Source organism: Apodemus sylvaticus, chromosome 1 (assembly GCF_947179515.1).
Source record: "Apodemus sylvaticus chromosome 1, mApoSyl1.1, whole genome shotgun sequence".
NCBI classification, from domain to species: domain Eukaryota; kingdom Metazoa; phylum Chordata; class Mammalia; order Rodentia; family Muridae; genus Apodemus; species Apodemus sylvaticus.
The window spans coordinates 188,271,036-188,343,124 of NC_067472.1; the positions used below are offsets into that span (position 1 = coordinate 188,271,036).

The 72,089-nt window shown below is 42.4% G+C and overlaps 1 protein-coding gene across 1 annotated transcript; it reads left to right on the plus strand.

Annotated features, from left to right (window-relative positions):
- Nucleotides 1-24,543: 24,543 nt before the first annotated feature.
- LOC127673060 (cytochrome P450 2B1-like) lies at nucleotides 24,544-47,587 on the plus strand. Its single transcript, XM_052168609.1, has 9 exons — nucleotides 24,544-24,714; nucleotides 34,229-34,391; nucleotides 34,553-34,706; nucleotides 39,588-39,744; nucleotides 40,513-40,689; nucleotides 41,094-41,235; nucleotides 42,174-42,361; nucleotides 42,533-42,674; nucleotides 47,406-47,587. The coding sequence occupies exons 1-9, from the start codon at nucleotides 24,544-24,546 to the stop codon at nucleotides 47,585-47,587; spliced, it is 1,476 nt and encodes a 491-aa protein (XP_052024569.1).
- Nucleotides 47,588-72,089: the final 24,502 nt, after the last annotated feature.

Here is a 72,089-nt window from a genome sequence, read left to right on the forward strand (position 1 = left end):
TATGTGCAGCGAGGCCTAGGTCCAGCCTGGGCATGTTTTTTTGGTTGATGGTTCAGTCTCTGAGAACCCCAAGGGTCTAGGTTAGTAGAATCTGTCTTCATCCTGTGGAGTTTCTATCCCCTTTGGGACCCACAATCCTTCCCCCAATTTTTCTATAAGACTCTCAACCTCCATCCAATGTTTGGCTGTGGGTCTCTTTGTCTGTTTTAGTGAAATGCTGGGTGGAGTCTCACAGTTGACAGCTAAGATAGTCTCTTATCTGCAAGCATAACAGAGTATCACTAATAGTGTGTTAGGATTGGTATTTTCCCAAGGGATGGGTGTCAAGTTGGACTGGTTATTGGTTGGCCATACTTAGTCTATGCTCTACCTACTGACAGTGATCTTAATCTTATAAAAACACAGAGCTCTTAGGGTCTAGGAAATGTGCAATGGCCAGGAAATCGGAGCTTATACCAACTCTGATATGACGGTCTATATAACTTTCTAACCATATATTTTGAACAATAAAAATCCCTCACTCTGGGGCGGTGGTGCCGCACACCTTTAATCCCAGCACTTGCAAGGCAGGGGCAGGTAGATTTCAGAGTTCGAGGCAACTCAGATCTGCAGAGTGAGTTCCAGGACAGTCAGGGCTACACAGAGAAACCCTGTCTCAAAAAAAAAAAAAAAAAAAAAAAAGAATCCCATGCTCGACGGCTTAGCAGTAATAGTGGCAGGATCAGAGAGTGGGACTGCATCCCTAACACCCAATAGGTGACAATATGGTTAGAAATATAGAATAAGCACATAGAGGTTTTTAGACATTTACCTGTTCAACTGGATGATACAGAATACAGGCATAAGAAGAGGATGTTTCCCCCTAAGTTTTATTCTTATTTTATGTGCATGAGTGTTGTCTGCATGTGTACCATATGCGTTATTGGTGCTCAAAAAGAGTTTAGGATCCCTGGGAAATGAATTACATGTTGAGAGCACCAAGTGGGTGATGGAAATGGAAAACAAAACCTCTGAATGTTTACTAAATGCTTTTAAACATCAAGCTATCTTTCTAGTCCCCACCCTAATTGAGTTTTAACATCATCAGAGGGTCCGTAATGGTTTATATGAAACTCATTTACCTCTCAAATGGTATCCCACTTCCTGGTTATCCCCCTCACACACACACCATCTCATGATATTCCACTTCCCAGTTACCCCTTCTTTAACTTCCCAGCCCACATCTGCCCTCTCCCTCCCCCTTATCTGTATGAGAGTGCTCCCCACCAACCCACATTCTCCTCCACCCTTCCAGCATCCCCCTACTCTGGGGCATCAAACCTCCCCAGGACCAAGGGCGTCCTCTCCCATTGCTCTCAGGCAAGAGTATTCTCTGCTACATATGTATTTGGAGCCATGGATCCCTCCAGTACACTCCTTGGTTGCTGGTCTAGACTCCTGTAGAACTGGGTGCTGAGGCCAGCCTATGCTGTTCTTCCAATAGAGTTGCAATTCCTCTCAGCTCCTCCAGAGATTTGCCAGCTCCCTGACCAGGTTCCCTGAGTCAGTCTCTTGGTTGGCACCAAGCACCCACATCTTCACTGGTCAGTTGCTAGTTAGCCCTCCTCAGAACCCACCACACTAAGTTCCTGTCATCAAGTGCCTCTTGACCATGGCAACAGTGTTGGGTTTGAGGTCTGCAGGCATGATGGACCCTCAGTCCCTGGTTGGCCATTCCTTCAGTCTCTGTTCCATTTTATGTCCCTGTTCTTCCTTTGGACAGGAACATGTCTGGGTTAAAAACTTTGAGACGGGTGGGCGGCCCCATCCCTTAATCAGGGGCTGTGCCTATCTAGTGGAGGTGGTCTCCACAGGTTCTATCTCCCCCTTCTCTGTCCATTTTCACTAAACTCATCCCAGTTGGGTCCTGGAAGCCTCACATGTCCCTGGTGTCTGCGACCCTCTAGTGACTATCTCCAGTTCCTCATCACCCCCTGGTACATATTTGTGTTGAATTTCCAGACTCTCTGTACCTCTCTCACATCTCTTCCAGTTCCTGATACTGTTACCCTTATTTCCTCCCTCTACTTTGTCCTTTACTGCTTCCCCTCTCCTGCCAACTCCCACAATCGTCATGTTCCCTCATCAATGGCATTACTATTAATATTAATTATTATTATTATTATTATTATTATTATTATTGTCTGAATGTATGTGTACTTTGTGTGTGGATGTAGAACAAGTTGGGTAGTGTTCCTTCTGTTTCTATTTGGTGGAATAGTTTGAAGAGTATTGGTGTTAAGTCTTCTTTGAAGGTCTGATAGAATTCCACCCTAAAACCATCTGGTCCTGTGCTTTTTTTGGTTGGAAGTCTTTCTATGACCCCCTTCTATTTCTTTAGAGGTTATGGGTCTGTTTAAATGATCTATTTGATCCTGATTTAATTTTGGTATTTGGTATATGTCTAAGAAATTGTCCATTTCCTCCAGATTCTCCAGCTGTGTTGAGTACAGGCTTTTATAGAAGGATCTGATAATTTTTTTAATTTCCTCAGTTTCTGTTGTTATATCTCTCTTTTTATTTCTAATTTTGTTAATTTGGATACTGTCTCTGTGTGCTTTGGTTAGTCTGGCTAAGGGTTTATCTATCTTGTTGATTTTTTCAAAGAACCAGCTCCTGGTTTTGTTGATTCTTTATATGACTCTCTTAGTTTCTACTTGATTGATTTCAGCCCTGAATTTGATGATTTCCTGTCTTTTTCTCCTCGTGGGTGAATTAGTTTTGTTTTGTTCCAGGGCTTTCAGTTGTGCTGTTAAGCTTCTAGTGTATGCTCTCTCCAATTTCTTTTTGGAGGCACTCAAAGCTATGAGTTTTCCTCTTAGCACTGCTTGCATTGTGTTCCATAAATTTGGGAATGTTGTGCCTTCATTTTCATTAAATTCTAAAAAGTCTTTGATTTCTTCCTGTATTTTTCTTTGACCAAGGTGTCATTGAGTAGAGTATTGTTCAGTTTCCATGTGTATGTGGGCTTTCTGTTGTTTTTTTGTTATTAAAGTCCACTTTTACTCCATAGTGATCTGATAGGAGGCATGGGGTAATTTCGACCTTCTTATATTTGTTGAGGTCTGTCTTGTGATTAACTATGTGATCGATTTTGGAGAAGGTACCATGAGGTGCTGAGAAAAAGGTATATTCTTTTGCTTTGGGATGAAAAGTTATATATATATATATATATATATATATATATATATATATATATATGTAGATAGAGATAGAGATAGAGATAGAGATAGTGATAGAGATAGAGAGAGAGAGAGAGAGAGAGAGAGAGAGAGATAGAGATAGAGATAGAGATAGAGATAGAGATAGAGATAGAGATAGAGATAGAGATAGAGATCTGTTCAATCCAATTGGTCCAAAGTTTCAATTAGTTTCACTGTGTGCCTGTGTAGTTTCTGTTTTCCTGATCCGTAAATTGAGGGGTGTTGAAGACACCCACAATTATTGTTTGTTGCAATGTGTGCTTTGAGATTTAGTAAAGTTTCTTTTATGAATGAGGGTGCCCTTGCATTTGGAGCGTAGGTGTTCAGGTTTGATAGTTCTTCTTTGTGGATTTTTCCTTTGACCAGCAAGAAGTGTCTTTACATGTCTCTTTTGATGACATTAGGTTGAAAGTCAATTTTATCTGATATTAGAATGGCAACTCTGGTTTGTTTCCAGAGACCATTTGCTTGTAGAATTGTCTTCCAGTCTTTACTCTAAGGTAGTTTTTGTCTTTGACACTGAGGTGTGTTTCCTGTATGCAACAAGATGTAGGGTCCTGCTTACATATCCAGTCTGTTAGTCTATGTCTTTTTATTGGGGAATTGAGTCCATTGATGTTAAGAGATATTAAGGAGTAGTGATTATTGCTTCCTGACATTTTTGATGTTAATTTTATACTTGTGTGTTATCTTCTTTTGGTTTTGATGAAAGAAGGTTATTATCCTGCTTTTTCCAGGGTATAGTTTTTCTCCTTGTATTGGTGTTTTCCCCTATTACTCTTTGTAGGGCTGGGTTTGTGGAAAGATATTGTGTAAATTTGGTTTTTCTTTGGAATATCTTGGTTTCTCCATCTATAGTGATTGAGAGTATTGCTGGGTATAGTAGTCTTTTTTTTTCAGTTTTTTTTCAGTCAGCATTTTTTTATTCGATATATTTTTTATTTACATTTCAAATGATTTCCCCTTTTCTAGCCCCCCACTCCCCGAAAGTACAATAAGCCCCCTTCTCTCCCCCTGTCGTCCCACCCACCCCTTCCCACTTCCCCATTCTGGTTTTGCCAAATACTGCTTCACTGAGTTTTTCGAGAACAAGGGGCCACTCCTCCTTTCTTCTTGTACCTCATTTGATGTGTGGATTATGTTTTGGGTATTCCAGTTTTCTAGGTTAATATCCACTTATTAGTGATAGCTTGGTTACACCATACCTGCACTGGGAGCTTTGTTTATCTACTGGAGGTGGGCTCTTCAGGTTTCATCTCCCCACTGTTGGGCATTTTGGGTAAGGTCATCCCCAATGAATCCAACAAGCCTCTCATATCCCAGGGCTCTGGGACTCTCTAGAGTTTCCCCTTACTCCATCCCACCCTGCAGCTGCATATTTCCATTCATCCTCTGGCCCTCTGGGCTTCTCTCCTGTCTTACCTTGTCCTGCTCCCTTCCTACTCCCCTCTCCCACCCAAGTCCCTACATTCTTCTGACTACGGGGATTATTGTGTTCCCTCTTCTAAGTGGGGTTCAAGCATGCTCACTTGGGCCTTCAATCTTGTTAAACTTCTTGTGGATTTGTATCAGGTATATTCTGTACATTTTAGCTAATATCAGTGAGTACATACCATGCAGGTCCTTTTTGGTCTATGTTACCTCAGTCAGGATGATATTTCCTTTATTTATTTTTCGTTTATTGAATATATTCTTCATTTACATTTCACATGTTATAACCTTTCCTGGTTTCCCCTCCCCCAAAACCCTCAACCTATCCTCCCCCCCACTGCCTCCATGAAGACGCACTTCCACCCAACCCACACCCACCTACCCCCCTTGATTTCCCCACACTGGGGTATCTATCGAGCCTTCATAGAACCAAGGACCTCTCCTCCCACTGATGCCCTAAAAGGCAAAACTTCACCACAAGTGTGGCTAGAACCATGTGTACCCCTTGGTACACATGGCCTAGTCCCAGGGAGTCCTTGGGCATCTGGTTGGTCGAAATTGTCGGATTTTCCAGGAGGCTGAAAAACCCTTCAGCTCTTCTAGGCCTCCCTCCATCTCCTCCATCGGGGACACTGCACTCAGCCCAATGGTTGGCATCTGCCTCTATCTATAAGCCTCTGGCAAGGCCCCTCAGGAGACAGCCATAACAGGCTCCTTTCAGTAAGCACTTTTTGTCATCCACAGTAGTGTCAGGGTTTGGTGACTGTTTATAGGATGAATCCGCAGGTATGACAGTCTCTGGATGGCCTTTCCTTCAGTCTCTGCCCCACAATTTGTCTCCATAATTGTTCCTGTGAGTATTTTGTTCCCTTTCTCAGAAAAACCAAAGCACCAACACTTTGTTCTTCCTTCTTCTTGAGCTTCATGTGCTCTGTGAATTGTATATTGTTTATTTTGAGCTTTTGGGCTAATATCCACTTATTAGCGAGTGCATATCATGTGTGTTCTTTTGTGATTGGGTTACCTCACTCAGGATGACACTTTCTAGTTCCATCCATTTGCCTAAGTATTTCATGAATTCATTGTTTTTTATAGCTGAGTAGTACTCCATTGAGTAAATATATCACATTTTCTGTATCCATTCCTCTTTTGAAGGACATTTGGATTATTTCCAGCTTGTGACTATTATAAATAGGGCTACTGTGAACATAGTGGATCATGTGTCCTTATTATATGTAGGAGTATCTTCTGGGTATATGCCCAAGAGTAGTATAGCTGGGTCCTCAGGTAGTACTATGTCTAATTTTCTGAGGAATCACCAAAATGATTTCCAGAGTTGTTGTACCTACATGCAATCCCACCAACAATGGAGGAATGTTACTCTTTCTCTACATCCTCTCCAGAATCTTCTGTCCCCTGAGTTTTTCATCATAGCTATTCTGACTGAAGCAAGGTAAAATCTCAGGGCTGTTTTGATTTGCCTTTCCTTGATGACTAAGGATGTTGAACATTCCTTTAGGTGTTCCACAGCCATTTGAGTTTCCTCAGTTGAGAATTCTTGTTAGTTCTGTACCCCATTTTTAATAAGGTTATTTGACTCTCTGGAGACTAACTTCTTGAGATCTTTGAATATATTGGATATTAGCCCTCTATGGCATGTAGGATTGGTAAAGATTTCCCAGTCCGTTGGCTTCCATTTTGTCCTATTGACAGTGTCCTTTGCCTTAAGAAATTTGCAATTTTATGAGACCCTATTTGTTGATTCTTGTTTTTACAGCATAAGCCATTGGTGTTCTCTTCAGGATATTTTCCCATGTTCACATGTGTTCAAGGCTCTTCCCCACTTTCTCCTCTGTAAGCTTCAGTGTATCTGGTTTTATGTTGAATTCCTTGATCCACTTGGCCTTGAGCTTTGTACAAGGAGATAAGAATGTGTGGATTTGCATTTTTTCTACATTCCGACTTCTGGTTGATCCAGCACCATTTGTTTAAAATGCTCTCTTTTGCCCATAACAGCTGAGACAGGGTCCGCCAGGGCCCCACCTGTACCCAGGAGCTGGGCAGTGCCACAGCCATCTGTGTACCAATCATACAGGTAGATGATCATTTTGATGTGTGCTTGGATTCAGTTGGCAAGAATTTTTATTAAATATTTTTGCATTGATATGATTAGGGAAATTGGTCTGAAGTTCTATTTCTTTGTTGGATCTTTGTGTGGTTTAGGTGTCAGACTAACCGTGGCTTCATAAAATTAGTTGGATAGTGTTCCTTTTGTTCTTTTTTGTGGAATAGTCTCTCTAGATACTAACTTCTTGAGTTCTTTGAATATATTGGATATTAGCCCTCTATGGAATATAGGATTGGTAAAGATCTTTTCCCAATCGGTTGGCTTCCATTTTGTCCTAATAACAGTGTCCTTTACCTTAAGAAGCTTTGCAATTTTATAAGATCCCATTTGTTGATTCTTGTTTTTAGAGCATAAGCCATTGGTGTTCTTTTCAGGAAAATTTCCCCTGTGCACATGTGTTCAAGGCTCTTCTGCACTTTCTCCTCTATAAACTTCAGTGTATCTGGTTTGAAGATTATCGGTGTTAAGTCTTCTTTGAAGGTCTGGTAGAACTCTGCACTGAACCCATCTGGTCCTGAACTTTTTTGGTTGGGAAACAACTAATGACTGCTTCTATTTCTTTAGGAGTTATGAGATTGTTTAGATCATTTATCTAATCCTCATTTAACTTTGGTACCTGGTATCTGTTTATAAAATTGTCTATTTCATCTAGATTTTCCACATGTGTTGAGTATAGGCTTTTGTAGTAGAATCTGGTGATTTTTTGGATTTCCTCAGTATCTGTTATTATGTGTCTCTTTTCATTTCTGATTTTGCTGATTTGGATACTCTCTCTGTGCTCTCTGGTTAGTTTGGCTAAAGTTTATCAATCTTGTTGGGTTTTTTCCAAGAGCAACCCCTGGTTTGGTTGATTCTTTGTATAGTTTTGTTTCTACTTGATTGATTTCAGCCCTCAGTTTGATTATTTCCAGTAATCTTCAAATCTTGGGTGTATTTGATTTTTTTTGTTCTAGAGCCTTCAGCTGTGCTATGAAACAGCTCTTTCCAGTTTCTTTTCAGAGGCACCCAGAGCTACTTTCCCTCTTAGCACTACTTTCATTGTGTCCCATAAGTTTGGGTATGTTGTACCTTCATTTTCATTAAATTCAAAAAAGTCTTTCATTTCTTTCTTTATATCTTCCTTGACCAAGTTATCGTTAAGTAGAGTGTTGTTCAGTTTCCATGTGTATGTGTTCTTTCTGTTGTTTTTGTTGTTATGGAAGACCATTTTTAACCTGTGGTGATCTGATAGGGTGTATGGAATTATTTCAGTCTTCTTATATCTGCTGAGGTCTGTTTTGTGACTGAGTATATAGTCAGTTTTGAAGAAGGTACAGTGAGGTGCTGAGAAGAAGGTATATTCTTTTGTTGTAGGACAAAATGTTCTATAGATAATCTGTTAAAACCATTTGGTTCATAACTTCTGTTAGTTACACTGTTTCTCTATTTTGTTTGTTTCTTCGATCTATCTATTGATGAGAGTGGTGTATTGAAGTCTCCTATGATTATTGTATGAGGTGGAATGTGTGTTTTGAGCTTTAGAAAGTTTCTTTTATGAATGTGGGTGCTTTTGTATTTGGAGAATATATGTTCAGAATTGAGAAATCATCTTGGTAGGTTTCTCCTTTGATGAGTATGTAGTGCCCTTCCTTAACTTTTTTGATTACTTTGTGTTGAAGGTCGATTTTATTAGATATTAGGATAGAAAATTGTTTTCCAGCCTTTTACTCCCAGGTAGTGTCTGTCTTTGTGCCTGAGATTGGTTTCCTGTATGAAGGAAAATGTTGGATCCTGCTTATGTATCCAGTCTGCTACTCTTTGTGTTTTTATTAGAGAATTGAGTCCATTTATATTAAGAGATATTAAGAAGAAGCGATTGTTGCTTCCTGTTATTTTTGTTATTAGAGGTGGAGTTATATTTGTGTGGCTCTCTTCTTTTTGATTTGTTAAAAGATTATTTCTTTGCTTTTTCTAGTGTGTAGCTTCTCTCCTTTTGCTTTCATTTTGTGTTTTGACTTAAATATCCTTTAAAGTCTGGATCTGTGGAAATATATTGTATAAATTTGTTTTTGTCATGGAATACCTTGGTTTCTCCATCTTTGGTAATTGAGACATTTCCTGGATGCAGTAGCCTGGGTTGGCATTTGTGTTCCCTCAGGGTCTGTATGACACCTGCCCAGGATCTTCTGACTTTCATAGTGTCTGGCAAGAAGTCTGGTGTAATTCTGATAAGTCTGCCTTTATATGTTACTTGACCTTTCCCCCTTACTGCTCTTAATATTCTTTCCTTGTTTAGTGCGTTTGGTGTTTTAATTATTATGTAACAGGAAGAAATTTATTTCTGGTTCATTCTATTTGGAATTCTGTAGTCTTCTTGTATGCTCAGGGGTATGTTTTTCTTTAGATTAGGGAAGTTTTCTTCTATAATTGTGTTAAAGACATTTACTGGCCCTTTAAGCTAAAAATCTTCATTCTCTTCTACACCTATAATCCTTAGGTTTGGTCTTCTCATTTTTCCTGGATTTCTTGGATGTTTTGGCTTAGGACCTTTTTGCATCTTGTAATTTCTTTGACTGTTGTGTCAATGATTCCTATGGTATCTTCTGCATCTGCGAGTCTCTCTTCTATCTCTTGCATTCTGTTGTTGATGCTTGCATCTATGACTCCTGAATTCTTCCCTAGGTTCTCTATGACCAGAGTTGTTTCCTCTTGTGATTTCTTTATTGGTTCTATCTCCATTTTTAGATCCTGGATGGTTTTGTTCAATTCCTTTACCTGTTTGGTTGTGCTTTCCTGTAATTCTTTAAGGGCTTCTACCTGTTTGCCTGTATTCTCCTGTATTTCTTTAAGGGGATTATTTATGTCCTTCCTGAAGCCCTCTATCAGCCTCATGAGCTGTGATTATAAGTCCAAATCTTGCTTTTCTTTTGTGTTATGTACTTGTTGTTGTGGGAGAACTGGGTTCGGATGGTGCCATGTTGCCTTCATTTATATTGGTAACATTCCTGAGTTTGCTTTTCTACATCTGCTTATCTCTGGTGTTATCTGATCTTGCTGTCTCTGGCTGGAACTTGTCCCTCCTATAGGTCTACAAGCCTGTCTCAGCACCCCTGGATGACTGGATCTCCCATGGCACAGAGTGCTGTGGCTTAGCCTAGTTCCCGGGTGCAGATGGAGCCCAGAAGAACATTGTCCCAGGTTCTCTGCCACTCCTGTGTTCCCTGCGCTCTTGGATGTACCCAATTGTTCAGTTGCCAGAGAGAAAATGGCAGACTCGCCTCAAAACCCGAGAGTTAAAGCACGCCCTGCAGGCCAGTTCTTACCTGGCAGGACTGGTGCACAGATGGCTATGGCATAGCCCACCTCCTGGGTGGATGTAGAGCCTGGATGGACCCTGTCCCAGATCCCCTGCTACTTCTGTGTTCCCTGTGCTCCTGGCCATATCCACCTGCACAATTGCTGGAGAGAAAAAAATCAATAATGGTTCTTAATATGTTTTAACATCCCTTGAAGCCCACCACCCACCAGAGGTAGTGAAAAAGAAAGGATATTAGGAGACATTGGAAGTGGACCTGTTTATAAAGGTTCTTTGGAGCAAACCCCATCTGCAGTGTCTGGAAATCAGCAGTTCAGTTTACAGGTCAGCATGCAGCAGCAGTTCAATCCAATTGAAAACACTTCAGAGATACACCAAGAATGCAGTTTGGTAGAGTTGGGTTAGCAAAAGCAGTGAAGTAACCTAGCAGAGAGAGACAGGCCTCAGCCTTGGGTTGCATCAGCAGGAGGGACTAGGAGGAACACCTAGAGAAGTTCTCAGCTGTGCCTCTCTCAGGGAAGTGAAGATCAGTAAAGACGAGACGCACAAGTGTTGCACAGCTAGCTGTACCTGCAAGGCAAGCTCTGTCATGGTCACACTGTGGAGTCCTATTTATACCCTCCACACATCACGTGTCCTCCACAGGCCTCGCCTCAGCATGGCTCTTGCCTCAGCAGTGCATACAGCCCAAGTCCACAAAGTCCCAAAAATGCAGCTCAACTTTGCAATGTAAGGTTGACCAATACATGCACATCTTTAGCAAAGAATCCTTCATCATGTGTCCTTCACATGTTTGCTTTAGCAGAACATCCTCTCTCCTGTGTGTTCTTCAGTGAAATGTTCCTTCATGAGTCTGCCTTAGTCTTTCACCTGTGTCCACTTCAGGAAAACATTCTTCTATGTGATTGCCCCAGCAAAACACCATCCAGCACAACTGACTCTCCACTTAAAATTCCACTTCAGTCCCAAAATCAAAACAAGCACAAGTCAGGTACTGGAGTGTTGTAGATAACTGGTACATAGGGAAGTTTTAATGCCTAGCACCTTAAACTTAAAAACAAGCATCCTATTTGTTTGAGTCTCTGCTCATAATTTCTCAGTGCTTCAATGTCTCAGCAATCCATTCTCCTTTCCCCGAGTGCTGTCAATCAGGCTGTTGTCAATCACTCATCTCTCCTCCCATAAGTCACTCCAATACAGTCACTGGCTCACCACCCTAAATTGGGTGGAGCTGTTCTTTGGCCTGTTCCTGGTGGCACTATCTAGGGTGAACAGATGTATGTATGTTCAAAATTTCCTAGGAAAGATCACACAGCATACATAAATCAGAGAAAAAGAGAGACAGTGAGAGGTGTGAAAGATGGAGATGGTGGGAAAGACAAAGCTTAGAGGTGGAGAGAGAGAGAGAGAGAGAGAGATGCATCAAGGGAAACATCTGGCCAGCTCTAGATGAGATGATAATGAATGTGGAGTAGGGAACAGGTCATAGGTGGTTTCTGAGCCAGTGTTTGAGCCTGGCTTAAGCAGGACACAGCAATGCATACCTACAATCTCAGCACCTTGGAGGCTTAGGTAACAAGACTGTGAGTTGGAGTCAAGCCTGGGCTACATAGTGAGGTCCTGCCTTTAAAAACATTAGACTCTCATAGTCTGTTTTATGTTGCCATTACAGAATGTCACAGACTGGATAACACAATAGACATTGTTTCTTGGTTGGTGGCAGGGGATCCAGTAGCATTGTGTCAGCATCTGGTTATTACTTCTGTGCTGTGCCAAGCATGGCATAGTATATGAGGTGGAGAGTAATTGAGGAAGATACCTTGCTGGGGAACTCTAGGCAGGGGCTCTAACACTAAGCCAGGCCCCCAGCCCCTCACTGGGGGATTCTAGGCAGGGACTCTTAACACTGAGCCACTCCCCCAACCCCTCACAGGGGATTCTAGGCAGGGTCTCTACCACTGAGCCACGCCCCCAGCCTCTCACAGGGGATTCTAGGCAAATGTTTTACCACAGAGCTACATTATTTGTTTTTCAATTTTTTTTGATATAGGTTCTTGTTCTGTAGTCCAGGCTAGTCTTAAACTTGCACCAGTTCTTCAGGTGCCCAAATGCTGGGATTACAGGTGTCAATACTCCTGCATCTTGACCTAAAATGTTTTATATATATATATATATTTGAATGTTTACTCACATTTATGCTTGTGTACTTTGTCCATGTATATGGCTATCCTTTGAAGGTCAGAAGAGAGTATTGGATCACTTGAAACTAAAGTAACAGATAATTTTCAGCAGTTATATGGGCGATGTCAACCAAACCCATGTTCTCTGGAACAGTATCCAGTGCTCCTAACCACTAAGTCATTTATCCAGGCCCTGATTTATTGCTTTTTTCTTTCTATTTTTACAAGTATATGCATTTTACATACTAGTCAAGATTATTTCCCAATGTTTGTATTGCTGTGTAATTTTTACATAACTCTAACAAAAGTGGTTATGAACAAACTATTATTTTGAATTAGATTCACTGTCAGTTCAGTATTCCCAGTGTATACATGAATTTAGATTTTTAAAGAAACAAATGGGTATCTAACAACACCTTTGGATGATTTCATTGCCTGGAACAATCTGGATTTACTGAATGAACTGGGCATGCTCAGGATTAAGAATGATTGGGACAGATCTGGGATTCTCTTTCTTCCATTCACCCGAGCCTAGCTGCACCATCTATTGGAAGACAGGAACTATCTCATATTAAAGAAGGAAAAACAGAGAAGTTTGACATTCTCCCCAGAGTCACACAGCGCAGTCACTGACGTGCAGAGAAGGGCAGCAAGGCAGGGTTTCTCTTAAAAGTTCCATTGGCATCACAAAACTGCTGGAGTGAAGCTGAGTCCTGGAATTGGTTAGAGCTATGGAGGATGGAGTGGAGCAATGGGAGAACTGTGGTACCCTGTAGGAAGAACTGGCACAGATGATTGTGGCTTCTCACCTTGAGATGGCCTCCTAGCTATGCCCCCCAAACTCTAGGGTCTACCCAGTCCTAGGGACAGAAGGTGTGAGGGTGTGCCTATGAGGTCTGCTTTCTTTCTGGGTTCCTGAAACCATTTTCCTTTTTAGTATGAGCATAATTGTGTCTATCCAATACAGGCATTGAAATAGAGATTGCCTTGTCTTATCATGTGGCCACCAATGGACTATAACCTCACTGCAGTTGAATGACATACAAAATGGCCAAAGACACCATGATGTCCTATAGTGTCATGATTGTATAGTTGATGGTGCTCACCCCGGTTTTTGAGGAGAGAGACAAACAGACAGACAGAACTACATATAGCTGGTACAGAACCAGATCACAGTTAAAAACCTTCCACACCAAGGAGTAAGAAATGGCCCACTGATTAAAAGCACTGGCTGTGATTCCCAGTACCCTCATTTTGGCTCATAACACTATGTAACTCCAGTTCCGGGGCTTACATTTCTTCTGTCCTTTGTGGAGACTACACACACACACACACACACACACCACCACCGCCACCACCACCACCACCACCACCACCACCACTACCACCATCACCACCACTACCACCACACACCACACACACACACACCATGGCACAGGCATTCATGCTGACATAACAGACTCAGACTGTGCAGCCCCATCACCCTGTCCCCAGCTCCCTCAGCTTGCTATTTCTCCCTCAGGCTATCTTTAGCTTCCACATCTCCGTGTGTCCCTCTGTGGCACCAGGTACTCCCAGAGCACCTACAAAATGCCAGGTCCTGTGCGTCCTGTGTTTCTACCTCACGATGCATCTGTGCCATTAGCATCTTTTGGTTTTTCAGATGAGGGAATTTAATTGAACTGAGATGCGGGCTCAGGTTGTCAAAATTGAAAAATCAGTGCTTCGTTGTGACTTACAGGCATTTCCTGAAATGAGTCCATTAAACAGGTACAGGGAATGTAGAGATGAATTCACCAGTGGAAGAAAAGCTTAGAAGCCAAATCTTAGAGCTGCTGTTGGCCTTTTTCTGTCTCAGGAAGCCCTTCCTTTCTTTTTGTCTATCATTCCTTCTTCCTTTCTTCCTTCCTTCCTTTCTTTCTTATTTTATTTACTTACATGTCAAACGTTGCCCTCTTCCCTGTTTCATCTCTCCCAAACTCCCATCCCATCCTCCATTCCCTTTGCCTCTATGAGGCTGCTCTCCTACCAACCCCCCCCCCATTCGTCCCTCACTGCTCTAGTGTCCTCTTATGCTGGGGCATCAACCCTCCACAGGACCAAAGACCTCCCCTCCCATTGATGCCCAACAAGGCCATCCCCTGCTACATATATATCTGGAGCCATGGATCCCTCCATGTGTACTCTTGGTTGGTGGTTTAGTCCTTGGTGACTCTAGGCAGTCCACTTGGTTGTTACTATTGTTCTTCTTATGGGGCTGCAATAACCTTGAGCTCTTTCTGTCCTTCCCCTAACTCTTCCACTGGGGTCCTCAGGCTCAGTCCGATGGTTGGCTGTGAGTATCTGCATCAGTAGTGGATGGATGCTGGCAGAGCCTCTCAGAAGACAGCCTTACTAGGCTTCAGGAAGCCATTTCTAATTCCCACTACTAGTGTTCATTCTGGGGTTAAGAAGACTGTTTCTTTTGAGATAGGGTATCTATAGCTCAGGGTACCCCAAGACTCCCTACATAGGTACCATGCCTGAGCTATGCTGTGCTAGTGATGGAACTCCATGCATTCAGGGCACTCACCCTCTCTATTGAGCCTCGTGCTTGGCCCAAGATACGTATGATATGTATTGTCAGTAAATATGTCTCATTGTTACTTACCCATCCATGAAACCCCTAGAACTCTCTCTCTCCTCACCTCTCACGGTCTTTTGTCTACCCATCTGCTTCTCTATTATTAGGTTGTCTGTCTGTCTCGCATTGTGTATTATCAGATTCTCATAATAGACTGGGTTTGATACCTGACTTCTAGACCATAGTGGGCAGAGTGGCAATGTGTCAACCTCTCTGTACTTCCCTGTTTACACCAACAAGATGGGGAGAACACCCGTAATTTATTTTTCCTCACTTAAAAGATTAGTTTTCAACCTGGGGGTTGCAACCACTCTGTGTGTGTTTGTGTGTGTGTGTGTGTGTGTGTGTGTGTGTGTGTGTCTCTGTGTGTGTTTGTGTGTGTGTGTGTGTGTGTGTGTGTTTGAGTGACTCTCTCTCAGGGTTGTACATCCGATATCCTGTGTATCAGATATTTACATTAAGATTCATAACAGTGGGCTGGAGAGATGGCTCAATGGTTAAGAGCACTGACAGCTATTTTAGAGGTTCTGAGTTCAATTCCAAGCAACCCCATGGTGGCTCACAACCATCTTCAAAGAGATCTGATAAATTCTTCTGGTGTGTCTGAAGACAGTTACTAATAAATAAATCTTTAATAAAAGATTCATAACAGCAGAAAACTTACAACTATGAAGTAACAACAAAATTAATTTTATGACTGGGGATTAGCACACATGATGATGGTATTAAAGGGTTGCAGCATCAGGAAGATTGAGAGCCACTGTATTAGAAACACACTCCTCTAACCATTCCACTCTGTGTCTTCTATTTTGCTTCTTAAAAACCCTTCCAGCCCAATTTGGGCAGCAGCAGTCTTATGTCCAGGGAGGACTCAGTGGGTTAAGCTGTGTGAAAGGTGTCTTGCTTTCCCATCATGTTCCCCAAGCTGGAGTGAGGATCTGAGCTGACCAGTTAAAGATCAATGTTGTGGGTTCACAAAAGTCCAAGGTGGCATCTTGCCAAGTCCTCACATGTGCAAAGGTCAGGTGTACTCTGTTGGTCCTCTCTAGTGGGGTCAGAGGAGTCTGTGCTGTCTTTCTCTGACCTCCCAACCTCTGGTACAGTCATCTCCACCCAGACCCGCACTATTAGTAACAGGTCTGTTTGCCTCTGCAAGCTTGTCACTTGCTTATATCCCCTTCCTTGAATGATCCCCTTCCCCCGCCTGGTTCCTTACCAGATACTTAACCTCTGTGGTGTTCTACGTGAAAAGCTCACATGTACAGTGTAAAAGCCACACAGAACAGAAACATGCAATATAGGTCTTTCTGGGTCTGCGTAACCTCACCTCAGATGATCATTTCTAGTTTAACACAGTTACCTGAACATTTCACAATTTAATTTTTTAACAGGGGATAATATCTCATTGTGTAAATGAAACACATTTCATTATCCATTCATCACTCAATGGGCATCTTGGCTTTGTTCCAATTTCTGGCTGTTACGGGGAGAGCAACGATGGACATGGATGAGCAAGTATCTGTAGTAAAATGGAGTCCTTCCAGTGCATGACCCCAGCCCCCCAAGAGTGATATGGCTGGAGTGCTGGGGTCTTGTGGGAGCTCTACTTTCAGCGTGTTGATGAACCCCCACAGTGACCTGCTTCCTCCTCCCCCTTTCCTTTAGAAGAGATTATCTTGAAGCAGCTGTCTTGGCCCTCTAGTTCTCACAATTTCCCTGTGATGCTCCTTGAGCCTTAACAACAGAGGTTATTTTTTAAGTGTATTTACTGAGGACACACACACCACAGTCAGTTGATCTCTGCATTTGAGTAGTTGAATCTTTCTGTAATGATCTCAAAGCAGCTTCTTTGATGAAGGGTCAGAGATGCACTTACCTGTGGGGAAGTTTGATTTAAAATAAAAAAAGTACTTATGTCTGTAAATATTTTGCCTGCATGTAGGTTGGTGCACCACTTGCCTGCCTGGACCCTACAGAGGCCAGAAGACAGTATTAGGTCCCCTGAGAGTGAAGTTGCAGTCAATTGTGACACACCATATTGGTGCTGGGTATCAAACTCAGGTCCTTTTAAAGATCAGTTAGTGTTCTAACCTCTGAGTCATCTTTGCCATCCCCGACTCTGCATCAAGTTTATAATATGTATGAAAGGAAAATGTATGAAAAGAATAGCCCAAGGGTACAGGGTGTTCTCTTCTACTGCAGGGTTGTCATGTGTAACATGGAGTGGCACAATGTCATCAGAAGTCATAAATTAAAGATATAATCTATAAAAGACATACACTGAACTCTGAAGCAATAATGAAAAGAGCAAACATCTAGTAAGCAGTGTGGACCCATAAATGTGGACCCTGATAAATTGAGGATTTAAACTTTCTACCTTTCTAGTAGTAACAATGACTACAGAACAGGGACCTGTGTTTAAGAGGCAAGACTATGAAACAGAATCATGAAAAATATTTAAGACAAAGGAGAACTGTCCCCTTGGTTGTGAGATTTCTAGGGGAGTCATGTACAGATGTGTATTAACCCCACACAGGGCAGCACAGCAACAATGTTTTTAAACGTTGCAGCTTCGTGAACCAGTGAGTTTATTGGAGGTTACTCCCAGGAGCACACGTAATTCAAAGGCAGCTATGTCCCCACCACCACGTCCCAAACCCAGCCTGGCACCAGCATGGTTCATCAAGGCTGCATGCTTGGCACCACTTGCAGGTTCTCACTGGGGAGAACCTCCATCCAGATCAGAAGCTGCTTATTATTTACATAAATTCAGAGAGGGCTTTGTGAGTTCTATAACTTTTTGAGTTTTCTGAGCCTCATGCCTTTCCATAGCTCCTGTGTTTCATTCTTCCCTTCTTCCAGGAGAGAATGTTTCAAGTCACAGGAAATAGCTATATAACATGTCTAAAGACCCTTGTGTTTAAAGGCTTGGTCACCAGGCTGGTGCTATTGGAGGTGATGGGGCCTTTAAGAGGAAGACTCAGTGGGAGGACTTCATGGTTGTTCTCACTCTTATTGAGTAGTGAGACCCCAGTCCCTTCTCCTCTTTTCTGGGCATGGCTGTGCAGTGACTGGTTTTGATCTGCAACTTGCTTTTAAGATGTGCTGAATGCCCTGGCTCTGTCCTTGGGATCCTCACCTCAGTGAAAGACACTGACCTGCACACATGTTAAACTGATTTTATACAGATACAAAACAATCTGGAGGAGAAATTACATTTCAGCAGACACTGCAGGAAGATTGGATATCTACACACCAAAGGAAGAATGTTGGTCCATGCTCATTGCCATATGCAAAGATTGCCTCGAATCACAATGATTGAGTGCATCACAACTGGAAATGGAACTCCAAAACTATAAAACTCATAGAAGTGTCTGACATTTGTGGGTGGGTGTAGGGAAGACATTGGCCACATAATTCATGAAAATAATGATAAATGGGACTTTACAGCTCTACAAATGATACTGTTGCTGGGTACTATGCTATAAATCTTCAATCCTAGCATCTGGGAAGCTGAGGCAGGGGAATCACCATAACGTTGGGGGTCAGCCTGGTCTATATGTCAAACTTAGACCAGCCAGGGATGCACAGGTGAAGGGAAATGTTTGGTGAAATTTGAGACTTGTCCAGTAATTCAAAATGTTTGCTTCCATGTCCATTTATCAACTTACTGATTATTCTTTAAAAAATGTTTAAGGAAAGGGCTGTGGGTCAGTTGATAGAGTGATTGCTTAGCATGCATGAAGCTGGGACTCAGTCCCCAGAACCCCATAAACTTGGTGGGGTGCCCTCTTCCCTCCTAGCATGTGCAGGTTGAGGCAGAAGGATAAGCATGAGATAAAAGACCTCTCATCTCAAAAAGTAACAAAACCCAACATTGCTCATGTTGGAAAGTGTCCACCTCTTCCTTGTAATATACAAATGACACCAAAAACAGTGATAATAGAGTTGTTTAGAGTAGGCTACTAACTTCTATGCTTTGATAAAGTTATGCCTTCAAAACTCCTTGTTTAAAATTAGAAGTTTTTGTTTTGTTTTGTTTTGTTTTGTTTTGTTTTGTTTTGTTTTGGTAGGGTTTTTTTCTCACTTTTGCCTTTCCCCATTCTCTATGAATGCAGGGAGCAGACAGTGAAGAGCAGCAAAAATCTTTATTTACCTCATGGGAAGAACTAGTTAAACAAGAAAGCAAACATTCTGAGACCCCATGGTGGTGGACGGATGGGGACCAGGAGACATGGTGGGCATCGCAGCTCTGTGCTCCTGGTCTTCTGTCTTTGGTAGGTCTCTAGGGCTTGAGTCAGTTGCAGGAATGAATTCCTATCTTGAGCCAAGGGATGGGGTCTTAGAGGCAGAGGCAGGAATGAGCACGGCTGCCTGTGGCCTCATGTCAAGTCCCACAGCCTGGAGAGGTGGCTTCCCAGGCAAGCCCATGTTTGAGAGCGAAGCCTCCTCTGTGGATCAGGGACTGTTGTGCTTCTCTGTAGAGTGCCTGGCAACTCAGCCCCTAGCCAGGAGCCAGGAGCCTGCACAAGAGCTAGACTCTGGCCAGATGTGGGACTGGGAACCTTCCTTCTCTGAAAATTTGAGGATTGTATTGTTCCAGAGCTTGCACAACCCAAATTTCTAGGGCCATCTGGAGGCTCTGATTGGCTGAGTTTATGCTTATGCAAATAAGGTGAAAATGGAGCCAATCAGAGAACAGTTGCCAAATCTGTTGGGAGAGCGCAGGAAACTACTTCACAATCAGGTCTGTACTTAACCCTCCGTGGTAACAGTAGAGAAGTTGACATTTAACTGTCCAAAGGGCTTCCGTCAGTTCTGGCTCACCTTTTCCAGGGAGCTGCTCGAACTGGGGGTTCTTCATTCATTCCAGCCTTCTGGGTGCTGCTGCCACTGTGGCCTCACATTGGCCGTCCATCATTGCCTGCCACCATCTACTTCCCCACTCAATTCACATGGCAGCTCTGCTAGTCAGTTGCATTCTGCCTGGGTTTGCATTTCTTTCCCAGTTGCCTCCTTTGACAGGTTAGGTTGCTTCTCAGCAAGTTGTCAAATGGCAATCCAGAGCAGCTGAAGTTCTACCTCTTTTCTCTTCCACAATGCCTTAAGTGCAGGGATTGTGCTGTTGTTTGCAGTCACTTCGTTATGGTCTCTCCAGGATGTAGCTGTGCTCACACCTCTGGCTTCAGGGCATTAAGAGAAAATTTGGAAGCTAGTAGCCATACCCTGGCAACAATCTTCTGACTTTTTAGGTTTGTCATCTTATGAAGCTAATGCCACAGCAAGAGAATTGGACAAACTTATCCTTTTTTTAAAAAAAAAAGATTTATTTATATATATATATTTATATATATATATATATATATATATTTATATATATATATATATATTATATGTAAGTACACTGTAGCTGTTTTCAGACACTCCAGGAGAAGGTGTCAGATCACTTTACAGATGGTTGTGAGCTACCATGTGGTTGCTGAGATTTGAACTCAGGACCTTCAGAAGAGCAGTCAGTGCTCTTAACCACTGAATCATCTCTCCTGCCCCAAACTTATTCCCCACCTTTTTTAGATTGATTTTTTTCTATGAATTTCACATGGTGTACACCATTTCTTTTTTTTTTTATTCGATATAATTTATTTACATTTCAAATGATTTCCCCTTTTCTAGCCCCCCACTCCCCGAAAGTCCCTTAAGTCCCCTTCTCTTTCCCTGTCCTCCCACCCACCCCTTCCCACTTCCCTGTTCTGGTTTTGCCGAATACTGTTTCACTGAGTCTCTCCAAAACCAGGGGCCAGTCCTCCTTTCTCCTTGTACCTCATTTGATGTGTGGATTATGTTTTGGGTATTCCAGTTTTCTAGGTTAATAACCACTTATTAGTGAGTGCATACCATGATTCACCTTTTGAGTCTGGGTTACCTCACTTAGTATGATGTTCTCTAGCTCCATCCATTTGCCTAAGAATTTCATGAATTCATTGTTTCTAATGGCTGAATAGTACTCCATTGTGTAGATATACCACATTTTTTGTATCCACTCTTCTGTTGAGGGATACCTGGGTTCTTTCCAGCATCTGGCAATTATAAATAGGGCTGCTATGAACATAGTAGAGCATGTATCCTTATTACATGGTGGGGAATCCTCTGGATATATGCCCAGGAGTGGTATAGCAGGATCTTCTGGAAGTGAGGTGCCCAGTTTTCGGAGGAACCGCCAGACTGATTTCCAGAGTGGTTGTACCAATTTGCAGCCCCACCAGCAGTGGAGGAGTGTTCCTCTTTCTCCACACCCTCTCCAACACCTGCTGTCTTCTGAATTTTTAATCTTAGCCATTCTGACTGGTGTAAGATGAAATCTCAGGGTTGTTTTGATTTGCATTTCCCTAATGACTAAGCTGGTTCAACTGGAGGGCAGCATGCAGAAGAATGCGAATTGATCCATCCTTGTCTCCTTGTACTAAGCTCAAATCCAAATGGATCAAGGACCTCCACATAAAGCCAGACACTCTGAAGCTAATAGAAAAGAAACTGGGGAAGACCCTTGAGGACATCGGTAAAGGGAGAAAGTTTCTGAACAGAACACCAATAGCGTATGCTCTAAGAGCAAGAATTGACAAATGGGACCTCATAAAATTACAAAGTTTCTGTAAGGCAAAGGACACCATCAAGAGGACAAATCGGCAACCAACAAATTGGGAAAAGATCTTCACCAATCCTACATCAGATAAAGGGCTAATATCCAATATATATGTACTTCTGTCTATTAAAAGTGAAGGCAACATACATCTCCAAAATGTGAACACTGTGCCAGTTACTTCATGGAATGTACTTCGTGGCTCCCACGGGAAGTTCTGGGCTGGAATAATGGTCCAAGTTCAGTGCCACGTCACCCAGCTTGGCAGGAGCAAGGTCCTGGTGTCAGACAAGTTGATGGTGGCACAGTGCCAAGGCCAGGAAAGTACAGATTATGTGCCTGAGATCACCATAGTTTTCTAACCTTCGACCTAGGTCACCAGAGTGCACTTCTTCAAACTTGTGTCCTGAATCCAGGCAGGCAATGGCTGAACATCTCAAAAAGGGTGCTGCTTCCTCTTCCTTCATCTTTCTCTCCATTAAAGAGAAATGAAGTGTTATTGAGAAGGAGAGGTCCAAAGATGGGCAACCGATGCATTTCATCTCTGCATTAGGAAGGCTGAGTTGGTGATAAACCCTAACAGTGGATCATTTTCCTGGAATCTCAGTTTATTTTCTATTTCTGTGAAGAGACATCATGACAAAGGCAACTTATACTTTATTGGGGATTTCTTGCAATTCCAGTTCATGACCACCATGGCAAGGAGCCCAGAACTTCCTGTGGGAGTCATGAAGTACATTCCATGAAGTAACTGGCACAATGCTCACATTTTGGAGAGGTATGTTGCCTTCACTTTTAATAGACAGAAGTACAGAGAGATTAAGAGACTTATCTAAGGTCACACAGTGGATTAGAACTACATTGTACACATGATAGCCGCTTTCCAGACATGATCATAAAGCACTTGAAATGTTTCAGAAGTGGTAACACAAATTTGTAGTCCCAGCAGTAGAGAGGCCGGAGGAGAACACTATGAGTTCAAAGCCAGCCTGGAATATATAGGGGGACATTGTCTAAGACACACAAATCAACCCATGGATTTAACATATGTGGTGGTTTGAACCTGTTTACTTCAGAAGTTGAGGCAAGTTGATCACTAGTGAAAGGCCAGTCTGAGCTATAAATGGAGACAGAAAACAGATGGATGGATATGGTAACACAAACCTGTAATCCTGACACTCAGGAAGCAGAGACAGAAGGACCAGAAGCCTGGGATGCACAGTGAGACTCTTACTCCGAAATTCCTGCTACAAAGCAACTAAGAAGAAGCATTTATTTTCTATTAGTTTCATTCCAGAGGAGGTATGACATTTGGGGCTTTGGTCTAGATACGGGAGCTTATGGTTGTTTCTATATATTGCAGATGGAAGGAGGACAATAAGAAGGAAGAAGAGAAGGAGGAGGAGGAAAAGGAGGAGGAGGAAGAGGAGAGAGAGACAGAGAGAGACAGAGAGACAGAGTCAGAGAGAGAGAGAGAGATGCAGTAGAGTTGTGACTCATTAGGTTGCTTCCAACAACTTACTTCTCTCTTACAAGCTTTACCCCTAAGTGTCCTGCCACCTCCCAAATAATATCAGTTAGATACATCGTTCAAACATGAATATCAGAGACAGATTTTACATTCAAAATAGAATATATTATGAATGGATCAATGTTATCACTGCAGTGGTGGGCTAGTTAAGAACTTTCTGTTTCATTTTTAGTTTTCTATTTCTTTTTAACAGGGGGGAAGGTCAGAGAACTTCATGTGCTATGAACAGGATTGGGAGGATGAAGGGAACCATTTGTCATTATACACAGTGGTCAGAGACTATCTTCGTTAGGAACTCTATTTCTGTCATAAAACACCATGGCAGAAAGCAACTTGGGGAGAAAAGGATTTTTTTTTTTTTTTTTGCAATTGACAGATTATCATCACAGGATGTAAGGGTAGGAACACAAGGGAGGAACCTGGAGGCAGGAGGTGATTCTGAGGCCATCAAGGATGTTGCAGAGTCCATGGAGGGTTGCAGAGGCCATGGAGGTGGGTGCTTCTTACTGGCTTGCTGATCATGGTCTGCTCAGCCTGATTTCTTATAGAACCCAAGACCACTAGCCCAAGGGTGGAATCTCCCACAGTGCATTAGGCCCTCCACCACCCAATCACAAGTTAAGAAAATGTTCTACAGATTTGCCTGCAGTGTGATTTTATGGATACATTTTCTCAATTGAAGTTCCCTCCTCTGAAATGGATATAGCTTGTATCTTGTTGACACAAAAGCCAAACAGCCCCGAGACCCAGGGGCCCTAACTACATCTCTACCAGGTTTCAGCCTCTCTCTGCCCCTGACTCCTGAGCCTCACTATTCCTGAATCTCTTGCCTGGCCTTCCATATCCTCCCCTTGCCCTGTCAGTGGCTATCATGGGCCAGAGAGTGAAATGCGGACTCTGGTGAAATTACATCTGCAGATTTTTCAAAGACCTGGTTCAGGGAATGAACAGATAGAGACAAGTATAGGATCATGGGACATTATTCTTGTCGACTCAAACATAATCACATTTATATAGGACACAAAGGTCATACAGATTATAATTTAAGATTATACATGTTGTATACACCCCAGACATGTAAGAATAGACTAGCCAGCACATCTAGACTCAGACACAGAAATACACATCTCTAAATTTATACCAGAAATGACCTTTCATGTATAAAAAGCAAATAGCACACACATAATCCTATGCCCTAGTAAATAAACAGACAAAGTTGAGATGAGAAGTGCACATCCACCCCCATAAAACAAGAGGCATTGCTCTCAGTGTCCTTTTGTCCTGTGTATCTGTTTCCTTGCCAACATCAGTGCAAGTAAGGGAAAAAGCAGGAAGTTGTCATGGCTGTTCACACTTGGGACAATGAGAGACAGGAGGCGGGGACATCTGAAGTTGCATAACTGAGTGGAGAGGCGGGTTCACCATAAAAGTCCTGCTGGAGTTTGCACTGAAGTAAACATTGGTCAGACCAGGACCATGGAGCCCAGTGTCTTGCTCCTCCTTGTTCTCTTCATGGGCTTCTTGGTACTCTTAGTCAGGGGACACCAAAAGTCCCGTGGCAACCTCCCACCAGGACCCCGTCCCCTGCCATTCTTGGGGAACCTCTTACAGATGGACAGAGGAGGCCTCCTCAATTCCATCATGCAGGTGAGATGCTATGCACAGGGCCCTGTGTCTCCTCTTGGAGATCACTCAGCTGGAAGAGCAAGGGACTCCTTCCATGAGGTAGGATCAGGTGGGAAGGTTGCTGAGGGGAGGGTGAGATGCTGATTCATGGTAGATGTTTCTCAGATATACAAGTAAGTCGTGCTATGTTGGAATTGTGTGGGATACTGTGCTTGGAGTGCAAGAGGGTTTGAGGTGTAAGCATGTAGAATTTCTCTCATTGGAACTTGTCTGTTACATAATAAAAGGAAAAATATCAGAGGCATCAACATCAAGGTTTGTTTCTGCCAGCAGAATATTAGCCTGAGGTGTTCTAGGACAAAGGGGAAGAGGGTGCAGGACAGGAGGCGGGATGTGGAAGTTTGCTTATCAGTTTATTCCAGCAGCTGGCTTGGCATTTACCTACAAGTCTCTATATTGACACATCACACACAGGCTCTCATGGTTAATTACTTACTAATAATCAGCATCCGTGATCCACCTGTCAGGATAAAGCTGAAGTAATGATGATAAGTTTTGACCCTCTGTCTGCACAATGGCTGGGAAGATCACACTCTTGAACCCTGTATTTGTTACCTGCTGGATTTTAAAAGATTTCTCCCTCCCCAGCACCAATGGCAAAGTCAGTTATGTTAATTTATTTTTTCAAGACAGGGTCTCCCTGTGTGTGGTTTTTTTTTTTTTTTTTAGGTTTGCTCCCAACTCATGATTCTCCTGTCTTAGCCTCTGGAATGACAAGTGTGTCATCACACCCTACCACAGGTGTTCTAAACACAAGCTGCCCACACCTGAGAAAGGTCAAGCCAACATCCTATCTGATTTATTTCAAGAAATCCATTGACAATTCAATGTACACATATACTGGATCTTTGTCATCTGTGACTCCTCCTTGCCCTGTTTCTCCCGCAGAAACCCTTCTTTTGGCCAACATGTCCCTTCCTACCTTGATGTCCCTTTTAGTTTTTACCCACTGAGTTTAGTTAGGTTTCCTCAGAGTAGGTTGATGTGTGGTTTTTTTCTTGGAGATCATTTAGTATGAAGAGAAAGGATGGATGCCTTCTGGGCTTTAGGTTCAGGTGGGAGGGTTGGTGAGTGAATTATGAGATGCTGACAATTTCATGACCATAATCAGGAACTGTTTACTGGAACATGAACTCAGGAGTAACTATACCACAATAGTAATCAACTCCCTTCCCCTGCCAGCACCAACACTGCCCACAGACCCAGAGTGAGTGGTGGTAGTATCCACAATGCTGCACCTTTCCCTGCAGTGAACTGATCATTTTTCCTATAAATTAATTAACATAGTCAAAAGACACCCAAAGTCCCATGACAACTTCCCAGTAATTAATTATTCAACAAATTAATTAACATATTTGTTAATTAATTAATTAATCACAATTAATTACTTAGATGTCACTCACCCCCTTTCCTTCTTCCCTGAGAGTATGGAGGCTCCCTTGGTATCCCCCCATTCTGACACATTAAGTCTATGTGTGTCTATGTACACCCTCTTCCACTGTGGTCAGATAAAGCAGTCTAACTAGAAGAACATATTCCACAGGCAGGCAACACCTTTTGGGATAGCCCCTGCTCCAGTTGTTCAGGAACCACATGAAGACTGAGGGGCACCTCTGCTACATATGTGCAGGGAGGCCTAGGTCCAGCATGTTTTTTGGTTGGTGGTTCAGTCTCTGAGACCCCCAAGGGTCTAGGTTAGTAGAATCTGTCTTCTTCCTGTGGAGTTTCTATCCCTTTTGGGAACCTCAGTCCTTCCCCCAATTTTTCTATAAGACTCTCAACCTCCATCCAGTGTTTGGCTGTGGGTCTCTGTGTCTGTTTTAGTGAACTGCTGGGTGGAGTCTCACAGTTGACAGCTAAGATAGTCTCTTATCTGCAAGCATAACAGAGTGTCACTAATAGTGTTTTATGATTGGTGTTTGCCCAAGGGATGGGTGTCAAGTTGGGCTGGTTAATGGTTGGCCATACTTAGTCTGTGCTCCACCTACTGACAGTGATATTAACCTTATAAAAACACAGAGCTCTTAGGGCCTAGGAAATGTGCAATGGGCATGAAATCAGATCTTGTCTTAACATAGTCAAAAGACACCCAAAGTCCCATGACATGTCCCAATGGGCATGAAACCAACTCTAATATGACAGTCTATATGATTTTCTAACCATATATTTTGAACAATAAAGAATACCTCGCTCTGGGGCGGTGGTGGCACACACCTTTAATCCCAGCACTTGCAAGGCAGAGGCAGGTGGATTTCTGAGTTCGAGGCAACTCGGGTCTGCAGAGTGAGTTCTAGGACAGCCAGCGCTACACAGAGAAACCCTGTCTCAAAAAAAAAAAAAAAAAGAATCCCATGCTCGACTGCTTAGCAGTAATAGTGGCAGAATCAGAGAGTGGGACTGCATCCCTAACACCCAATAGGTGACAATATGGTTAGAAATATAGAATAAGCACATAGAGGTTTTTAGACATGTTACCTGTTCACCTGGATGATACAGAATACAGGCATAAGAAGAGGATGTTTTCCCCTAAGTTTTATTCTTATTTTATGTGCACGAGTGTTGTCTGCATGTGTACCATGTGCATTATTGGTGTTCAAAAAGAGTTTAGGATCCTTGGGAAATGAATTATAGGTTGGAAGCACCAGTGGGTGATGGAAATGGAACCCAAAACCTCTGAATGTTTACCAAATGCTTTTAAACATCAAGCTATCTTTCTAGTCCCCACACTAACATCATTGGAGGGTCTGTAATGGTTTATATGAAACTCATTTACCTCTCAAATGGTATCCCACTTTCTGGTTACCCCATTCACACACACACCATCTCATGATATTCCACTTCCCAGTTACCCCTCCATTAACTCCCCAGCCCACATCTGCCCTCTCCCTCCCTCTTGCCTGTATGAGGGTGCTCCCCACCTACCCACATTCTCCTCCACCCTTCCAGCATCCCCCTACTCTGGGGCATCAAACCTCCCCAGGAACAAGGGCGTCCTCTCCCATTGCCATCAGGCAAGTCCATTCTCTGCTACATATGTATTTGGAACCATGGATCCCTCCAGTACACTCCTTGGTTGCTGGTCTAGACTCCTGTAGAACTGGGTGCTGAGGCCAGCCTATGCTGTTCTTCCAATAGAGTTGCAATTCCTCTCAGCTCCTCCAGAGATTTTGCCAGCTCCCTGACCAGGTTCCCTGAGTCTGTCTGTTGGTTGGCACCAAGCACCCACATCTTTACTGGTCAGTTGCTGGTCAGCCCTCCTCAGAACCCACCACACTAGGATCCTGTCATCAAGCGCCACTTGACCATGGCAACAGTGTTGGGCTTGATTTCTGCAGACATGATGGACCCTCAGTCCCTGGTTGGCCATTCCTTCAGTCTCTGTTCCATTTTATGTCCCTGTTCTTCCTTTGGACAGGAACATGTCTGGGTTAAAAACTTTGAAATGGGTGGGTGGCCCCATCCCTTAATCAGGGTCTGTGCCTATCTAGTGGAGGTGGTCTCCATAGGTTCTATCTCCCCCTTCTCTGTGCATTTCCACTAAACTCATCCCAGTTGGGTCCTGGGAGCTTCACATATCCCTGGTGTCTGGGACCCTCTAGTGACTCTCTCCAGTTCCTCATCACACCCTGGTACATATTTGTGTTGAATTTCCATACCCTCTGTACCTCTCTCACATTTCTTCCAGTTCCTGATACTGTCACCCTTATTTCCTCCCTCTCCTTTGTCCTTCCCTGCTTCCCCTCTCCCGCCAACTCCCTCAATCATCATGTTCCCTCATCAATGGCATTACTATTATTATTAATTATTATTATTATTGTCAGTGTATGTGGATTGTCAGTCTTTGTGTGTGGATGTATGTACCCATTACATGGAGGTCAAATGGGGCCATTCTTCACCTCTATCACTCTCTGTCTATTCCTTTGAGGCAGAGTCTCTCCCTGAACCTGGTCCTGGCATTCTCTCAGCTAGGCTGGAAACTTGCAATACCCATCATCCTGTCCCCACTTCCACTTTTGAGCTGGGATTATAGGCGTGCATGGGACAGCCAGTTTATAACTGGGTCCTGGAATGCAAAGCCCAGTCATTATGATGGGGTAGCAAGTGCTCCAGGCCCCTGAACTTTAACTGTACCTTCAAAATTATTTCCTTTAGATTTACTTTTATTTTGTGTACAAGAGTGTTGTGCCTGCATGCATATCTGTGTACCACATACCTGGTGCGTACAGAAGACACCAAAGAAGACACTGGATCTCCTGGAACTGGAGTTGAAGATAGTTGTGAGCCATGGTGCGGGTGCAGGGAGCCAAACCCAGGTCCTCTGCATGAGATCTTTCCTTATGCACCATCACTCCAGCCACTCCAGTTACAACTTTGAGCTATGGATTTTTAAAGTTGATCATTGCTCTAGAGTAGAAGTTCTCAGCCTTCCTTATGTTGCGACCCTTTAATACAGTTCCTCAGGTCATGGTGTTCCCCAATCATAAGATTGTTGTTCATAAATGTAATTTTGATCCTGTTATGTGTCTATGGTCTGAGTTACATGGGAGAAAGAGAAACACTTCAGGATGTAACAGGCTTAGTAAAAGCAGCAGCGGAATTGGCCTCTAAGAAGCTGACTGCAGCTTTGCAGAGGGGCTTAGCTTCATTGTTACATAAAAGGCCTTTGAGCAAGTCCATTCCCACATACCCAGATCTCTTATCTGATCTAGGAGTTGTCCCAGGGAACCATTACCTAAGCAAACACAGTCATTATAAGAATTCCAGGTTTTTTCACCTAACACCAGTCAGAATGGCTAAGGTTAAAAACTCAGGAGACAGCAGGTGCTAGCTCGGATGCAGAGAAAGAGTAACAATCTTCCACTGCTGGTAGGATTGTAAGATGGTACAACCACTTTGGAAATCAGTCTGGCAGTTCCTCAGAAACAGTTACTTGCACTGTTTCTCGTTTTGTTTGTGTTTCCCTGAGCTATCCATTGATGAGAGTGGGGTATTGAAGTCTTCTACGATTATTGTGTGGGGTGGAATGTGCACTTGGAGCTTTAGTAGTTTCTTTTATGAATGTGGTTGCTCTTGTATTTGGAGAATATTATGTTCAGAATTTAGAGTTTATCTTAGTATATCTTTCCTTTGATGAGTATGAAGAGTGCTTCCTTATCTTTTTTTGATTACTTTACATTGAAAGTCGATTTTATTAGATGGAAATGGGAAGGGGTGGGTGGGAGAACAGGGGGAGGGAAGGGGGCTTATATGACTTTTGGGGAGTGGGGGACCAGAAAAGGGGAAATCATTTGAAATGTAAATAAAAAATATATTGAATAAGATAAAAATACATCGAAAAAAAGATATAAGGATAGCTGCACCTGATTGTTTCTTGGGACCATTTGCTTGGAAAATTGTTTTCCAGCCTTTTACTCTGAAGTAGTTAGTGTCTGTCTTCATGCAGCTCACTTAACACTAAAGTTGGTCCCTGTCTTATTACCTCTACTCACTACCGTCTCACTATTCTGACAGAGTGGGTTGAATTTACCTGTGTTTAAACTTCATTTAGAACACCAAACATAAGCAGAATTTACTTTTCTGCCAATATAAAACTCGTGATCATTTCTATCATCAGTCTGATGGATAGGTTATTTCACTGTGGCATGATATATCATTGTGTGGACTTGGTGGTGTTTGTTCGTGTAAAATTTTAAGAAGGCTTCTAGAAATAATCTGGTTTATTCATTTGGCCAACACGCACATGCTCTTTTTGTTCTTGTACAGGCATTTGGAGGTGAAGTTTCTCTGCATGTTTAGGTTCAGCTTCAATAGTTGTATCTGATTCTCCATAAAGGCAGATTCTCCACTCAAAGATTCAACCAGCTATGGATTGAAAAATACAACAAATATATTCAGGAATAAGTGTGTCTCACATCTGCAACCCTAGCATGTTAGAGAAGAAGGAAGGAGAATGATGGATTCAGAAAACTTAATTGACATAGTGAGTTCCAGGTCCACCTGGGCAACATAGTGAGATCCTGTCTCAAAACATAAATATAAATCAAACACACATAGTTTCTTTCTTAGCACTATTTTAGAAATAACACGGGGCATTGACCATTAGCATTTAATTTCTGTTAGGTGCATGGCATTCTGGAGTGAACTAAAGGTTACAAGAGTGTAGTGGTGAGTTTAGCTACTGCACTTTATGCTCTGGTTGGTGGCACTTCCAGACACCCACCCAGAAGCTCTTTGGATTTGTGAATGAAAGACACATTGGTTTATTTTTGAAATGACTTGGCTACTCAAAGACTTGGCAGGTCTATGCCTCCCACTGCTAGCATGCTTGTCCATCTGGTACTCCTGGATGGATACCTCCTAAATCTACTGTTACCTTTGCTGCCCTGTTACCCATTGTGAGACCCATTGGCCTTTTCTGTCCAAGAAACTTCTGGGCAGCCCTTATGGCGCTGCTTTCTCTTTACACCTACATCTTGGATGATCTTCCCTCTGCAGCTCTAAATCTCATCTGTCTCTCTCCCTTGAGTCATGGTAATCCTCTCTCTCCTCCCTTGCATCCTAGCCCATGCAAATCTAAGGGTCCCGCTCCATCTCCCTTTGCCCAACCATTGGCCACTGGTATCTTTATTGGTGCATCAAAAGCTAGTTATGGATGAGGACTTCAGTGTTTGGTCATGCAGATTCCTCATTGAATCAAAACATTAGAACCAATCTCCAACACAAGAGGATGAGGGTGGATCATTTGCAAACACACAGTTCTATTCAAGGGCCCTCAGCATTGGAAGGCTTTGAGATTTTTGGAACCAATTCCCTGGAGATGCCCAGAGATGGTTGTACTGCCAGGTAGTTTCCCACATGTCTGGACTGTAGACATGATTGACAGTCAGGACCACCAACAGTCAATTTCCCCTCCAATGTAACTCAGTGGCAGGGCTAGGGTCATTCTCTCTGAAAGTCATCAGTAGGCATTGATCAGGTTGAAGCTGGGTCACAGGAAGGATGGTTCTTGGTTGAGATTCCAGAGCTGGCCAGAATAAAGGGTATAGGAAAGAATCTTTATCTGAATTTAAGGGTATAGACAAGGACCTTTATCTGTATTTACATCTGTGTCATATCCATATCTATGTATATATTTGTATCTATCCATTTCTATATCTCAAGAAGCAGGTTAAGCCCTCTCTCTTCACCAATGAGAGTTTACTCCAAATACTTGAGAAATAAAGAGAAAGCTCTTTAATACTGCACATCTGTCTCTGGCTACCACCATAGAGAAACTAACCTCATACAGAAATGTTTAACAACTTTTATAGAATTTGGGCATTAGCGACCCACAAATGCTGTCACCTGTAAATCTCTTTTAGGTCCCATTCCCACTTTAGACTTTGATTAATTTGACATAGTTTACAGAGCCATGAATTTTAAGTCTGCATGTTTCAGATAAATGGTAGATATACAGCAGAGAAATAGTCATCATCAAATTTTTGAGTAGAACAGTGCTGTCCCCTTGAGTGGTTGTCACTCAGGGCTTTTGTGACTCAAGTCTTTGGTCTTGATACTGTGATGTGACACCAGAGCCCAGGGTGACACCAGGATTAAGACATCTCTTGGGAGAAAGCATTCATCACAGCAAGAGCATGACAACAGGTGTGGCCAGAGCTGGAGCAGTAGCTGAGAGCTACATCTTGATCTGTAGACAGACATAGTAACTCTGGGCTTGGTGTGCAGGCTTTTAAAGTCTCAAAGCCTCCCCCAATGACACATTTCCTCCCACAAGGCCACACTTCCTAGTCCTTCTAATCTTTCAAATAGTCTCATTTCTTGATGACTAATCATTCAAATAAATAAGCCTATGTAGGCCATTCTTATTCAGTCCACCACACCCAGGGTCATCCTGCCCTTTTTGAAGAATTTTATTCTTAATATAAGATAATAAGGACTTAATGGTGGTTGTTACCAAGTGCTATCCCCTTTGAACTGCCCAGTAGAGTCATGTTCTTTCATATGCAATTTGAGTCTAGCTGACAGTCTTAACAAATAAATCTTAACCGATATATATTCTGAGGAAGCCCAAGCCTCAATTATGTTTAAGGCACAAATCTCTCTCTTTTTTTTTGAGTGCATACTGTTCTTTAATCATGACAGTTTCATTGATTTGATGAATTCTGTTTCAGACACAGTTGGCAAATAACCCATACATCACAGTACTGCTGTGAATTTTAGTCATTACCTATTTAAGGACCCAAAATATATTGTGTTCACAAATAACACTTGCTATCTATTCATCAGCTTTTATTTCTACTCCTTCAAAAACACTCCATACAGATCCCTCACACTAACCTCCATTATTAGGGTTAACTAAAGACAAATAACTCAGCACAACTCTTAGAAAGAAGTTGTATTTGACTCGAAGATCAGAAGCCTGCCTCCTTTATGCATCTTCAAGTTCTCAACTCTTAAAACCAAACCCACATATTCTACTGAAGTCACTGTAGCCAGGAGTTTGACCTTTCTTTTTATAGTCAAGTTTGAGCATAGACACAGATCTACAATGCAGTAAGCTAACTCCCAAATCTACGATAAAATAAAAAGCAAATATGAGGACATTTTGCAATTGTAGTCACAGTCAGAAACTTCACACTTCAGACATCTTCAAGAGGTCATTGTCATACCAGACTCGAGGCTAAGCCACTATTCTTTTCCTGTAGATTTTAACCCACCTGGTTAGTTTGTTTCTTATCTCCAAGTCATATTAGAAGTGGCATTTAACCAAACCATACCTTATGCAATGCAGTATTTTCTAAGAAAATTGGTTGGTGAATCCTTTGTAACATCAATTCAATTTTATTGAATTGTTTCATTATCTTTTTTTTTCTTTTGCAAACCAGCTCCGTTTTAAAAAATCATTTATTTATGATATGTGAGTATATTGTGGTGGTCATCATACACACCAGGAGAGGGCATCAGATCCCAGTACTGATGGTTGTGAGCCACCATGTGGTTGTTGGGAATTGGACTCAGGGCCTCTTGAAGAGCAGTCAGTGTTCTTAATTGCTGAGCCATCTCTCCAGCCCTTTATTATCAATTTTATTGAAGTGTTTTATTATAAGTTTTTCTATATCATATCTATAACCTATTTATTTTTGAGACAAGGTTTTATGTTGCCCAGGATAGTCCCCAGTTCAACAGCAGCCAGAAATTCCCTTGAATACCTGAGCATCTTTCTTTACTTCCTGGTGCTGAGTATATGGCCCTGGCCCAGCACTCTCAGTCACACGGTAGCTCAGGACTGCTTAAAACATCCAAACTGTCACAGGATACCTTCCTGGTGGTGGATTCACTGTGAAATGTCTAGATCCTCAGGAAAGGAATGGTGGCCAGGGACAGCCTGTTTACCAACCTGTATTTATGTGTTTTTTAACAATTTAACAACAATAGTGCTGGCTAACCACAGTCCTGATGCCTTTATGCTTGGCAGCTTCGAGAAAAATATGGAGATGTGTTCACAGTGTACCTGGGACCAAGGCCCGTGGTCATGCTCTGTGGGACAGACATCATAAGGGAGGCCCTGGTGGGCCAAGCTGAGACTTTCTCTGGCCGGGGGACGGTTGCTGTGATCGAGCCTGTCTTGAAGGACTATGGTAAGACTCTCAGAGGTTGGGATGTGGTAGGGAGGAGAATGAGCACAGAGAGAAGTGATTCTGAGAGAGGGGAAGCTAAGGGCTAAGGGAGGACCCAAGTTTATTTGTACTTCCTGTGTGACCCACCCACCCATGCTTTCCCTACTTCCCTACTTTCTCAGGTGTGATCTTTTCCAATGGAGAACGTTGGAAGACTCTTCGGAGATTCTCTCTGGCCACCATGAGAGACTTTGGGATGGGAAAGAGGAGTGTGGAGGAGCGGATTCAGGAGGAAGCCCAGTGTTTGGTGGAGGAACTGCGGAAATCCAAGGGTGAGTCTGGGAGAATGGGCATGAAGGAAGATGGTAAAGCCAAGACATGAGTGTACAGCCAAAGAAAGAGAGAGGGAGACATCCATGGGGAGAGAGAGAGAGAGAGAGAAAGACATTCATACACAAGCAAACACTCACACATAAACATATGCACATTCACACACATATACACATAAACATACACATACGCACATACTCACACATAAACACATACTCACATATAAACACATACACTTAAACATACATACACTCACACAGAGAAACACAAACACACACGAGCACACACATATTCACTCACACAGTCACATACATACACACACTTATAAATAAATACATATCTACATGCACATGCACACCCACACATAGACTCACACACAAATATACACATACTCACATGCACATACTCACATACACATAAATACACACATAAACATATGATATTCACTCATACACAGAAACACACATATACATCCATTCACACATATACACACAAATACATATGCACATACACACACATGAACACAAACAAAAACATATACTCATTCACTCATACACATAAACACACACACACACACACACACATACACACTGTGGGAAGAGAGAAAAATCCATAAAAACAGGGAAAGAGACATGAAGTTCACAGTGTCCAGGAATAACTCAGAGAAACAGATTGTGTGATTAGCATGCTGGTTCTTACATTCAAAGAAATGGATGCCTATGTTTTTTTTTCTTTTTTTTTTATACGATATAATTTATTTACATTTCAAATGATTTCCCCTTTTATAGCCCCCCCACTCCCCGAAAGTCCCGTAAGCCCCCTTCTCTTCCCCTGTCCTCCCTCCCACCCCTCCCCACTTCCCCGTTCTGGTTTTGCCAAATACTGTTTCACTGAGTCTTTCCAGAACCAGGGACCACTCCTCCTTTCTTCTTGTATCTCATTTGATGTGTGGATTATGTTTTGGCTATTCCAGTTTTCTAGGTTAATAACCACCTATCAGTGAGTGCATACCATGATTCACCTTTTGAGTCTGGGTTACCTCACTCAGTATGATGTTCTCTAGCTCCATCCATTTGCCTAAGAATTTCATGAATTCATTGTTTCTAACGGCTGAATAGTACACCATTGTGTAGATATACCACATTTTTTGCATCCACTCTTCTGTTGAGGGATACCTGGGTTCTTTCCAGCATCTGGCAATTATAAATAGGGCTGCTATGAACATAGTAGAGCATGTATCCTTATTACATGGTGGGGAATCCTCTGGATATATGCCCAGGAGTGGTATAGCAGGATCTTCTGGAAGTGAGGTGCCCAGTTTTCGGAGGAACCGCCAGACTGATTTCCAGAGTGGTTGTACCAATTTGCAACCCCACCAGCAGTGGAGGAGTGTTCCTCTTTCTCCACATCCTCTCCAACACCTGCTGTCTCCTGAATTTTTAATCTTAGCCATTCTGACTGGTGTAAGATGAAATCTTAGGGTTGTTTTGATTTGCATTTCCCTAATGACTAATGAAGTTGAGCATTTTTTAAGATGCTTCTCTGCCATCCGAAGTTCTTCAGGTGAGAATTCTTTGTTTAACTCTGTACCCCATTTTTAATAGGGTTGTTCGGTTTTCTGGAGTCTAACTTCTTGAGTTCTTTATATATATTGGATATTAGCCCTCTATCTGATGTAGGATTGGTGAAGATCTTTTCCCAATTTGTTGGTTGCCGATCTGTCCTCTTGATGGTGTCCTTTGCCTTACAGAAACTCTGTAACCTTATGAGGTCCCATTTGTCAATTCTTGCTCTTAGAGCATACGCTATTGGTGTTCTGTTCAGAAACTTTCTCCCTGTACCGATGTCCTCAAGGGTCTTCCCCAGTTTCTTTTCTATTAGCTTCAGAGTGTCTGGCTTTATGTGGAGGTCCTTGATCCATTTGGATTTGAGCTTAGTACAAGGAGACAAGGATGGATCAATTCGCATTCTTCTGCATGCTGGCCTCCAGTTGAACCAGCACCATTTGTTGAAAAGGCTATCTTTTTTCCATTGGATGTTTTCAGCCTCTTTGTCGAGGATCAAGTGGCCATAGGTGTGTGGGTTCATTTCTGGATCTTCAATCCTGTTCCATTGATCCTCCTGCCTGTCACTGTACCAATACCATGCAGTTTTTAACACTATTGCTCTGTAGTATTGCTTGAGGTCAGGGATACTGATTCCCCCAGATTTTCTTTTGTTGCTGAGAATAGTTTTAGCTATCCTGGGTTTTTTGTTGTTCCAGATGAATTTGATAATTGCTCTTTCTAACTCTGTGAAGAATTGAGTTGGGATTTTGATGGGTATTGCATTGAATCTGTATAGTGCTTTAGGCAAAATGGCCATTTTAACTATATTGATTCTACCGATCCATGAGCATGGGAGGTTTTCCCATTTTTTGAGGTCTTCTTCCATTTCCTTCTTCAGAGTCTTGAAGTTCTTGTCATACAGATCTTTCACATGTTTGGTAAGAGTCACCCCAAGATACTTTATACTGTTTGCGGCTATTGTGAAGGGGGTCATTTCCCTAATTTCTTTCTCAGCCTGCTTATCCTTTGAGTATAGGAAGGCCACTGATTTGCTGGAGTTGATTTTATAACCTGCCACTTTGCTGAAGTTGTTTATCAGCTGTAGGAGCTCTCTAGTGGAGTTCTTTGGGTCACTTAGGTAGACGATGATGTCGTCTGCAAATAATGATAGTTTGACTTCTTCCTTTCCAATTTGTATCCCTTTGACCTCCTTATGTTGTCAAATTGCCCGAGCTAGTACCTCAAGTACAATATTGAAAAGATAAGGAGAAAGGGGGCAGCCTTGTCTGGTCCCTGATTTCAGTGGGATTGCTTCAAGTTTCTCTCCATTTAGTTTGATGCTGGGATGCCTATGTTAAGATTATATTTCAGTCAGGCATGGTAGAACAAGCCTGTCATTGCACTAGTCCGGGGGTTGAGAAAGAAGGGCCAGAAATTCAAAGCCAGTCTGGCTATACCATCAACTCTTGTCTCCAAAAAGAAAAAGTCGATGCTGTCGGTGCACACACAGCTCGGAGTTTGATCCCCAACTCCACAACACTGGCAAGGTGTTGCGCATCATCATAGTGTACCTGAATTGGAGGCAGGAGCTTAGTGATTTGAGGTCATTCTTGACTTTAAATGATGTTCAAGGTCATCATGGTTACACAAAACAGGCTCAAAACATGATCTAAGTCCAGTGCATGTGTGGGAAGCAAGGAACTGTATTTTCTCCTTGTGGCACAAATACTGATTTGTGGGGCAGTGAACAAAGAGACCCAGAGCACTGATTTACTTTGTGGTAGTTGCATGATTTTCTGGGCCCTTTTTTGAAACTTCCTAACAGGGGCACACTGGTAGTGACACAGTGTGTTGTTAGGTTCATGCTGCTGTCTGTCATCTCTTAAGATTTCTCAGGAGACCTATAGATGTCCCTGCAGAAGCTGGAAGGGAGAAGAAGGAATCGGGAGTCTAAGAAAAAAGACAGAAGAAAGCAGGGTGACACAGAGACAAAGGAGCTGAGCTAGAACCAGAGGGACAAAAAAATTGAGCAGGAATAACCAGGGAGGGGCTACAGAGTGGGAGAGAGTAGGAAATAGGTAAGGGGAGGGTCAAAGAGAAAAAGATGGAAATACTGCAAGTCTTTTAGACTGGAACCCACAGCCAGGTAAAGACTGATGAGCATCAGGGGAATACCTGCAGAGCAGTCACAAGCTGAGACCCAGAGAGAGCAGCAGTGGCCCAAGGTTGCTGCACTGACAACATCTCTTGAGGATCCATTACAGAGCCTGGAAATCAAAGGCAGCAGGCAACAGGTGCTGATAGTTCTTGAACACCACAGAGTCTAGGATAAGAGAAGGAATGGAGGAACACCCACAGATGAGACTTGGAAATCCACACAGGCAATGCCATGAACCTTTCTCTGCACCATTCCTGACTGTGGGAGTTGCCTATCAGCTTCAAGTCAGTGTGGTGGTGGAGGGAGGTGCAGGATGGAGACTAACTCCCCATGCTGCCCCTCTCAGGTCTCTGGGTCTGAATCCTGGTCCCAGACATTAGTCACTGTGTTTGCTGTTTTACTTTGGTGAAGTTAGCTACCCTCTCTGTATAAACAAAGTAAAAAGAAAAAGTATTGACCCAGGACACCTGGAGTCCAAGTTCTGAGCACAAAGGAGAGCTATTTGTCCCAGAAGAGCAGAGGCAGAGATGAGGAACAAAGACAGGAGACAGAGGAACAAGGAGAAGAGGAAGAAAACAAAGGAGAGGGAAGAAAGGGGCCAAGGGAAGGATTATTTTTCCTAGGGGGACAAAGGACTGCCTCTGGATAGACAGTAAACAGATGTTGCACATGGGCTAAATGGTGATATGTAAAGTTAAAGGGGGAAATCCCATGCTAGGATGTTTACTTATAGTTGGGCATCTTAATTAGGTGAGCCAAGGGGCCTTTTGATTGCTGGTATTCAATGTTTCAATAGCTGGACATTGGTAGTCAGCCTCAGGAGAAAGAAGTGGCCAAATAAGAAAACTGACATTGGGGAGTAGCTTTAGAAATGGAATCCAATGGTTTTAGAAAGGAAGGGGGAATGGGAGACAAGGGTGAGGCCTGTGAGAGCCCAAGTGGGCTAGTGCCCCTTCATTGATAGCATTTTATCTTATGTATAACATTAAATACATTAAAATTAAATAAAATGTATGCAATACTGAATGCAGGACCTAGTGCATCCTATGTGCAGGCTTAGCAGCTGTTGCTACGCTTTGAGTAGTGAATGGAGGAAATAGCTTTCCAAGGATGGAGCCAAAGCAAAAAGTCCTACACTTCTTGATACCATGTCTCCTGTCCTGCCTCCCAATCCTCCAGGAGTCCCCTGGACCCCACCTTCCTCTTCCAGTGCATCACGGCCAACATCATCTGCTCCATTGTCTTTGGAGAGCGCTTTGACTACTCAGACCGCCAATTCCTGCGCCTGCTGGAGCTGTTCTATCAGACCTTTTCTCTCATAAGCTCATTTTCCAGCCAGGTCAGTGGGTGGGAAAAGAGGAGCATCCAGGGCAGAGGAAACAAGAGGCTGCTTTCTGGGTGAAGGAGAGAGTGTCTGGAGGCTGGAAGAAAGGCAGAGATGACATGGAGAGACAAGGAGGCTGAGACCTGGAGGCAGAGGGAGGGAGGGGGAGCAAGCAGGGGAGACCTGAATGCAGCAATAAGGAGCCATTCAGAGAGTCATAAAGATAATGATGCCCCAGGGTCATGGCTGTGGCTAAGAGGGTACAGGACTTGTCTATCATGTATTAATCCCTAGGTTCATCCCTTGTGTGATATAAGCCAGGCATGGTGATATGATACATATATGCAATCCCAGTACATGAACGATCAGAGATCACAGACTTCTTTGGATAAGTATTGAGTTTGACAACAGTCTGAAATAAATATGAGATCTGATTAAGGCCAAACCAAACCAACCCAAACCAAACCAAACCAAACTGATTTAGGAGAGAAAAGAGAGAAAAGGAGAATATAGAATATAAAGCAAAGGCATGATGAATAAAGATTCTGAGATTGTCTGATAGGATTCTGTGTGTATGTGCATCAGAACTAAAATGAAGGAACAAGAGAAGATGAGCAAGGGAGAAAGGGAAGACTTGGGGAGGGGAGGGGAGCGGAGGGAAGGGGACGGGAAGGGAGGGGAGGGGAGGGGAGTGAGAGAATTGTTCCTGGGGAACCTAGGAACACAGTCTGCTTCTTGAGTGCTGATAGCTTCAGGTGACCTCCTGGGCCCTTTTTCTTGCAGATGTTTGAGCTCTTCTCTGCTGTCCTGAAGTACTTTCCTGGCACCCACAGACAAATCTCCAAAAACTTGCAGGAAATCCTTGACTACATTGGTCAGAATGTGGAGACGCACAGGGCCACCTTGGACCCCAATGCTCCACGGGACTTCATTGATACCTACCTTCTGCGCATGGAGAAGGTTGGTCCTGCATGGATGAGAGATGGGGTGTGTGAGAGTGAAGGATGTGGATGTGGTCAGAGAAAAAGATGGGACAGAACAGAGGATGGCAAGGAGATCTAGAAACAGTGTAGTAGATGCTGAACATCTGAAAAAAGTAAAGAATAGAGACAGGAAAGAGAAAATGCAAAAGTAGAAAAGACCAGAGAGGAACAAAGAGTCTAGGAGACAGAACATGATAAACCACCAAAAAACAAAGAAGAGAGAAAAGACAGAAGAAACCAAGGGACATTGTCTGGGACTGAGTAATGTCCAGAGGTCCAGACAGTATGAGACAGAAGGACAGTGCCCAGAGATGTGTGTGCGTGTCCTTGCAAAGGTTCATTTACCCCTGACCCACCCTTCTCTCTCCCATCTGGAACCAGGAGAAGTCCAACCACCACACAGAGTTCCATCACCAGAACCTCATGATGTCTGTGCTCTCTCTCTTCTTTGCTGGAACTGAGACTACCAGCACCACGCTCCGCTATGGCTTCCTGCTCCTGCTCAAGTACCCCCATGTTGCAGGTGTGCCACGGGTGGGCTGTTGGGGGATTTTCTAGCTACTTTTTGCCTGTGGAAGTTTGAGTGGATGAGAGGATCACAGACCACTTACATCTGGAACACTAAATGCTTTGTTCTACTTGTAAACTATGGACGTGCTGTGGGTGGTGGGTCAACGAACACTCAGCTGACCCGTTTTCTGTTCTATTGCACTTAAAGGTTCATCCTTCCTTCCCTCCCTCCCTTCCCTCTTTCCTTCCTGCCGTCCTTCAATCTTTACATTCATCTATTATTCATCTTTCTATCCATCCACCCCTTCATCCCTCTACTTATTCTGTTCATTTTCCCACCATTATTTGTCCACCCATCAATGAACCTGTCATTGGTCTTTCCCTTCAGTCATTCTCACACAACTAAGCATCAGTCTATCTAAAGACCTATTTACTCATTCATCCTTCTATCTTCATAATAAACTCTTACTCACAAAGACATGCACGCAAGCATCTGTGCACACTCACATACTCCCGCGCGCGCGCGCGCGCGCGCGCGCACACACACACACTTTGTGTTTGTCTGTGTGTGTGTGTGTCTGTGTGTGTGTCTGTGTAGTCAATTCATTACCAACATGAGAATGTCTCCTGTTTTGTTCCCCACCTCTTACCTCATCACAATTGCTCTCAAGTCACCCTTTACAGAAGGCATATGCTGTCTATTCTACTTTCTTTAGTAAATCCCTGCTCTAATGCAATCATAGCTCATGGAGGAGTGATTTAATATTGTTTTAAACTTGACACATAGAGACAGGCACTTAAGAAGAAGACTGTTGTTTGTACCCTCAAAGTCTCTCAGTTCCTCAGCAGAGTCTCCTTACTGAATACTTGTCCTGGTGGTTGGCTGATAGAAGATGATATCATTGCTACAAAGCCAGTATATCGGGTCCACTTTCCCCCTTTTCTGTGCAGAAAAAGTCCAAAAGGAGATTGATCAGGTGATCGGCTCACACCGTCTGCCAGCCCTTGATGACCGCACCAAAATGCCATACACTGATGCAGTCATCCACGAGATTCAGAGATTTTCAGATCTCGCACCGATTGGTCTATCACACAAAGTCACCAAGGACACCATGCTCCGAGGGTACCTACTCCCCAAGGTGAGACCAGCTGCGATTCCTCATCACTACTCCATGAGCATACCCCACATGCCCAATCACCAACCTAATCCTGCTGTGTTTTCCCTGCATTCTCTTTTACTTAGGGACTGACTGTTTTGCCTATGGGAATCAGGGTAAAATAACATGTTTGTATCTTGTAACTTCCCTTAGAACACTGAGGTGTATCCCATCCTGAGTTCAGCTCTCCATGACCCACGGTACTTTGAACAACCAGACACCTTCAATCCTGAGCACTTCCTGGATGCCAATGGGGCACTGAAGAAAAGTGAAGCTTTTATGCCCTTCTCCACAGGTGAGACAGACAGATTCCTTTCCCAGACACTAGAGGGCAGACCCACCCTCCGGGACACAAACAGCAATAGGTCCTTGTTTCCTGAGTCTCTCCCAGCTGCCCTGTTGAATGATCCCATCCACCCTGGCTAGAGCCCTATGAGGGGACTCTTGAACCAAAGGAGCATCCAGGTCAGGAGGACTTTTGGGAAGTGTTTAAAGGCAATGCTAACAATATTAACACAGCGGCAGGCGATGGTAAGGGGGTACTTGGCAGGCCCATGCCAAGGATTCACCCTGATAAATCACAACCTGTGACAGATGTGGTATACTAGAGGTTTATTTTGGGAAGAAAGTGAGTGAGAGGGGGGATAGAGTAGAGGGAGAGGGGGAGGGGATCTGGAATAGCAAGCAGTCCTTTCTCTGTGCTCTCCCTACTGCATCTAACTTGCACCAATCAGGCAATGGTGTCAGATGATGATGCAGTCTGTTGCTAGGTCCCTGGGAGAAGTCTAGAGGAATTGTCTGTGAGCCAACACCTGTCCCTTCTTGTTTAAATAAAAATGAGGTACTAGGAATGGGTAGTGGTGGAGCATCAGTGTGGTTTTCCTGTTCTTTAAACTATGTTCTGCTAACTTTGGTGTGATGGTCTCTCTTTGGGGAATATACGGAAATTGGGATGCTGGACAAGTCTCAGGAAAGTTGGATGTTTCACTGCTTTCCATGATCTCTGGGACCTTTTGTGGCCAGGAAAATGCAGGCCCAGTAGAAGAGCCTGTGAGGGTAGACAGGAGCACCTGTGGGTCCCTTCTCTGGAACTGTTCTGGATGCAGATTTTGAGTAAACATGTTGATTTGGCAGGATGCTGAAACACATATACATATTAGATGGAAAAACAAAGTATGCTAGGGAGAAAACTTTTTTCCTTAGGTGTATCTTTAAAATTCCTAGGCCAGTGGCCTTGAGAGTTGGTGGAGGGGAGTTTCAGAACCTGAGAAGGGAGGATCCCTCTGTGTGGAATAGGCAACAGGTGAGAAATTGAGGCTGTTGATTGGCAGGTGTACTTATCCAGAAGGAATTCATTTGACCCATGAGAGTCGAATCCAAGTATGATTTCTGAAGCTTACAAGAATCTTTTTAAGTTTACAAAATGCATACATTATAGAAATGGTAATTGTAGTCTGTTTTGAAATTCACATTGTAAAAGAAAAGGTAGTAAATACAATATTATGTTATAGTAGAGACTGGTAAACAGTGTTTGTGAAAAGCATGAGCCTTCTTTAAGGTGAGCTCAGGGCAGGAAGAAACCTTCCATGGAGAGAGGGTAGAGAGGGGCTTCTCCCTTCTATTCAGAGGAATGAATATGTGCATTTAGCACAATAAGAAACATCTTTAAGTCTATAGCAAAAAGACCACCGAAGGAAGCTTAACATCTTGAACTTGTTAGTATGATAGTGGATCATATAGTGGTAAGTTTTACCAGAGTTAGCCTAATAATTTATTAGAACTCCATTGACTACCATTACAACTCTGAACTTTTGAATTCCTAAAATAATAGTAGCATAGTGAGGGGAAGAAATCTGAAGACATTTTGTTCCTTTCATGTGTATTAAACCTCTTTCCTATCACCATCCCAGTTTCTCACTCCCTTCAACCATAAAAACATTTTTTAAGATTCTCATAACTTAAGGTTTCATATCCGCACACCTTGCAGAAAGTTTACTTCTTTTTCCTATCCAGTTATATGGGTGTTTGATCATTGGGATCAGACACTGCAAAGTGAGATCCTTTAGATAGGGGAATACTAAAAATCTACATCTGAAACCTGTTTATTTTTTAACATAGGCAAGCCAAACCTGTTTGCCTTTCTAATTACAGATATGGTAGTTTTAACTAGCTAATGAAGCTAATGAATTGACTTAATGACCTCACACATTGGTTGATTACCTTGGGGTAAGGAGCTATTTTCTTGACCTCTAGCTGTCAAGCTACAGTTAGCTTAGCTGTCAATGTGATCAGAGACCTGAGGATGATAAATTATAATTTAGAAGCTGGATATTAATTAAACTGACAGATTAATTTTCACCTGCTACCTAGACAGCTCTCTCCCATCCCCATGACCTCCATTGTGTCATGAAAGGCAGTAAGCCCATCAGGCCCATAAGATGAAAGGCTCTGTCATTTTCATTGTGGAGGAGGAACATGGGAGAGGACTATCAACTCTTTGGGTGGTCCCTCTTTGTCCATGATTCAGGCCAGGCGCTGACCGTAGGCAACCACTGGGGCAGTCTTGCCTAATGGTTGGGGTATTACAATCCAGTTTAGTTTTTTATTGCTGTGCCCAAACTTCTTGGAGACCATGGGGGATGTCGCCATTAGCATTTGGGAGTGTGTCTGTCATAGTAAGTTTAAGCATTTAATGCCACATTCAGCAGATCTCTGGCAGGTTTTAAGGCTAGTACTTATAAAGTATTTCTGGGTTTAAAAAACTTATCTGTTCCTAGTTATCAGCTCTAAATTGTACCTAGGTAAGGTAAAACAGGAGGCTAAAAAAGCTTATCGCAATTAAGTATATCAGTTCCTGCTATGCCTTTTAATATAATTTTGAGCTCATTAAATGATATAGTCATACATAAGTTACTGACTATAAACTTGTATTTAATTATAGTAGTTTTATGAGACTATGACTTTTAGAGTAGCTTTTGAAACTAAAACCTGTTAAGTTTAAGCTTTTAAAAAAAATCATGATTTTTGAATTTAAGCTCTTCCAGTATTAGAACAAAACCTTATAATCAATAAACATAGTCCATAAAGAGATTGGAAATGTTTTGACCTTTATATGGTATATCACTATAAAAATCTATAGCTTATGGAAATCTTAAGGCTGTATTATAGCTTAATAATATAAGCAAAAAAACAAGGCCAAACATATTTTAAGGCAGTAATCTATAACCATTTTGATGATGTAAAACCTCCTAAATAATATTAAAATACACTACCATTTAAAGAGTAAAAACATAGAGCAATATTGTAAGCCATTTGTCAATACAGTAAAGAAAACATTCAAACATCATATTGCAATTCAAACATACAATTGGAGACTTGCTTCCCTGGTCTGCTGAAGGCACATGTGGCTGCTATATTCAAGATGGCAGTGAAGCCATGACTTACCATAACAGAGATGGCTGCCAGGCATGTGACTGCCCTTAATTAAGATGGTGGTCAAGCCATGGCTCCACCTGCTCCAGCCCTTAGTAAAGATGACAACTAGCCATGTGTTGGTTATATACCAGAATGGAATCATATCATGTGATTGAAAATTAGCATAAACTTTCAACTACAAACCCCAAAGTATGAGTTTTAACCACTTCTAATAATAAGTCAATAATCCTGTGGGAGCAAGGCAGACACAATGTAGGTCAGAGGCTGCTAGTTTGTGCAAGAGAGAGCTGTTTTGGGGCTTTGGAGAGGCAGAGCCAGCTTTGATCCAACAAGGAAAAAATGCATTCACCACCAATGTGTCCAGCTGAGAACAGACTGAGATGACCTCTGAGAGGGTGGAGGACCCCTGTGGGTATCCCCCAACCCTAGCACATCAAGTCTCTGCAGGCTTAGGCTCATGCTCTCTCACTGAGGCCAGACAAGGTGGCCCAGCTAGAAGATCATATCCCACAGAAGCAATAACTTTAGGGATAGCACCTGCTCCAGTTGTTCAGTGCTGCATGAAGACTGAGCTGCACATATATGTGTGGGATAGTTTAGCCTATGCATGCTCTGTGGTTGGTGGTTCAGTCTCTGAGAGGCCCCAAGGGTCCAGGTTAGTTGACTCTGTTGGTCTTCTTGTGGCATTCTTATCCCCATTGGAGCCCTCAACTCTTCAATAAGAGTTCCTGAATTCTGTCCAGTGTTTGTGTGTGAATATCTGCATCTATTTTAGTCAGCTGCTGGGTGGAGCCTCTCAGAGGACAGCTGTGCTAGGCTGCTGTTTGCAAGCATAACTGATTATTATTAATAGAGTTGGGGATTGATGTTTTCCCATGGGATGGTGAGGCTGGTTATTGCTTGACTGTTCCCTCAGTCTAGGCTCTATCTTTGTCCCTACAGTTCTTTTAGACAGGCCAAATTTTTTAACAAAAGTCTGTGATAGGTTGGTGTCCATAAGCATCCACCGGGGTCCTGCCTGGCTATAGGAGGTGGGCTCTTTAGATTCCATATCCCCATAGCTATGAATCTCAGCTTACGTCACCCCCAGAAACTCAGAGAGCCATCCCCATCCCATGTCTCTGGGATTTCCTAGAGGTTATCTCTCCTGCTGCAAATTTCTATTCATTCTCTGGCCCTTTCTCCTGTCTCACTTCACCCATGATCCTGACCCTCCCATTACTCTTCTCATGCCCTCTCCCACCCAGTTCCCTCCTCTCTCTGCCTCCTATGACTATTTTATTCCCCCTTCAAGTGAGGTTCAAGCATCCTTGCTTGGCCCTCTTCTTGCTGAGCTTCTTTGGGTATTTGGTATATCCTCCTGTACTTTTTGGCTAATATCCACTAATCAGTGAGCACATGCTCTGATGATATCTTTAGTTCCATTTGCGTGCAAGATTCTCTTAACATTCATTCTTGAATTTGAGGTTGATGGTCGAAATCCTTGTTGTTTAGTGCCATGGGCTGGGATGTCCAAGTGGTTTTAAGGATGTGACAGTCCAAATGCTATTCACTGTGTGGTGGCTCACATGATCACTTTCTGTGCCCACAGGAAAGCGCATTTGTCTTGGTGAAGGCATTGCCCGCAATGAGTTGTTCATTTTCTTCACCTCCATCCTCCAGAATTTCTCTGTGTCAAGCCACGTGGCCCCCAAGGACATTGACCTCACTCCCAAGGAGAGTGGTATTGGAAGAGTACCCCCAACATACCAGATCTCCTTCTTGGCCCGCTGATTTGGCTGAAGCAGCCAGGTGTCCCACTTCTGTTGAGAATGGCTCTATCTCTGTGTCTCTGGGGGAGCTGCTGGAAACCAGGTCACAGGTTGCTGCTCACATCTTTCCTCCTGTTGCTGTTCTCCTCAGCTGGAAGGTGTGGTCTTCTTCCTTGTGAATGGAACTAGAAAAATCAATCAACTGTGTTTCTGGACATGTGAACAGAGACTTCTGAAGTCCACTTCTCACACTGAGTCATTTCCATCTTCCTCCCAACAGCCCCAGTCCCCACTTATTACCTATCCACACTGTGATCTGTGCTAATGGACTCTGTACAAGGTCTGAATTCTGTGTCTACAGACTTGCCTAGGGTTCAGGTAAATAGAATTGCATAATGTTTGATCTTTGTTGTCTCATACTTTTGCTTCACACAATAATATCTAGGTTTCTGTGTTCTACAGGCCACTGTCACACAGCTTCATGGATCTTTCTCGTGCTCTTTCTTAGCATCCTCTTCATGCATCTTCTGTCTAGGCTGAAAGCTCTTCAGCCCGTGACCCCTGAGCTGCATGTTTCTGAACAGGAAAAGTGCATTTGTCTTGATGACAAACCTTAGGTTTCCTTATTTTCCTCCTTAAACCTCCCAAGGATCACACCAATGCCTACATTGGTAAGGGTTCTCTAAAGGAATAGTACTGATAGAATCAATTATTTTGTCTGTCTGGTCTGTCTGTCTGTATATCTGCCCATCTCTTGTTCTCTCTCTCTCTCCCTCCTCTCTCTCTCACCTTTGTATATGTTTATATGTATGTATTGTCTATATATGTGTTCATTGTGTATTTATTTATAATGTATGTATCATATATTTAAGAATCTACATGTATATATGTATGTGTGTATGTATGTACTTATGTATGTATCTATGTATCATCCAGCTCTCTATGTGATTTATTGAACTGGCTAATAGTCTATGTCTGAATAGTACAACAATGATTGTCCCATAATGGAAAGGCTGAGGACTGGGTAGTCATTGATCCATGAGGTTGTTATGTTTCCTGTTCCATGCAGGGCTGCAGTCCTGAAAGGTGCCTGGAGACTTGCTGGTATTTCCATCCCTGGTGCAATCCTGAAGAAGTTGGATTTATTACCATCCATAGAACAGATTAGATGAGCTTGCAATGTAGAGGGAAGGCAAGCAGAAAAAAAGGGACAATTTCTTTCTTTCCTGTGTCTGTCAACAGGAGGTGTGACCTATGTTTAGGAAGAGTTTTCCTGCTTCAAATAATCTGATCCAGAGACTTCCTCACAAGAGTGCCCAGCAGCTTGAGTTTTAGTTGATACCAGATATAGTCAAGGAAAAACACACACCACTAGAGTAGCCACCACAATACTCAGAGCCCTGAACTACCTGATATTTTTACATATGTCTTTGTCTTAGAGTTTCCATTGCTGTGAAGAGACACCATGACCCAGGCAACTCTTATACAATCTTTAATTGGAGCTGGCTTACAGGTTCAGAAATTTAGTCCAGTATCATCATGTCAGGAAGCATGGAAGCTTCCAGGCTGACATAGTGCTGGAGGAGCTGAGAGTTCTAAATCTTTATTCAAATGCAGCCAGGAGAAGAGTCTTCTTCAGGAAGCCAGCAGGAGGTTCTCTTCAATACTGGACAGAGCCTAAGCATTAAAGCCCTCCAAAGTCTGCCTACACAGTGACTGACTTCTTTCAACAAGGCCACACCTATTCCAACAAGGCCACACCTCCTAACAGTACCAGGTTCCATGGTCCAAGAATATTCACACCATCACATTCCACTCCCTGGACCCCAGAGACTTGTTCATACACATGAGTCTATGGGGACTGTCTTAGTTTTGGTTTTATTGCTGTGAAGAGACACCATGACGATATCAACTCTTATAAAAGACAATATGTAATTGGGGCTGGTTTACAGTCCATTAACATCATGGAAGTAAGATGGCAGCCTCCAGGCAGATATGGTGCTGTAGGAGCTGAGAGTTTTGCATCTTGATCCAGCTGCACCAGGAGAGACTGGCTTCCAGGGGGCTAAGAAGAGGATCTCAAATCCCATCCCCACAATGACACTCTTCCTCCAACAGGCCACACTTTCTAATAGTGCCACTCCCTGGACCAACCATATGTAAACCAGCATACCTGGCCACAGCATAAAGAAAAAAATACATTTAGTTCAATGTCAAAACTCCCCCTACTCTATCACAGTCTCAACAATGTTAAAAGTCCAAAGTTCAAAGTCTGTTCTGAGATTCATTCCATCACTTAACTGTGATCCCCTATAAAATATAGCATCATGGGATATACATTGCCTTCCCAGAATGTCATACTGAGGAAATACTGGACCCATGCAAGACAGAAAACCAGCTGGGCAAACTCCAAACTCAGCATCTCCATGTCTGATATCAAAGTCCTCCAACTCATTTAATCTTTGTTGACTGCTACAAACGTTTTTCTCTTGGGCTGGTTCCACTCCCTGTTAGCAGTTTCCCTCAGCAGGTATCCCACAGCTCTGCTTTCTCTAACATCTTGGGGTTTCCAAGGCAACTTCAACTTCATAGCAAGCATGCTATGAAACGTTGTCATCAAAACAAGTACCACTTGGGTGATTCTTACATATGACCCAGTGCAGCTACCAGCATGAAATTTATCTCTGGAACAAAATATTTCTATGGTCTCAGAAAGACTTCTAAGAAAACTTCACTTCTGTGATGCCCATCTCTTCTTAATCACCACTAATTTCTTAGCCAGCTAGCTAGCATTCTAGTAATCAGTAACCCAGTAACTCAGTAACCCTGTCTATTCTTGTTCGTTTGTTTTGGATGATAAAGTAGTTTTAAAAAATACAGTTTGCATCCTAGTCACAGCCCTTTTTATTATTATTATTTTACTTATTAACTTTACATCCCACTCATCTAGAAAGTCTTTTATTTCCTTTTTTATATCTTCTTTTTTTCGATATATTTTTATTTACATTTCAAAGGATTCCCCCTTTCCTGGCCCCCCACTCCCCAAATATCACATAAGCCACCTTCCCTCCTCCTGTTCTCCCACCCACCCCTTCCCACCTCCCTGTTCTGTTTTTGCCTTATATTGCTACACTGAGTCTTTCCAGAACCAGGGGCCACTCCTCCATTCTTTTTGTACCTCATTGGACGTGTAGATTATGTTTTGGGTATTCCAGTTTTCCAGGCTAATATCCACTTATTAGTGAATGCATACCATGATTGATCGTTTTAGACTGGGTTACCTCACTTAGTATGATCTTCTCCAGCTCCATCCATTTGCCTAAGAATTTCATGAATTCATTGTTTCTAATGGCTGAATAGTACTCCATTGCGTATATATGCCATATTCTTGCATCCATTCTTCTGTTGAGAGATACCTGGGTTCTTTCCAGCTTCTGGCTATTATAAATAGGGCTGCTATGAACATAATGGAGCATGTATCCTTATTACATGCTGGGGAATCCTCTGGGTATATGCCCAGGAGTGGTATAGCAGGATCTTTCGGAAGTGAGGTGCCCAATTTTCTGAGGAACCGCCAGACTGATTTCCAGAGTGGTTGTATCAATTTGCAACCCCACCAGCAGTGGAGGAGTGTTTCTCTTTCCCCACATCCTCGCCAACACCTGCTATCTCCTGAGTTTTTAATCTTAGCCATTTTGACTGGTGTAAGGTGAAATCTCAGGGTTGTTTTGATTTCCATTTCCCTGATGACTAATGAAGTTGAGCATTTTTTAAGATGTTTTTCCGCCAACCAAAGTTCTTCAGGTGAGAATCCTTTGTTTAACTCTGTACCCCATTTTTAATAGGGTTGTATGGTTTTCAGGGGTCTAACTTCTTGACTTCTTTGTATATATTGGATATTAGCCCTCTATCTGATAATAGGGTTAGTGAAGATCTTTTCCCAATTTGTTGGTTGCTGATTTGTCCTTTTGATGATGTGTTTTGCTTTACAGAAACTTTGTAATTTTATGAGGTCCCATTTACATACCATGATCTTAGAGCATAAGCTATTGGTGTTCTGTTCAGGAACTTTCCCCCTGTACTGTTGTCCTCAAGGGTCTTCCCCAGTTTCTTTTATATTAGCTTCAGAGTGACTGGCTTTATGTGGAGGTCCTTGATCCATTTGGAGTTGAGCTTAGTACAAGGAGAAAGGGATGGATTAATTCACATTCTCCTGCATGCTGACCTCCAGTTGAACCAGCACCATTTGTTGAAAAGGCTATCTTTTTTTCATTGGAGGTTTTCAGCCCCTTTGTCGAGGATCAAGTGGCCAGAAGATCTAACACCAATACTCTTCAAACTCTTCCACAAAATAGAAACAGAAGGAACACTACCCAATTCCTTCTACAAAGCCACAATTATGCTGATTCCAAAACCACACAAAGATCTAACAAAGAAAGAGAACTTCAGACCAATTTCCCTTATGAACATCGATGCAAAAATACTCAATAAAAATCTTGCCAACCAAATTCAAGAACACATAAAAACAATCATCTACCATGATCAAGTAGGCTTTATCCCAGGGATGCAGGGTTGGTTCAATATACGGAAATCCTTCAATGCAATCCACTACATAAACAAACTCAAAGAAAAAAACACATGGTCATTTCATTGGATGCTGAAAAAGCATTTGACAAAATTCAGCATCCTTTCATGCTCAAAGTCTTGAAAAGAACAGGAATTCAAGGCCCATACCTAAACATAGTAAAAGCAATATACAGTAAACAAGTAGCCTGGTGTAAGGTGAAATCTCAGGGTTGTTTTGATTTCCATTTCCCTGATGACTAATGAAGTTGAGCATTTTTTAAGATGTTTCTCCGCCAACCAAACTCTTGAAAAGAACAGGAATTCAAGGCCCATACCTAAACATAGTAAAAGCAATATACAGTAAACAAGTAGCCATCATCAAACTAAATGGAGAGAAACTTGAAGCAATCCCACTAAAATCAGGGACTAGACAGGGCTGCCCCTTTCTTTTTATCTTTTCAATATTGTACTTGAGGTACTAGCTCCGGCAATTAGACAACATTAGGAGGTCAAAGGGCTACAAATTATAAAGGAATTAGTCAAACTATCATTATTTGCAGATGACATGATAGTCTACCTAAGTGACCCAAAAAACTCCACTAGAGAACTCCTACAGCTGATAAACAACTTTAGCAAAGTGGCTGGTTATAAAATCAACTCAAGCAAATCAGTAGCCTTCCTATATTCGAAGGATAAGCAGGCTGAGAAAGAAATTAGGGAAATGACACCCTTCACAATAGCCACAAACAGTATAAAGTGCCTTAGGGTGACACTTTTTTATATCTTCTATGACCCAGAGATCGTTGAGTAGATTGAGTGGTTTATTTTTCATGAGTTTGTTGGCTTTCTGTTGTTTTTCTTGCTGTTAAAGATCAGCTTTAATCCATGGTGGTTGGATAAGATATGAGGCATTATTTGAATTTTCTTGTATGTGTAGAGGCTTGCTTTGTGACTCACTGAATTGTCAGTTTTGGAGATATGTTCTGTGATGTGCTCAAAAGAGATCATTCTCTTATGTTTGGGTGAAGTGCTTCATAGATATCTGTTAGGTGCATTTGATTCATATTGTCAATGAATTTCATTCTTTTTTGCTAATTTTTTCTGGATGACCCATCAATTGGTGAGAGTTGTGTACTGAAGCCTCTTACTACTAATGATTGGTGTTAATGTACAGCATAAGGTTTAGAAATATTTCTTTTACAAATTTGGATGTCCTTGCATTTGGGGCACAGGTGTTCAGAACTGAGATATCATCTTGGTATACTTTTTCTTTGATGAGAATGAAGTGTTCTTCCACATATATTTTGTATATTTTTTGTTGAACATCTATTTAATTAGATATCACAATGACTTCTGCAGCATGCTTCTTGGTTTCTTTTTCTTTGTTTGAATTTTTTTCATTACTTTACTCTGAGGTAATGTTTATCTTCATTGCTGAGGTGTGTTTCTTGCATGCAGTGGAATGATAGATCCTGTTTTCACATCAATTCTGTTAACCTATATATTTTTATTGTTGAATTGAGTACATTGATATAAAGAGACAGTAATGACCAGTGATTGTTAATTCCTATTGTTGGTGGTATTAATGTGTGTGTGTGTATGTGTGTGTGTGTGTGTGTGTGTGTGCTTGTGCATGAGAGAATGAGAGTTCTGTGTGTGCTAGAGATGGCAGAGAGAGAGGGGAAGAGAGAGAGACAGAGAGAGAGAGAGAGAGATCCCAACCCTACTCCCAAGTATGATATTTTGTCAGTGGAAAGCCTTGGAATAATCTCAACTGATGCCTTCTAACTACCATGAAGGACTTTGAATGGAATACTTAAAGCATGGATAATCTAATCAAGGTGGAAGCTCGGGATCTGGTGGTAGAACACTGGAACCAGGGTGAGCCTAGAGGTCTGTACAGGAGCTCACTATGATGGAGACACAGAGACAGAGAGTTGTTTACTAAATATTTAGACAGAGTGATCCAGAGTTAGGTTCATGGACAGCTCAGAGGAGTTAGGATGGAAAGCTAAAGATCTAAGGATGCATTAAAAATCACTATTTAACTTTATTTTTTCATGAATTTCACATAATGCACCCAATTCCATTCTCCTCCTCCTTTCATACCCACCTTCCAACATTGCAACCTACCCCAAACCTTGTTGTGCAAGCTGTATAGTGTCACAGTGTGTCCCATAGTTTGCCCTTTCATCCTCATATTTAATTCAAATATTCTTGCAATGACTGGGTGGTCTGGTGTGAGACCTCTGACTTCAGATACTCTATCATTATTGGAACCTCACTGGAGCACTTCACAGATATCCCTTTTTTTGTTCTTTGAGGCTAAGATCATGAAGTTTTTTATCTGTTAGACCAGCCTCTTCAAGCACTCTAGCAGGTCATCAGTGCGTTTGGCCAATTCTAAGCCTTAGCTGGGCTGAGAAGTATCTGAGTCTGTCCACCTGTCAGCTCTCCCACTCTTATGTCCTCGGTACTGCCTCAGCAGCAAGGCCTGTTACCAGAGCCAGCTCTGCGATGCTGCACAGGGAAGGTGCAGGGCTTGCTCTCCCAAGTGCTGCTCTTGGTGAGCAATATGGCCAGTTCTCCCAGGCTCATGACACTGGATGCAGCTCTCCTGCCTGCCATAGATGGTGACAGATGAGGAAAGGGACTCTTTCTCCTTCATGTGTGCCACTGCCAACACACAGGAGGCAGGACCAGCTCTACTTCGCTGCCTAGGAAAATTTCAGGGCTCTCCTGATTGATGAAACCACTGATGGACAGAGGCAGTTCTCTTGCTTTCAAGTCCCCACGGCCAGTTTCCCTGCCTCTCAGAGATGCCGAAGAGTGTGGTTTGAGGAGAGTCTATCTCCCACACTGCCCCACAGCAATCCAGCTCCGGTGCCAGTTTTCCCACAATCTTGTCATCAGGCTCAGATTGACTTTGCTGCCCAGGTGAGGTACAGAGATTTGTCTCCTGAGTGATGTAGCAGTGAAATGGTAGGTCCAGCTTTCCTGCTGTGAAGACCCCATCAGAACCATCTCCCCATCTTGCTGACAGTAGTGAGGACAAAATGGAGGGTATATCTCCCTCACTACTCACATTCATACCTCCACACAACAGACAAGCAACAGGGCAGGCTCTCCCATGTTCATGTCCATGGGGATAGCTCACCTGTGATTCCCATATCCAGGGTCATCTCTATTCTGTTGCCCAGGTAAGGTGTAGAGTATGCTCTTCCGCACACTGTAGCAGGTGAGGGGCAAGACCAGCTCTCCTGCTTGCTGTAGATGGCAATATTAGTGGTGGGCATATCTCCATTGCCTGTGTTCCCATAAGGCAGAGAAGTTAATCCTCCCATGCTCATATTCCTGGTATATGCCAGCTTACATGTGACCTTGATATCAAGGTCAGCTCTACTGGGATTCCCAGCTGAGGGGCAGAGTCCACTCTCCTGAGTGCTGCGGTTGGTGAAAGGCAGGCCCCATTCTGCTCTAATGACCCCGGGGTTAGGTCTCTTGCCTTCATAGGTGTGAGAGGAAAGGTGGGAGGAGTGTACCACCTCACTGGAGATGAGTGGTCAGACCAGGAAGCAGGCGCTGATGCAGAGGCCATGGAAGGATGTTTCTTACTGGCTTGCTTGAGTTCCAGTCCTGACTTCCTTTAGAGATGAACAGCAATGTGGAAATGTAAGCTGAATAAACCCTTTCCTCCCCAACTTGCTTCTTGTTCATGATTTTGTGCAGGAATAGAAACCCTGACTAAGACAAATTGGTACCAGGAGTGGGGAATTCCTGTGACAACCTGACCATGTTGTGGGGAGGACTGTGGAAGGACCTTGATATAGAAGAGCCATTGGCTCCTCATCTCTGCTTCTCTCCAGCCATTCCTCCCAGTCTCTGCACATTTCTTCCTCTCCTGCCTCTGAAGTGACATCATCCCAGCTCTCCTGAGAAATTTAATAATAATAAATGTGTGCTGTAAAGTCATGGAGCTACAAATCACTGTCTGTGTCTCCAAGATGCCCTTGTTACAAGGAATCATGAAGGATCTAGTACTGCCTCAGAGTTGTACCAAACTACAACTCCCATCAATCTCTGTTCTCTCTTAAGCTGATCAGCATAATCACAGCTTTCTCTGTTCTAAGATGGCAAGAATGTACCAATCATGCCTTCCTGACAAATAAAAATAATTCAAAAATTGATGTTCCTGAACAGAAGTGACCCCCCATGGTCAGCCTGTATTTTGAGTTTATTTTGCACACAACAGACCTCATAATTCTTTCCCTGAAATGGTAATTTTTCTCACTTTTGCCACCTTCATCCATATCTCATGTTCGCCACACTCAATGTGTGTGTGTGTGTATACATATATACGTATATATATACATATATATATATACGTATATATGTGTATGTGTGTGTGTGTATATATATGCTTCTCTGTGTGTGTGTGTGTGTTCATGTGCATGTGTCTCTCTCTGTATGTGTGTCTCAGTTAGGGTTTTACTGCTGTGAACAGACACCAGGACCAAAGCAACTCCTATAAATAACAACATTCAATTGGGGCTGGCTTACAGGTTCAGAGGTTCAGTTCATTATCATCAAGGCAGGAACATGGCAGCATCCAAGCAGGCTTGATTCAGGAGGAGCTGAAAGTTCTTCACCGTCATCTGAAGGCTGCTAGTAGAATACTGGCTTCCAGGAAGCTAGGATGAGGATTTTATAGCCTACACACACAGTGACACACCTACTCCAACATGACCACTTCTAATAGTGCCACTCCCTTGGCCAAGCATATACACAGTGTGTGTGTCTGTATGTGTTTGTGTGCATCATGTGCATGCATGTGTGTGTGTGCATGTATGTGTGTGTGTGTTTTTCTACCTTTGAGTGTGTGTCTCTCTGTCTTTGGCTGTGCATTCATCAGTTTATCTACCAAACATTGGGCCTCCTCCTTCATCCTTTCTTCCACACTCTGCTTCCCCATCACCAAGTCTCTCATGGTGAAAAGAGAGAATTGCTCAGGGTCCATCCAGTGTTCCCCATTGGCAAAGAGCACACCTAAGAAGGAAGGAGAAGTATAGATGTGTAGCTTACATTGCAAGTTCAAAGAATCCTCAGTGTTCCCCAGAGTTTGAACCTCACATTTCAAGCTCACATTTCTGTCTGACTCCTTCCACTCCACACTTGCCCAATATCTCACCATACTTCTGCATAATTTTCTGAGACCCAGCAATTGTTCCTCAGCCAGAGAAAGCCTCATTGTGGTCCACCAGGTGTACTATGAACACATCTCCATGTTGTTCTTGAAGCTGCCAAGCATAAGGGTAACAGGGTTGTTATTAGCCAGCACAAAAGTTGTTGTTAAACCACTTAGTAAGAAATTGGTAAATAGCCAACATCTGCCCTGGCCATGCTTCCCCTTCTGAGGACCTAAGAGTTGATGAGTTATTTCACCACTGAGTCTGAATTGATTGATAGGATGTCCTAATAAGGGCACCAGTATTTAAGAGTCTGGGAGCAAGGGCACTGGGGAGGTAGAGGCCAGAGAATCAGTAATCATTTTTAGCTACACATCTAGTTGGAGGACAGCCTGGGCCACATATGACCCCATCTCAGAAAAATTGATATGGATATATAAATATAGATGTAATGATGTAGATATAGATGTAGATATAGATATGAGCGTGTACGTACACATATAAATCCATGCCCATGCCCTTCAGTCTGGCCAGGAGTTCCTGGCATCTCATCTAGAAACCATCCTTCCTGTGACCCAGCTTCAACTTGATCAGTGCCTCCTGACAACTGTGAGAGAGAATGACCCGGAACTACCCATTGGGTTACTTGGGTGGGGAAATGGATGATCTCTGGTGGTGGTCCTGGCTGTCAATCATTTCTATCATACTGACGGGTAGGAAACTACCTGGCAGTACAACCATCTCTGAGCATCTCCAGGGAATTGGTCCCAGGAACATCAAAACCTTCCAGCCCTGAAAGCCCTTGAATAGAATGGTGCATGTTTACAAATAACCCTCCCTCATCCTCCTGTGACCTTTAGCTCAGTCTATATTTCCATGAAGCTAATATAAATTAGATGCTGTGGAAACGGTCAGCAGCCATGTTGTTAAGGGAATAATTCTATGAAAAAACAAAAATTCTACACATGTTTGATTTAGATGTATTTATGGTTTCAGATGTTGGTCATTCCATCAAATCTTATGCAACAATGTACTAACAATCCACAGCTCAGATCAATGATTTGGATGAAACTTGCTGACTAAATATTAACACAGAAGCAGGTTTTGTTTATGGCTGTTGATCACAGTGACTTTCAAACACAGGTACAGTTGATGCACTGTCAGAATGGTGGGAATTTAGTGACTACAAGGGTGTAAGACAGGAATTCTTTCTGATGACAACTGAGCTGCACCTGAATAAGTGTGTGTTCATTCTGAAGATTCACTAAACTGTAATTTTTTTGGGCGTGATGACCCACTTCAACAATGTCTTCTCTCAAAACTTATAGATGGGCCTGCAAAGGTGGCTCAGTGGCTATGGGCACTGTTGGTAGTGCAGGGCACCTGATCTTAGTTTCCTCTGTCACATAGCTAATGCCTGCCTGTAATGACAACCTTAGTAGGATTTGATGTTTTCTTTTGGCTTCCTTAGAAACAAGGTTTGCATGTGTGCACTCAAACACACATACACACACACACACATACACACACATGCACACATGCAATGATGATGAGAGATGATATATACATACACACACATAGGTACATAGGTAGATAACTAGAGAGATACATAGATGAGAGATGGATGGATAGGTGGAAGGATGATGGATGGATGGGATAAATACATAGATGAGATAGAGAGGAAAATAAAAAATGAAATTCCTAGATATGTAGATAGAGGGAAATGGTAGATACATAGACAATAGATGATATACAGACAGACAGATAGATGGTAGATAGATAATTAACAAATAGATAGATGAGATCGGCGGCGGCGGCAGCGGCAGCAGTGGCTGCTCCAGCTGAAGGGCCATCAGCAGTGGAACCAAGGCGTCACAGGGACCAGTTAGGCCCTGCGCCCACGACCACTGACCTTCGCTGACCAGCCGGGCAGCAAGCAGCTGCAGTTGTGCGGCGCCTTTCCTGCACGGAGGCCACTTCAGAACTCGGCCTCCCACCAGTCAGGAGAGGAGCATCCATCTTGGTTCCGTACTCCAGGAATCGGACAGACGGAGGTACACAAACATAATCCGAGGCCAACACCGCGGTGGTCTGAGCCCGACGGGCGTTGGCCTGCACCCAGGCCCTGGGCGGGTCGGGGGGCCATCGGGGTGCCAACCCAACCAGGAGGTTTTTTGCCCAGGCCTGCGAGCACGCCGCCGCCATTTTGCCTGCAGGACGACAGAGAGCTCAGGCGGGCAGACCTGTAACAGGCATAGCCTAAGGCTAACAAAGCGGGGGTCCAGGCCCCAAAAGGCACAGGACTGACCCCAAGAACTGGGCGGCTTGGTGGGCCATCTGTGAGTCAACCCGCCCAGGTGATTGTTAGCAAAGCAGACTCTCCCGGAGCTTTCAGGGAGCGCGGGCGCGCACACCCGCCATCCTAGTCACCTGGCAAACCCAATTAACAGTCATAGCCCTAGGGGAACTTTGCTCGGACCTTGGCCTCCCAGGCTTTTGCCTGGACTCAGGGACTGGGCGGCCAGGCTAACCTTGTGTGCGACAGCCCGGTTGGCAGATCGGCTGACTAGCGGAGTGAGCGGAACACAGGGGAGGTCACAGTAGCATACACCGTCGGCACTCCCTGGGAGTGCACACGGGCTCCATCTGCTCCACAGACACAATCTGGGGCAAGGCCTAGGGCAGAAGCCCTTAGCTCTACTCTCTCCGCTTCCGGATCCAGATCAGTCTGGGCGGCAGCATTACATCTCCAAGTCCTGCAAGTGGCTAGCTGGGCTTCCGGGCAGCCAGCTGGGAGAAGTCAGTGTGCTCCAGTGAATCCAGCGGGCCCCAGCGGGAGCCTTCGGGTGCCTGCTTTGGGATCGGAACAGCCTGGGCAGCAGCACACTGTCTACAAGCAGTGCAGGAGGTAAGCTGTGCACCAGAGGCCAACTGGGAAGGGGCAGCTTGCACTGGTGAGTCCAGCACTGACAAGATAAACTAACACCAGTGAGATCTAGATGGCAAAAGGCAAACGCAGGAACGTCACTAACAGAAATCAAGGCAATATGGCAACATCTGAACCCAATTCTCCTCTACCAACATGTCCTGGATACCCCATCACACCAGTAAAACAAGATTTGGATTTAAAATCACTGGTCATGATGCTGGTACAGGAACACATGAAGGTCATACATAAAGAAATTCAGGAGAAAATGGATCAAAAGTTAGAAGCCCTTGCAAGGGAAACACAAAAATCATTGAAAGAAATCCAGGAGAATACAAAAGCCAACAAGGAGGAAATGCAAAAAACACTTAAAGAAATACAGGAGAACTTTGCTCAACAGGCTGAGGTCATGAAAGACGAAACACAAAAATCTCTTAAAGAAATACAGGAGAACTTTGGTCAACAGGCTGAACTCATGAAAGAGGAAACACAAAAATCTCTTAAAGAATTACAGGAAAACACAAACATGCAAGTGAAGGAGCTAAGCAAAACCATCCAGGATCTAAAATCAGAAGTAGAAACAACTAAGAAAACTCAAAGGGAGACAACTTTGGAGATAGAAAGCCTTGGGAAGAAATCAGGGGACAGAGATACAAATATCAACAACAGAATACAAGAGATAGAAGAAAGAATCTCAGATGCTGAAGATTCCATAGAAACCATGGACTCAACAGTTAAAGAAAATGCAAAATGCAAAAAGCTTGTAACCCAAAATATCCAGGAAATCCAGGACACAATGAGAAGACCAAACCTAAGGATTATAGGCATAGATGAGAGTGAAGATTTACAACTTAAAGGGCCAGCAAATATCTTCAATAAAATTATGGAAGAAAACTTCCCTAACCTAAAGAGAGAGATGCCCATGAATATACAAGAAGCCTACAGAACTCCAAACAGACTGGACCAGAACAGAAATACTTCCCGTCACATAATAATCAAAACACCAAATGTTCTAAACAAAGAAAGAATACTAAAGGCAGTAAGAGAAAAAGGCCAAGTAACATATAAAGGAAGACCTATCAGAATCACAGCAGGCTTTTCACCTGAGACTATGAAGGCTAGAAGGTCCTGGGCAGATCTCATGCAGACTCTAAGAGAACACAAATGCCAACCAAAACTACTATATCCAGCAAAACTCTCAATCACCATAGATGGAGAAACTAAGATATTTCATGACAAAACCAAGTTTACCCAATATCTATCCACAAACCCGGCCCTACAAAGGATAATAGGAGGACAACACCAATACAAGGAGGGAAACTTCACCCTGGAAAAAGCAAGATAGTAACCTTTCATCAAACCCAAAAGAAGTTAAGCATTCAAATTTAAAAAATAACGTCAAAAATGATAGGAAGTAACAATCACTATTCCTTAATATCTCTTAACATCAATGGACTTAATGCCCCAATAAAAAGACACAGACTAACTGAATGGATACATAAACAGGACCCTACATTTTGCTGCTTACAGGAAACACACCTCAGGGTCAAAGACAAACACTACCTTAGAGTAAAAGGCTGGAAGACAATTTTACAAGCAAATGGTCTCAGGAAACAAGCTGGAGTAGCCATTTTAATATCAGATAAAATTGGCTTTCAACCCAAAGTCATCAAAAGAGACCCTGAGGGACACTTCTTGCTGGTCAAAGGAAAAATACAAAAAGAAGAACTGTCAATCCTGAACATCTATGCCCCAAATGCAAGGGCACCCTCTTTCGTAAAAGAAACTTTATTAAAACTAAAAGCACCTAACACAATAATTGTGGGTGACTTCAACACTGCACTTTCCTCAATGGACCGATCAGGAAAACAGAAACTAAACAGGGACACAATTAAACTAATTGAAGCTTTGGACCAATTAGATTTAAAAGATATATATAGAACATTCTATCCTAAAACAAAAGAATATACCTTTTTCTCAGCACCTCATGGTACCTTCTCCAAAATCGACCATATAATTGGTCACAAGACAGACCTCAACAAATATAAGAAGATCGAACTAATCCCATGCCTCCTATCTGATCACTATGGAGTAAAAGTGGTCTTCAATAGCAACAGAAACAACAGAAAGCCCACATACACGTGGAAACTGAACAATACTCTACTCAATGATACCTTGGTCAAGGAAGAAATAAAGAAAGAAATTAAAGACTTTTTAGAACACAATGAAAATGAAAACACAACATACCCAAATCTATGGGACACAATGAAAGCAGTGCTAAGAGGAAAACTCATAGCCCTGAGTGCCTCCAAAAAGAAAATGGAGAGAGCATACATTACCAGCTTAATGACACACCTGAAAGCCCTGGAACAAAAAGAAGCTATTTCGCCCAGGAGGAGTAGAAGGCAGGAAATCATCAAACTCAGGGCCGAAATCAATCAAGTAGAAACAAAGAGAACCATACAAAAAATCAACAATACCAGGAGCTGGTTCTTTGAGAAAATCAACAAGATAGATAAACCCTTAGCCAGAATGACCAAAGGGCACAGAGAAAGTATCCAAATTAACAAACTTAGAAAGGAAAAGGGAGATATAACAACGGAAACTGAGGAAATCCAAAAAATCATCAGATCCTACTACAAGAGCCTATACTCAACACAACTGGAGAATCTGGAGGAAATGGACAATTTCCTTGACAGATACCAAATACCAAAATTAAATCAGGACCAACTAGACCATCTAAACAGTCCCATAATGCCTAAAGAAATAGAAGGAGTCATAGAAAGTCTTCCAACCAAAAAAAGCACAGGACCAGATGGCTTCAGTGCAGAATTCTACCAGACCTTCAAAGAAGAGTTAACACCAATACTCTTCAAACTATTCCACAAAATAGAAACAGAAGGAACACTACCCAATTCCTTCTACGAAGCCACAATTACGCTGATACCAAAGCCACACAAAGATCCAACAAAGAAAGAGAACTTCAGACCAATTTCCCTTATGAACATCGATGCAAAAATACTCAATAAAATTCTTGCCAACCGAATCCAAGAACACATCAAAACGATCATCCACCATGATCAAGTAGGCTTTATCCCGGGAATGCGGGGTTGGTTCAATATACGGAAATCCATCAATACAATCCACTACATAAACAAACTCAAAGAACAAAACCACATGGTCATTTCATTAGATGCTGAAAAAGCATTTGACAAAATTCAGCATCCCTTCATGCTTAAAGTCTTGGAGAGAACAGGAATTCAAGGCCCATACCTAAACATAGTAAAAGCAATATACAGCAAACCGGTAGCCAGCATCAAATTAAACGGAGAGAAACTTGAAGCAATCCCACTGAAATCAGGGACCAGACAAGGCTGCCCCCTTTCTCCTTATCTTTACAATATTGTACTTGAGGTACTAGCTCGGGCAATTCGACAACATAAGGAGGTCAAAGGGATACAAATTGGAAAGGAAGAAGTCAAACTATCATTATTTGCAGACGACATGATCGTCTACCTAAGTGACCCAAAGAACTCCACTAGAGAGCTCCTACAGCTGATAAACAACTTCAGCAAAGTGGCAGGTTATAAAGTCAACTCAAGCAAATCAGTGGCCTTCCTATACTCAAAGGATAAGCAGGCTGAGAAAGAAATTAGGGAAATGACCCCCTTCACAATAGCCACAAACAGTATAAAGTATCTTGGGGTGACTCTTACCAAACATGTGAAAGATCTGTATGACAAGAACTTCAAGACTCTGAAGAAGGAAATGGAAGAAGACCTCAAAAAATGGGAAAACCTCCCATGCTCATGGATCGGTAGAATCAATATAGTTAAAATGGCCATTTTGCCTAAAGCACTATACAGATTCAATGCAATACCCATCAAAATCCAAACTCAATTCTTCACAGAGTTAGAAAGAGCAATTATCAAATTCATCTGGAACAACAAAAAACCCAGGATAGCTAAAACAACAAAAGGAAATCTGGGGGAATCAGTATCCCTGACCTCAAGCAATACTACAGAGCAATAGTGTTAAAAACTGCATGGTATTGGTACAGTGACAGGCAGGAGGATCAATGGAACAGGATTGAAGATCCAGAAATGAACCCACACACCTATGGCCACTTGATCCTCGACAAAGAGGCTGAAAACATCCAATGGAAAAAAGATAGCCTTTTCAACAAATGGTGCTGGTTCAACTGGAGGTCAGCATGCAGAAGAATGCGAATTGATCCATCCTTGTCTCCTTGTACTAAGCTCAAATCCAAATGGATCAAGGACCTCCACATAAAGCCAGACACTCTGAAGCTAATAGAAAAAAAACTGGGGAAGACCCTTGAGGACATCGGTACAGGGAGAAAGTTTCTGAACAGAACACCAATAGCGTATGCTCTAAGAGCAAGAATTGACAAATGGGACCTCATAAAATTACGAAGTTTCTGTAAGGCAAAGGACACCATCAAGAGGACAAATCGGCAACCAACAAATTGGGAAAAGATCTTCACCAATCCTACATCAGATAGAGGGCTAATATCCAATATATATAAAGAACTCAAGAAGTTAGACTCCAGAAAACCAAACAACCCTATTAAAAAATGGGGGTACAGAGTTAAACAAAGAATTCTCACCTGAAGAACTTCGGATGGTGGAGAAGCATCTTAAAAAATGCTCAACTTCATTAGTCATTAGGGAAATGCAAATCAAAACAACCCTAAGATTTCATCTTACACCAGTCAGAATGGCTAAGATTAAAAAATCAGGAGACAGCAGGTGTTAGAGAGGGTGTGGAGAAAGAGGAACACTCCTCCACTGCTGGTGGGGTTGCAAATTGGTACAACCACTCTGGAAATCAGTCTGGCGGTTCCTCCGAAAACTGGGCACCTTACTTCCAGAAGATCCTGCTATACCACTCCTGGGCATATACCCAGAAGACTCCCCACCATGTAATAAGGATACATGTTCTACTATGTTCATAGCAGCCCTATTTGTAATTGCCAGATGCTGGAAAGAACCCAGGTATCCCTCAACAGAAGAGTGGATGCAAAAAATGTGGTATATCTACACAATGGAGTACTATTCAGCCATTAGAAACAATGAATTCATGAAATTCTTAGGCAAATGGATGGAGCTAGAGAATATCATACTAAGTGAGGTAACCCAGACTCAAAAGGTGAATCATGGTATGCACTCACTAATAAGTGGATATTAACCTAGAAAACTGGAATACCCAAAACATAATCCACACATCAAATGAGGTACAAGGAGAAATGAGGAGTGGCCCCTGGTTCTGGAAAGACTCAGTGAAACAGTATTCAGCAAAACCAGAACGGGGAAGTGCGAAGGGGTGGGTGGGAGGACAGGGGAAGAGAAGGGAGCTTGCGGGACTTTCGGGGAGTGGGGGGGCTAGAAAAGGGAAATCATTTGAAATGTAAATAAATTATATCGAATAATAAAAAAAAAGAAATGTTAAACACCTTTATTCAGGAGTGAAATGCAAATAAAAAAAAACCGTGGAGATTCCACCTCAAAAAAAAAAAAAACAAATAGATAGATAAATGATAGTAGATAGATCAATTAATCCATCAATAGATAGATGAAAGCTAGATCAGTAGATGGCTGCTAGGTGACAGGCAAGTAGACAAAGGTATAGATAGATGAAAGATGGGTGAATGGATAGAGAAATATATAGGTGATAGATAAGGAGAAATAGAGAGATAATTGATAGCTAACTGATGGTTGATAGAGAGATAGCATATAGAATGATAAAAGATAGAGATGATACATAGATATAGATATATACATCCATAGATAAATAGATAAATATAATTATTATAGTAGGGGCTCAGCCATTAATAGTACTTCCAACCCAGTCATGAAGACCAAAGTTTGGATCCCAGCACTAATGTAACAAGTCAGGGGCTTCATATGTGCTTATGACATGAGAGTAAAGTGCTGGAGGATGAAGACAGGAGGATTTCTGGGACTTGCTTACTTCTAGATCAGTCTCAGGAAGGAGCCTTCCTTACCTCTGTTCTCTTCCCCATGAACAGGTGGGTGAACACAATTTGAAATATATTCATAGATACACAATAAGTACATGCATTCTCATAAATAAGCATGCTTTAAAAGTTATACTTAAGATTACTTTAAAATGGTAGGAACATTTCTTCGCAAGCCCCTTGCTGTTTTTCCTACTTCTCTTCTAACATCTATAAGAACAGTTTCACCACAACCCACATCAGAGCATCCACTAAAACATATATTACATCATGCCACAGGGGTTTTGGAAGAAGGAAATCCATAATCAGAATAAGTATCTACTCCAGTAAGAACAGAATATTGTCCTGCCCATGGAGAAAGTGGTCCAACATAATTAACCTGCCACCAGGTTGCTGGCAGGTCACAACAGGGAATGGAGCCATATCTGACTCAGTGTTGGTCTCTGCTGTTGGAAGAGCAGTCTTGGTGAGTAGAAGTCCATGTGGCTGAGCCAAAGCAGTCTTCATCTCTGCCAGCATGGTCCCTTTGCTCATGATCCCATTGTGCAAAGACACGGATGGCAGGGGAGAGAGGCTGACTGTCCACAGAACGAGTCATCTTATCTACTTTTTTTTATTGTTATTTTTTTTATTCGATATAATTTATTTACATTTCAAATGATTTCCCCTTTTCTAGCCCCCCCCCACTCCCCGAAAGTCCCGTAAGCCCCCTTCTCTTCCCCTGTCCTCCCTCCCACCCCCTTCCCAGTTCCCCATTCTGGTTTTGCCAAATACTGTTTCACTGAGTCTTTCCAGAACCAGGGACTACTCCTGCTTTCTTCTTGTATCTCATTTGATGTGTGGATTATGTTTTGGGTATTCCAGCTTTCTAGGTTAATAACCACTTATTAGTGAGTACATACCATGATTCACTTTTTGAGTCTGGGTTACCTCACTTAGTATGATGCTCTCTAGCTCCATCCATTTGCCTAAGAATTTCATGAATTCATTGTTTCTAATGGCTGAATAGTACTCCATTGTGTAGATATACCACATTTTTGCATCCACTCTTCTGTTGAGGGATACCTGGGTTCTTTCCAGCATCTGGCAATTATAAATAGGGCTGCTATGAACATAGTAGAGCATGTATCCTTATTACATGGTGGGGAATCCTCTGGGTATATGCCCAGGAGTGGTATAGCAGGATCTTCTGGAAGAGAGGTGCCCAGTTTTTGGAGGAACCGCCAGACTGCTTTCCAGAGTGGTTGTACCAATTTGCAACCCCACCAGCAGTGGAGGAGTGTTCCTCTTTCTCTGCACCCTCTCCAACACCTGCTGTCTCCTGAATTTTTAATCTTAGCCATTCTGACTGGTGTAAGATGAAATCTTAGGGTTGTTTTGATTTGCATTTCCCTAATGACTAATGAAGTTGAGCATTTTTTAAGATGCTTCTCCGCCATCCGAAGTTCTTCAGGTGAGAATTCTTTGTTTAACTCTGTACCCCATTTTTTAATAGGGTTGTTTGGTTTTCTGGAGTCTAACTTCTTGAGTTCTTTATATATATTGGATATTAGCCATCTATCTGATGTAGGATTGGTGAAGATCTTTTCCCAATTTGTTGGTTGCCGATCTGTCCTCTTGATGGTGTCCTTTGCCTTACAGAAACTCTGTAACCTTATGAGGTCCCATTTGTCAATTCTTGCTCTTAGAGCATACGCTATTGGTGTTCTGTTCAGAAACTTTCTCCCTGTACCGATGTCCTCAAGGGTCTTCCCCAGTTTCTTTTCTATTAGCTTCAGAGTGTCTGGCTTTATGTGGAGGTCCTTGATCCATTTGGATTTGAGCTTAGTACAAGGAGACAAGGATGGATCAATTCGCATTCTTCTGCATGCTGACCTCCAGTTGAACCAGCACCATTTGTTGAAAAGGCTATCTTTTTTCCATTGGATGTTTTCAGCCTCTTTGTCGAGGATCAAGTGGCCATAGGTGTGTGGGTTCATTTCTGGATCTTCAATCCTGTTCCATTGATCCTCCTGCCTGTCACTGTACCAATACCATGCAGTTTTTAACACTATTGCTCTGTAGTATTGCTTGAGGTCAGGGATACTGATTCCCCCAGATTTTCTTTTGTTGCTGAGAATAGTTTTAGCTATCCTGGGTTTTTTGTTGTTCCAGATGAATTTGATAATTGCTCTTTCTAACTCTGTGAAGAATTGAGTTGGGATTTTGATGGGTATTGCATTGAATCTGTATAGTGCTTTAGGCAAAATGGCCATTTTAACTATATTGATTCTACCGATCCATGAGCATGGGAGGTTTTCCCATTTTTTGAGGTCTTCTTCCATTTCCTTCTTCAGAGTCTTGAAGTTCTTGTCATACAGATCTTTCACATGTTTGGTAAGAGTCACCCCAAGATACTTTATACTGTTTGTGGCTATTGTGAAGGGGGTCATTTCCCTAATTTCTTTCTCAGCCTGCTTATCCTTTGAGTATAGGAAGGCCACTGATTTGCTTGAGTTGATTTTATAACCTGCCACTTTGCTGAAGTTGTTTATCAGCTGTAGGAGCTCTCTAGTGGAGTTTTTTGGGTCACTTAGGTAGACGATCATGTCGTCTGCAAATAATGATAGTTTGACTTCCTCCTTTCCAATTTGTATCCCTTTGACCTCCTTATGTTGTCGAATTGCCCGAGCTAGTACCTCAAGTACAATATTGAAAAGATAAGGAGAAAGGGGGCAGCCTTGTCTGGTCCCTGATTTCAGTGGGATTGCTTCAAGTTTCTCTCCATTTAGTTTGATGCTGGCTACCGGTTTGCTGTATATTGCTTTTACTATGTTTAGGTATGGGCCTTGAATTCCTGTTCTCTCCAAGACTTTAAGCATGAAAGGATGCTGAATTTTGTCAAATGCTTTTTCAGCATCCAATGAAATGACCATGTGGTTTTGTTCTTTGAGTTTGTTTATGTAGTGGATTGTATTGATGGATTTCCGTATATTAAACCAACCCTGCATTCCCGGGATAAAGCCTACTTGATCATGGTGGATGATCGTTTTGATGTGTTCTTGGATTCGGTTGGCAAGAATTTTATTGAGTATTTTTGCATCGATGTTCATAAGGGAAATTGGTCTGAAGTTCTCTTTCTTTGTTGGATCTTTGTGTGGCTTTGGTATCAGCGTAATTGTGGCTCGTAGAAGGAATTGGGTAGTGTTCCTTCTGTTTCTATTTTGTGGAATAGTTTGAAGAGTATTGGTGTTAACTCTTCTTTGAAGGTCTGGTAGAATTCTGCACTGAAACCATCTGGTCCTGTGCTTTTTTTGGTTGGAAGACGTTCTATGACTCCTTCTATTTCTTTAGGCTTTATGGGACTGTTCAGATGGTCTAGTTGGTCCTGATTTAATTTTGGTATTTGGTATCTGTCAAGGAAATTGTCCATTTCCTCCAGATTCTCCAGTTGTGTTGAGTACAGGCTCTTGTAGTAGGATCTGATGATTTTTTGGATTTCCTCAGTTTCCGTTGTTATGTCTCCCTTTTCATTTCTAAGTTTGTTAATTTGGATACTTTCTCTGTGCCCTTTGATCAGTCTGGCTAAGGGTTTATCTATCTTGTTGATTTTCTCAAAGAACCAGCTCCTGGTTTTGTTGATTTTTTTGTATGGTTCTCTTTGTTTCTACTTGATTGATTTCGGCCCTGAGTTTGATGATTTCCTGCCTTCTACTCCTCCTGGGTGAAATAGCTTCTTTTTGTTCTAGGGCTTTCAGGTGTGTCATTAAGTTAGTAATGTATGCTCTCTCCATTTTCTTTTTGGAGGCCCTCAGGGCTATGAGTTTTCCTCTTAGCACTGCTTTCATTGTGTCCCATAGATTTGGGTATGTTGTGTTTTCATTTTCATTGTGTTCTAAAAAGTCTTTAATTTCTTTCTTTATTTCTTCCTTGACCAAGGTATCATTGAGTAGAGTATTGTTCAATTTCCACGTGTATGTGGGTTTTCTGTTGTTTCTGTTGCTATTGAAGACCACTTTTATTCCATAGTGATCAGATAGGAGGCATGGGATTAGTTCTATCTTCTTATATTTGTTGAGGTCTGTCTTGTGACCAATTATATGGTCGATTTTGGAGAAGGTACCATGAGGTGCTGAAAAAAAGGTATATTCTTTTGTTTTAGGATAGAATGTTCTATAAATATCAGTTAAATCTAATTGGTCCAAAGCTTCAATTAGTTTCATTGTGTCCTTGTTTAGTTTCTGTTTTCCTGATCGGTCCATTGAGGAAAGTGCAGTGTTGAAGTCACCCACAATTATTGTGTTAGGTGCAATGTGTGCTTTGAGTTTTAATAAAGTTTCTTTTATGAAAGAGGGTGCCCTTGCATTTGGAGCATAGATGTTCAGGATTGAGAGTTCTTCTTGTTGTATTTTTCCTTTGACCAGCAAGAAGTGTCCCTCAGAGTCTCTTTTGATGACTTTGGGTTGAAAGTCAATTTTATCTGATATTAAAATGGCTACTCCAGCTTGTTTCCTGAGACCATTTGCTTGTAAAATTGTCTTCCAGCCTTTTACTCTAAGGTAGTGTTTGTCTTTGACCCTGAGGTGTGTTTCCTGTAAGCAGCAAAATGTAGGGTCCTGTTTACGTATCCAGTCAGTTAGTCTGTGTCTTTTTATTGGGGCATTGAGTCCATTGATGTTAAGAGATATTAAGGAATAGTGATTGTTACTTCCTATCATTTTTGACGTTATTTTTTAAATTTGATTGCTTAACTTCTTTTGGGTTTGATGAAAGGTTACTATCTTGCTTTTTTCAGGGTGAAGTTTCCCTCCTTGTATTGGTGTTGTCCTCCTATTATCCTTTTTAGGGCTGGGTTTGTGGATAGATATTGGGTAAACTTGGTTTTGTCGTGAAATATCTTAGTTTCTCCATCTATGGTGATTGAGCGTTTTGCTGGATATAGTAGTTTTGGTTGGCATTTGTGTTCTCTTAGAGTCTGCATGAGATCTTCCCAGGACCTTCTAGCCTTCATAGTCTCAGGTGAAAAGTCTGCTGTGATTCTGATAGGTCTTCCTTTATATGTTACTTGGCCTTTTTCTCTTACTGCCTTTAATATTCTTTCTTTGTTTAGAACATTTGGTGTTTTGATTATTATGTGACGGGAAGTATTTCTGTTCTGGTCCAGTCTGTTTGGAGTTCTGTAGGCTTCTTGTATATTCATGGGCATCTCTCTCTTTAGGTTAGGGAAGTTTTCTTCCATAATTTTATTGAAGATATTTGCTGGCCCTTTAAGTTGTAAATCTTCACTCTCATCTATGCCTATAATCCTTAGGTTTGGTCTTCTCATTGTGTCCTGGATTTCCTGGATATTTTGGGTTACAAGCTTTTCGCATTTTGCATTTTCTTTAACTGTTGAGTCCATGGGTTCTATGGAATCTTCAGCATCTGAGATTCTTTCTTCTATTTCTTGTATTCTGTTGTTGATATTTGCATCTCTGTCCCCTGATTTCTTCCCAAGGCTTTCTATCTCCAAAGTTGTCTCCTTTTGAGTTTTCTTAGTTGTTTCTACTTCTGATTTTAGATCCTGGATGGTTTTGCTTAGCTCCTTCACTTGCTTGTTTGTGCTTTCCTGTAATTCTTTAAGAGATTTTTGTGTTTTTTCTTTCATGACCTCAGCTTGTTGACCAAAGTTCTCCTGTATTTCTTTAAGAGATTTTTGTGTTTCGTCTTTCATGACCTCAGCCTGTTGACCAAAGTTCTCCTGTATTTCGTTAAGTGTTTTTTGCATTTCCTCCTTGTTGGCTTTTGTATTCTCCTGGATTTCTTTCAATGATTTTTGTGTTTCCCTTGCAAGGGCTTCTAATTTTGATCCATTTTCTCCTGAATG

What these genes read in the sequence shown, in the direction of transcription:
- LOC127673060 (XM_052168609.1), top strand. Translation starts at nt 24,544, where the DNA reads ATGGAGCCCAGTGTCTTGCTCCTCCTTGTTCTCTTCATGGGCTTCTTG. An exon ending in CAAGTACCCCCATGTTGCAG is followed by an intron (nt 41,236 to 42,173) that starts GTGTGCCACGGG and finishes TTTTCTGTGCAG; the next exon opens with AAAAAGTCCAAAAGGAGATT. An exon ending in TTTTATGCCCTTCTCCACAG is followed by an intron (nt 42,675 to 47,405) that starts GTGAGACAGACA and finishes CTGTGCCCACAG; the next exon opens with GAAAGCGCATTTGTCTTGGT.